The following is a 72,089-nucleotide window of genomic DNA, read 5'->3' as shown; positions in this document are numbered from 1 at the left end:
TAACCGGCACACTAACATGGACTAGTAAGAGTGGCAAAGGGTAACTTAATGTTTATCATAGATCGGTGGAGCGCGTGTGGGTAACCGGCACATCGATTAGGTGATAAAGATTAAGGGTACCAAGTTAATTTGCATGGTTATTCACATCTTGTTTGTGATCCTCGACATCCCAGTCACAAACTTGAGAGGGCACAACCGAGATTTAAACATGCCATTGAAAAGTTCAATGAATCTCAAAAGATCTAGGAGTTTCAAACCAATTAAAACCTAATACTTTTTCGTTTTTCATAGTGGAAATTGGTGAATCGTCATTCGCCTACCTTCAAATAGTTTATAGCTTGGATTACGGCATCCCTCTTCCAAGTTATAAAATATTGTGTTGGGTCCTAGCCTTAATATTTCATATTGGTTGTTATATTAAGGACTTAAATCAACTAACTTGAATTCTCCCATTGTAGATGCCTGGTTCAGAAAACTATGATCTTCCCAAATCTCTTGAAATAAGCTTTCCCGTGGTTGGATCATGGAAATCATACTTCACTTCCTCCACCTCCTCCGATTATTCTCCCTAACCCACAAGTTCTTGAAAAGTTCAAGGTCACTCAAGCCCAATTGGCAAGCAAAGTCTATGAGTGCTCATATCTTGGAGATGAAGTCACATATTGACAAGCCGAGAGAGTTGGGTGTCAAAGTCTTGAGGAAGTTGGTTTTTGACTAGGTTCTTCAATAACTTTCTAAGTCACATAGTGAGTTCCTTTAGGACTACTATATGACAGACCATGACATGACCCTTAATGATCTTACCTATTTGCTTGATGCTGCTGAATCAGCAATGATTTGGAACACTGGTAAAGCAAATTTGATTGGAAGATCGACTTCCCAAACTTCCATGGACATTGACAATGGTAACATTGGAAATCCAGAAAAGCTTTCTCTTCCCAATGGACAGGGATCGGCCATAGTCAACTCGGTTGACCAAATGGTAAAGAGAAAGGCTAAGTATGAGATAGTCCCGTGTACCATTCCCAAAGAGTCCATATGTTTCTATTACTAAAGGAAGGGGCATTGGTTGCGAAGCTGCCCTATTTACCTGAAAGATCATAAGGATGGTAAAGTCAAAAAGTTTTTACTCTACTTCGGGTAAACTCCAATATCTAACTCTATTAAGTTCCTATTTTGAGATTCTTATTACATGATGTGACTAGGTCTCATTTTGATGTTTTAAGAATCATCGAAAAGAGAGGAAGCTTAAAGAAAGAATGTGTTGATTCTGATCACGAAGATGGATTTCGATCGCATGGTTCGGTGATTAAAGTTTTGAGCTGCTACTTAAGAGTTATGATATATTGCTTAGGAATAGATAACAACATGTTTCATACGCATTTTCATTATAAGGATAAGTTTTTCCACAAGTTTTAAAATAAAAGAAAAGGTTTTAATTTTATTTATTTTAAATATCCTTACAGTGGCATTTGTGGAAAATTGTTGTTTACATGATTCCATTGATAGCAATATTGGAAAATGGATTTGATTCTTTCGTTTGTGGTAGTGTCATAATTTACCAAATAAGGAAAGATTCTCATCACCCAAGTTTCAGTTGGATAGAAACTTGGAATCGTGCAACTTGGGTGATGAATGAGAACTTTCATCTTTGGGAAATTAAGACTAATTCCTTGTTCACGTGTATATGTGAGTCAAGTGAAGTACTAGGAGATCGGGTACTCTTGGCTGTACGTTGATCAGGTCCACCACAAAGATCGATAAGGCTATTCGTTATGATTTACTAAAGTTTAGTAAATATGGTTGTGCTTACAAGTTTAAGCATAATTCTGAAACATTGGAAAAGTTTCATTGTATGGCAGGACGAATGAGAAGAATCAAATTAGGCAGAAAGATAAAATTTTCTCCAATCTGAAAAGATGGGAGAGTACTTGAGTATCTTGTCTTATGATTATCTTAGTGATTATGAAACCATATCACAATCGATCCTCTAAGGACATCTTAGTGCATTTGTTTGACTAAGAAGAGGAATCGTGAATTGTTGAAATGGTTGAATCAAAAGATAAATCATACTTCGTTCCAAAAACAAGTCTTAGAGTAATACTCCAATATTGTAACTTGAGTGACATAATCTTAATAAGGTTTAAAACACTTGTCAAATGTAGAATGAGATGTTTCTTATTATTGTACATTTGAAATTGGCAAGCTGTGATGTCTTGGATAAGACAGAGACCAACTGTGACCAATTGTGTGAAGTGTTACCTTGATAAGAATCCGCACTAACTCTTGAATATTTGCTTTGTCAAGGAATGGTTCTTGACAAGAGAATCTTATATGTCAAGAGGTCAGTGGGAGTCTTAAAGATCTTGGAAAAGTTTCAAGAACTAATCACGAATAAAACCTGTTGTTTATCACTAGCACACGACTTGAGGTTTGTAACCTATCGTGTTGACATATTCTTTTTCCTGTGCCCATTCTAATTAAAGTTGACTATGCATGTGAGTTCTATGAGTTCTCAGTTGTTTCCATAACTACTTGGAAGCAAGGTAGGCCTTGTGCTTTCAGGTGGCAAGAAGTTAAGATTAAACAAGTTCAGTCCATATAGTTTGGATTTGTCATTAATCCTGTCTTGTGATTATGGTTATGACAAATTTACATGGATAGGACCACATACACCATAAAATCTAAGTGTCATAAGGTTTCTCTCCGATTCATGAAAATGATGGTGAGGAAACGCTTTCACTAAAAAGATTTTAAGTAGATAGCAATTATGATATTTGCATTCTCAAAGTCGTTAGTGGAGCGTGTGTGGTTAACCGGCACACTAACATGGACTTGTGAGAAATGGCAAAGGTCTAAACAATTGAGACTATGATTACGCATCCCTTTTCATAGTTCTAAAAATTGTTTAGACACACATGTGAGCTATCTAAGGAAAGGTGTATGACTTTGATAAAGTTTTATCAAAGCATCTTGTATCAGAAATCTGAACTTTGGTAAGAAAGTCAATAAATTATTGATTTCTAGAAGTCCAGCTGATTTCTAAATACATGTCAAAGCTAGTGGGAGCTTAAGTGTTATGTTAATAATTATCATGTTAGTAGGAGCATGACTATTATGTTAAGTCTTAATTATAGAAAACAAAAGTCTCAATTCGTGACTTTGCAGGGTTTGAAAATTTGTTTTGCTATAATTAAGGCAGAGGAAATTATACTTTCATTTCAATTCTAAAAGCTTAGATTGAGATTTTAAACACCTTTAGTCAAGGATATATATATATATATATATATATATATATATATATATATATATATGTGTATATATATATATATATATATATATATATATATATGAATTTTATGTTGGAATGGTTCAACATAAGGAAATTCTATATATATTGGGTTCTCAAAAATCGATTATGATTACGGCATCCCTCTTCATAGTCGAATTATGAAAACATGGCAAATAAAAAATATTGTAGCAAAAGACTAGTCTAGGATCATGTCTTTATGTGAGACATTATGAATCGTGTCCCATATGCTTCGGGTATAGGATCGATTACATGTGTTATAATACTTATCCTTTCTAAATTTTCCAAATGCCTAGGGCATTAAGAGGGGAAAAGGTCTAGAATTGGATATGACTAAAATGATTAAGCAATCGTTGAGGACAATATGAGGTTTACCAAATATTGGTTGCTCATGGACAGTTGGAAGTATAGTGTTAATTTTGGAAGGACCATATTGACATATTCTGAAAAGAGGCAACTCTTGTTCAGAAGTGATAGTCAAAATGGGAATCTGAAAATGTTTCCATAGGTGGAAGTTGTTCTTCAAATCAGTGTAAGATCAGAAAACTTAATGCAAGAAGGGTGTTCAAAGGAATGTACTTTGAATGTGAGACTTCGTTTCCATGGAATTGCTCTCAATTGGAATACTTTGAAATGTTTGTTGCCAAGTCTTTGTGACTTTTGTGCATAGTCATTACAAGAGGATCAATGCATATAAGCTTAGAATCTAACAGATTTCAGTAAATGGAAAGAATTTGGTATTCTTACATTTACGGTAAGGATTTGGGATTGTGAAATGAGCATCATTGGAATAATTGGTCTATTTTACAAAGTAAGGATCATAGAAAAACATAGTGTGTATACTTGGAGTATGGCATAACTATTGTTTGGACAAACATAGTGTGCATGTTTGGAGCATGGTCTGACTATTGTTTTGATTCAAGTATAAACTTGATTATTCGAAACATTATACAATGAATAATAAGTAATCAATATGGTGTTTAAATAAAATGTGTTTTATTTACTCTCAAAGGTGCTTGGGGCCATATAAGATTAGTATTATTCTTGTGTTTCACTTTGCATGTTTTGACTTCCTGAATAACTAGGTTATTCAAACTCTCCACATTCAATCATACTTTGGAAGTAGGTATGAATCAAGACTGTCATGAATGGGTCTGTAGTTTGTCTAGGTGGCCTAGACATAGCTGCAGTATTCATGAGTGCTCCTGGAATAAGATTTGAGTATTGGATTAAACCCACGCTCATTTGACTCACTTCATGGATTTTATCATGAGTGATCATGAGACGATAATATCTTATATTCTTCAAATGGAGACGTGTGAGTTGTAGTTGCGCGTCAGTTGCACATTGACATATGTAAACGCAACCGGTAACTTGGTTGTTATAAAACATATCGTTGTGTGTAATTTGATGAGTAAGTACAAGCGAACATTTGGGTCGAAGTTTATCCATTCCTTTTACCCTTGGAGGGATAAAAGCATTATTTGTGGGCCCCTCGATGATTTAGTGATGACAAACCTAAGTGCTCGGTCGGGCATGGACTGATTTGATTTGTTCAATTAGTCAGTCATCGTAAATCAAAATCGGGAAACAACAAATGGATAGAGAGAATGATTATAATCCATGTCTCAGTCCATATGATATCTAGAATGGAGGAATACATGATCCCTTATCTAATGGACACGTCATTGACTAGGTCAAAGTTCGACAGCAGCTTTTAAGAGCTACGATTGCTATTCGGGATCTTGGAGTCATACGCAATAATAGTTTTAGACTTATCCAAGTGGGAGACTGTTGGATTAGATGTCTAAGCCCATAACTGTTATTGGTATGTACTCGACCCGAGAGTAGCATGGTCCATTTGGGTTGCATAACACCAGGACAATGTGTTAGGATGGACTCTTGAGAGAAGGTTATATATTATTTATTAATATATTATAAGTTCTAATATATTAATATGAAATCATATGTTTTAATTAGTATTGATCAAGAATTAATTTGGAATGAATTTAGTGATCAAAAGAGACTAATTAAATCTATGGGGACTAATTATGGTAATTAGTTATATTTATATGTGTTGGACTTATGATCCATGTTGGACCAAGTTTATGTATGGATACATAAAGAGTTGGGCCACATGAACCATGGATCATAAAACCCATGGGTATGGATTTGGGTTATACCCATGACCCTTGAAATACCACACATATAAATACATACATCATGACCTAAAACCGCCACTTGTAATGTACATGAATTTCTTGGAGTTCATGGTGGTTTTTGGTGCATGGAATTCTCTCTCAAGAGTCACCTTTGTCCTAGGTGAGTTGTGATTCCATTTGAGGTGCAACACTTGGGGCACTAAGTTCTTAAAGTCCAAAGTCTTTCAAGCAACACCAAATACATCAAGACTTCAAGCCACATAAAAGGTATGTTACTCTAACTAGTATTTTGTATAGTTTATGACAAATTGCATGCTAGTTATAAGTTTAATGCCTTGGAAACCATTTGCATGTATAATTAGTGAAAACATAGATCCAAGGTATTCAGGGTTGTATGTGCACCATAGGATGTTGTAGTATACTAAAACCCATCAGTTTTGTGTGCAGAATGTTCAGTACGTTCCTCAAGTGTGTTTTGGTTGTGACTGATAGTAAGAAGCGATTTCGAGGACGAAATCAATTTTAAGTGGGGGAGAGTTGCAACATCCCAATCTTCAGGTATGAACTTAAAACTTTATATATGTATTTTACAGGGCAACTCGACGAGTTGGGAGGTGCCAACTCGTCGTGTTGAGAAATAATGGCCACGTAATTTTCAAGATCTACTCGACGAGTTAGAAGGCTCCAACTCGAAAAGTGGAAGGCTGAGTATGAAACCCTAAATTTTAGGGTTTTGCACCCTATTTAATGACCTTAAGTCTCATTGTTAGCCTCCCTTATCACCTCCTTCTTCCAGAGAAACCCTAAATCGTGCCTCATCTTCCATTTTGAGTGTGTGTGAGTTTAAAGAGTGTTTCTTTGGTGTCTTCTTGAAGGAGTTTGAAGTTGGTGGTGCATAGTTGAAGGGAGAAGCTTTAGATCTGGAAATTTCTCTGTTTTGGCAGCCATATTAAGGTATAAAGTCGATACCTTGACCATTTATTTGCAAGATCTCTTCATTCGAAAGTTTATGGCCAATATTAGCTCATTTTGGGACCATTCTTGGATTTGATCATGTTATGAAGCTATGACTTCAGATCTGGACATCTCATGGCCTCCATGGTCTTAAAGTTACCAACTTTATCAAGTCTTGGCCCTCCCTCATGCTCTAAGTCCCTTAAGAAGCTTTGTTTTAATGTTTTAGCCTCTTGATGCCATGCATGGACATAAAATTAGCAACTTTACGTGGTATTTCTGTCCTAAGGGACCAGATCTATTGTCTGGGGCTTTGATTTCGTTTAGAAGTGTCTGAATGCTCTAAGACTAGGAAAACTCGACGACTTGCCTTGTCAACTCGATGAGTTGAATCGAGTTTTCCCGTTTTCTGGATACTGCAGGGAATCGACGAGTTATTCTGACAACTCGACGAGTTGAGTCGAATCTTTCCTGATTTTCTAAACACTGAAGGAACTCGACGAGTTGATAGATGCACTCGACGAGTTGGGTCAACATGGACTGTTGACCTTAACTGTTGACTTTGACTTTGACTTTGACCATGGTTGAACAAGTTTGACTTCTAAGGGTATTTTGAGTATTTCGGGATTTTGATGAAGATAGTCACATGGTGGTTATAGGCAGTTGAGTTCAGAGCTTTGATTCGAGAGTTTGATCTTGTCAGTCAGTACTGCTTGTGAGGTGAGTTTTCCTCACTGTACTAACAGGGTCTAAGGCACCAAGGGTGGCCCTTTAGATTGTTATCCTGGTTTGTCTTATGATTGAGTATTGTTTTATCTGTTAGATCGGTATCCAGGTAGATAGGATGTTGCTATGCTGTTATGATCCGTTAGATCGGTATCCTGGTAGATAGGATGTTGTTATGCTTAGTGATCTGTTAGATATGTTTGACTGGTTGTAGACCGTTATATGATTATCTGTTATATGTGCATATGTTTGATTGGTGGATGAGGCTTCACTGCTTTGTGCGTAAGCTAACAGGCCGAGGTATTCTAAACCGATGGTTGAGGACCCAGAGTATTCCATCCCGAGGATGATTGGACTCATAGTGTGTTGGCATTCCAACCTGATGGTTGAGGGGCCTGGGGTATTCCAACTCGATGGTTGATTGGACCCATAGTATGTTGGCATTCCAACCCGATGGTTGAGGGGCCTGGGGTATTCCAACCCAATGGTTGATTGGACTCATAGTATGTTGGCATTCCAACCCGATGGTTGAAGGGCCTGGGGTATTCCAACCCGATTGTTGATTGGACCCATAGTGTGCTGTTTGTGATATGTGTTATTTGTGAGTGTTGTTACTTTGGGGAAACTCACTAAGCTTCGGGCTTACAGTCGTGTATGTTGTTTCAGGTACTTCGGATGATCGTGGGAAGGCGAAGGCTTGATCGTGCACCTCCTCGTATTTTATTTCATGATTTCTGGGATTACTGTGATAAACTATGTTGAAAACAATTTGTAATAAACGGTGGTTTCTGGATTTTCGAAAAAGTTTAAATTTTTTATGAATTTTACGGACGTTACAATAATAAGAGCTCACTAAAACTTCAAATTAAATTATAATAAAACAAAATATATTAATTATTTTAGAAAATATAATTTTGAGTTTAAAAAAAATATCATTTTAGCCATACAAATTTTTCGTGTTTGTTTTAAAACCTCCTTGATGTTTTTTTGGTAGTATAATGGCTTAAAGTCTGTTTTTCACCTTTGGTGAAGCTACTTCACCTGCTTTAACAGGTTTTAATATTCCACATCACCTCCTCCAACATTCTCCCTCACCTGGTAACGTCGAACCCTCTATACTCTCTTTTGTTGTCAAAAAAAATCGGCGAAGGTTTGTAAGTTTACTTGGGTTGGAACTTGCTTCAATTACAAGCAAAAAAACAAGTATACAACAGGTAGAAGGAAAAATATGACAATGGAAGAATTGAAACAAAACAATTACTTGAACGAGAATAAACTGATAAAAAGTTCTTGATGCAAAAATTATACCACGCGATCGATCCTATTTATACTAGACAAATTAGTATCCTAATTAAATTCTAAAGCTATGCAGGAGATAAAAACTTATATATGGCAACTTTCTTATAATGCCCTTGCACTCATAAATCCGATTAACCCAACAATCACCCCCTTAATCGGATTGTCATACCACTCATTCACAACAACGTTTAATCGCCTTCTTTTCGAACCATCTCGATTCTTGACTTTTCCGGACACCGAAACTTCACCTCGGTCACATCCAAAGTCTTCTCTCAATCCCTTTGATTGTTGACAACACATGTAACATATATCATGGCATCATGTTAGACATGTTCATTACCATCTCGACTTTTCCCGGATCAACGAACTCTTCCTTGGCCATATCCAAAGCCACCCGATTTGAACTCCAACGCCATAATGTTCACACTGTGTAGTTTCTCCAATCTCTTTCCTTGTTCGATCACCTTTGTTCAAATAGGCATCTCCACCAACCAAGAAAACAAATCCACCCGCTTCAACATTTTCTTTCAATCCTGCCAAACGAACTAAATCCAAAGCCACCTGCTTTGACGGATCCTTCCTGCCCGCTTTTCACGCACCCGTTCCGGTATCCCTTTATCACGAATAAACTGATCAAGAACTGAGAAATCCCAACAGCAGCACTCCTACTGAAAATGTATCGAAACAAACCATTCATTGATCATAACTAACAACCACAGACCACCTTTGTTCACTATCAGTCACCCCATCGTCTCAAATGACAACTCCCAACTGGAACATTGTCGTCTCCGTAAACAGTCCCGTTTGTGACCCGTATTATCAACCAAACAATCTGCTAATATCAACCACCATGTCGTCTAAAACCAGTCGACCCACTTGTGCTTCCGATGCGATGGCAGCCCCGCACCCGAAGGCTCCTCCCCATCAAAAGTCGACTCTCAAATCGACCTCCCTAGGCTCTAATACCAAGTGTAAGTTTACTTGGGTTGGAACTTGCTTCAATTATAAGAAAAAAAACAAGTATACAATAGGTAGAAGGGAAAACGTGACAATGGAAGAATTGAAACAAAACAATTACTTGAACAAGAATAAATTGATAAAAGGTTCCGAATGCATAAAAAAATGCCACACAATCATCCCATTTATACTAGACAAATTAGTATCCTAATTGAATTCTAAAGCTATGCAGGAGATAAAAATTTATATATGGCAACTTTCCTATAATGACCTTGCACTCATAAATCTGATTAACCCAACAAGGTTGTTCCCCCATGACCTAGTAACATATCCTCCTCCACCTTCCTTTCATCTAAATCTAAAATAAATCTCACCTAAAAAATCATCAACGGAAAAAGGATAACACCAACGAAATATCAAATTAGAAGACGATATTAGTTCCAGTGATGAAGAAAAGCTTCTTATAACAAAAGAGAAGTGGAATAGCATAAGTTCCGAGGAACAACTCCTTTTCGAAAATGAGATTCATAAGCAAGATATAGCGGATCAACTTTTAAAGCTACTCATGATAACCATAATCAATAAATCCATCTTTCTTTAATCGATCGCTTGAAATGGGATATGGGTTTGCCTAATGATTACACCAAAACCATTGTTCCTCAATTTCGTCAACACTGGAAATTAACTCGAATTGGTTTGTTGGAGTGATAAACTAGCATCGTCTGTCATGGAGAAGAACTCAATCATCTCATTCCATTTTCAATATTCTTGTGGGTTTGAGACAGACACTAAATTTAAGAAATGGGTTGATGATTGGTAGAAGTTGCTTTACATTTCACCTTACAAAAATGAATTTCATTTACAAGCGAAAAGTGATGAATATGATAAATGGATTGTTTCTAAATTTCATGGATTTCTTCATCTTTCAAAGAAAACTGATATGGATAATCTAGTGTTTCTTGGTGAGTATTTGGGTCTTCGATCAAGGTTCAAGAAGGCATTGCTTCAACACTTTTGATGTACACTGTCAAGGAGCAAAGCCAATCAAATAATCAAGAAACCGAAACTAAAAAAGCAAAAAACCAGACAAGTTTCTAATGAAGAATAATAATAAGAAGATAATGATGACGAAGAGGATGATACTGAAAGTGAACATTAAGAAGATGAAACCGAGTCTTTATTATAGAAACTAAGAACTCAAGATTTGGAGGAAGAATCTTCTGTTTTCTATATTTCATCAATCACATGTACATTAAATTATACATGAAAGAAAGTAACAAACTCATCGAATGTACAGTCTATTCTAAAGGAACTTGACATTATCTACAACAATTATTTTTTATAATTTGCTCTCGTCAACACTCCCCCTCAAGGTAAAGAATGTATATCTATCATTCCCAGTTTGATAAGAGAGCACTCAAACACTCTCCCACATACAGCTTTCGTTAACATATCTGCAAGTTTATCTTCAAAGCTTACATGTGGAAGTTCAATAGTCTTCCTTTCGAGATGATCTTTTATGAAATGTCTATCAATCTCTACATGTTTTGTTATATCGTGCTGAACAGGATTGTTTGCTATCTTCACGGTCGACTCATTATCATAACGAAGATGCATAGGAGATAAGATAGATATCCCTATATCACGTAAAATCTGCTTTATCCATAATAATTCACATACTCCATGCACCATTCCTCGATATTTTGCCTCAACATTGGATCTTGATACTACTTTTTTCTTTTTACTTCTCCAAGTTACAAGGTTACCTCCAACATAAGTGAAATAACCTAAATTGATTTTCCCGTCCATTCGGTCACCTGCCCAGTCTTTGTTTGTATATCCCATGACTTTGTGATCTTGATTTTTTTTTAAAAATAATCCTTTACCAGGAGTTGCTTTGAGATACTTCAATATTCGGTACACAGACTTCATATGTTCTTCACTTGGGGCATGCATGAACCGGCTAACTACACTCTCTGTATATGCAATTTCGGGTCTCGTGTGTGACAAGTATATGAGTTTCCCGGAAAACTTTTGATACCTTTCCTTATTTGTGGGTACTTGATTTGGAACTATAGCTAGTCTATGATTCACTTCAATTGGAGTATCTACAGGTTTGCAATCAAGCATTCTTGTTTCAGTTAACAAATCTAGTATATATTTTCGTTGACACATAGTAATTCTGGCTTGTGATCTTGCAACTTGAATACCTAAGAAATACTTTAGATATCCTAGATCCTTTAATTCAAACTCTGGCAAGTAGTGCTTGAAGTATCTTCATTTCTTCTGAATCATTTCCTGTCACTACCATATCATCAACATACACGATGAGGGTTATTACTCTCCCATCAACGTTTTTTACAAACAGCGTGTGGTCACCATCGCTTTATTTATACCCAACTTTCTTCATGAATGTGAAGAATGGCCCAAACCAGGCATGGGGAGATTGTTTCAACCCATACAACGCCTTGTTCAATTTGCATACTTTCACTCTACAATTGATACCTAGTGGTGGTTCCATGTATACTTCTTCCTCTAAGCATCTATTTAAGAATGCATTTTTTACATCAAATTGCTTTAAGGGCCAGTCTTCGTTTGCTGCAATAGAGATTAGTATACGGATGGTATTAATTTTCGCCAGTGGTGCAAATGTGTCTCCATAATCAATTATGTATTTCTGTGTGTATCCCTTAGCTATTAGCCTCGCCTTGTATCGATCAATGTTTTCATTCGAGTGTAACACCTGTCTCAGTTATTACTACTTAGATAGATTAAGATTTTGGTTGTTGTGAGTGGACTCGGCGAGTTGGGTGGTCGACTCGTCGAGTGGAGTCATTTAAGTTGACGTAGGAATTCGACCCTACTTGACGAGTCGGAAGGCCCGACTCGGCGAGTAGGCGCTGAAGAGAGAAAACCCTAATTTGAGGATTTGTGCCCAATATAAAGATCATTATCTGCCCTTGTGGCCTCCCCTGGCATCTTATCTCCCTTCAGAAAACAATTTGCGGCCGTAAACCCCCTTGAGTGAGAGTAAGAGCTTTTGTGAGTGATTTTGGGGCATTTGTGAAGGACCCTAGAGCTTGAAGAGGAGGGAACAACGTGAGGGGCAGTAGATCTGGAAGTTACTATGTACTGGCCATCATCCTAAGGTAAAAATTTGTCATCTTAATCTCTTGTTGCTTAGATCTCTTCTTTTGGTAGTAGATGGCCATTTGTGGTGCAAGATGGAGTCAAACTTGGATCTGGACGTATCACAGGGATGTGGTTCCAGATCTGGACCTCCTTAGGTCTCCAAATCCATAAAGTTGCTCTCTTTAGGCAGTTCAATCACTTTCCATGCACAAGAACCTTGTAAGAAGCCTAGTTCGAAGTTATGGCCTTAAAAGGGCTTGGATGCACGTAAAGTTTGCAACTTTACGTTGTATCTGTACCAAGAGAACCTGGATCTGAAGTTTGGGACCTTAACTCTCACTAAAATGGACTGAACATAAAAAGGACTGAAGGAAACCGTCGAGTCCTTTAACTAACTCGGCGAGTCGAGTGGGTTTTTCCCCGATTCAGGGTGTTTTCGGTTTGAGTTTTCAGTTGGAGTTTTCGGCCGAGAACGTTAAGGAACTCGGCGAGTAGCAGGTTGTACTCGACGAGTCGAGGTCAACACGGACTGTTGACCTTGACTTTGACCAGGGTTGACCATGGTTGACTCTGAGGGTATTTATGGGATTGTGATAAGTTTATTACTTGACTATTATATGCAGTTAAGGAGGAGCAGCGTGTGGGATATACCTGACTTTAGCTTATCAGTTCAGCATTCGAGAGGTGAGTCTTCTCACCATACCAATGGGTCTAAGGCACCAATGTAACATCATGGTTATGAAATAAATAAATAGATAAAATTTGATGAACGAATAGTCGCAATAAATTCATATTATTTAGGGGATTATTGGTTTTGGAGAGCCGAATGTTATAAATTGGATTAATTGGGGGTTAAAGTGTAAGTTCAGGACTTGTCTCGCAAAGGATTTTAGAAGTCAAGGGGCTATTTGGTAAGTATTAGACTTAATTTGTAAAGTATTTCAGGAGGCTGGGTTAAACAGGTAAATTTCAGACTTAAAATGAAAAGAATTGGGGGAGCAGGGGTATAAAGAGTAAATTTTGGGCCTTGGTTGCAAAAGTGTTTATGGGGAGGGACCGGTTCTGCCATTATGGCAATATGTTTGTGTGTCAAGTATATAAGCATATGAAACCCTAAACCTAAGGGTGATTGGTTGTCGTTGTCCCGTTTGCGGCCGCAAGCCTCCCGACCCCCACCACCAGTTGTGTTCCCTCGCCTGTTGAAGCCGGAGTGCAAGTCACCAGCCACCGGGAAGCACCGGATCATCCAGCATTGTTGTTGATTCAACTTACCGACGAAGAAAGACGCCAAGGAAGCGTACAGACTGTCGCGGCGGTCGTTTGCGGTTGTGTACCCTCACTGCCACCCCGCCGTACTCAACCTCTTCTTCCTTTTTTGTCCGTCGTCAGCCACACCACCGGTACCGCCAAACGAGTTGCCGCCTCCGATGTGAGTCGCTGCCTTGTGATGTTGCTGCTGACGGCGCGTCGCCATCGTCCGCTACAGTGGATTTCGACCGTGATTTGTTGTCGTGTCAAGCAACGACCGTTGTGCTCTTCTTCTTCTACTTCTGCTATTGAGGTTGTGATTAGCATTGAGGTCGTGTCAAGCAACATCCCCATCTCTGTTTACGGTCAAACGCATATGTTACCGCTGATGTCGTCGTCGTTTTGCGCCACCAGGAGGGGTGGCTGGACTCGTTCACGGCCAGAAGTGTTTTGTGGTGTTGTGTTCGATTGTGGTGATGGTATGAGGCTGTTGGAATGCTTTTGGCCGGAAATCCAGGAAAGACCCCACTGCCACCACTCGCCACCGCCGGCCGCTACGAGGTGGTTTTGTGTGTGTGTGTGTGCTTAGCTTAGCTGTGTGTGTGTGTTATTTTGGGACTATAGCCTTGTAAAATGTAATAGAAAGTGAAATAATGAAAGAAAGGAACCCTAACCACCATCATGAGGCAGTGGCTGTCACCTCCTGCCGCCACCAACCGCCGTGTTGGGTGGCGGTGTGCTTTGTTGTGTGGACTCATTGGGGTGTTGGACAATATGGGCCCAATGAAGCCCTAATGGGCCTAAGGACTTAACTTTGGGCCTAGTCGGATTGTATTGGGTTTGGAAAGCCCTAAATGCCATGAAACCCTAATTTTGGGATTGATCGGGACACGCTCAGGAATTATTTAATAAACCTAAAATATTAATTAACAAACAGTGGAAAAATAACCTAAAGGCATTATTGAACTTAATAGATTAAGTCCTTAATGGGTTAAGTAGGAACACTTAACCCTAATCGGCATTTTATGTGAAAAACCCTAATTGGATTTGGGTTCTTATTGGGCCACTTATTAGACAAAGTTGTTGTGGGCCTTAATGGGCCAATTGGGAACATGTTATGGACTAAGGAGATCATTAGGCCTTAGGATAGGACCCGTTAGAGAGGCTTGGGCCCAATTTGGAAAATTGGGCCATATGTTAGGCTTTGGCCCATTACTAGGCTTTTGGGCCTTTGGAGTATGATTTGGACCTTGGGCTTGGAACCCAATTATTAATTGGGTATTGTTTGATGTTGACAGTTCGGGAATCTGTCAACCAGCAACTGGCGTTTTATCCGCGGGACTACAGTAGTGCTAGGTGAGTCTTCTCACCATACCAATGGGTCTAAGGCACCAAGGCCGACCCCTTTTATGATAGTTGGTATACTTGCTATGTAGAGGTGTGTGATATATATATATATATATATATATATATATATATATATATATATATATGTAGTGATATGTGGTAGAGATAGCCTTTGGGCTAACGGTAGAGATAGCCTTCGTGGCTAATGATAAAGATAGTTGTTATAGCTAATTAGTATGTAATATGTGGTAAAGAAAGCTTTTATAGCTAATTGATATGTGATATGTGGTAAAGATAGCTTTTACAGCTAATTGATATGTGATATGTAGTAGAGGTAGCTTTTATAGCTAATTGACCTGTATTATGAGGTAGAGGTAGCTTTTATAGCTAATTGATATGTGTTGTGTGGATTGTGTGTGGTATGCTCTGGGGACTCACTAAGCTTCGTGCTTACGATTTACAGTTTTGGTTTCAGGTATCATCGATTTGGCTTTTGGGCCTTTGGAGTGTGATTTGGACCTTGGACTTGGAACCCAATTATTAATTGGGTATTGTTTGATGTTGACAGTTCGGGAATCTGTCAACCAGCAACTGGCGTTTTATCCGCGGGACTTCAGTAGTGTCAGGTGAGTCTTCTCACCATACCAATGGGTCTAAGGCACCAAGGCCGGCCCCTTTTATGATAGTTGGTATACTTGCTATGTAGAGGTGTGATATATATATATATATATATATATATATATATATATATATATATATATATATATATATATATATATATATATATATATATATATACATATATATATATATATATATATGTAGTGATATGCGGTAGAGATAGCCTTTGGGGCTTATGGTAGAGATAACCTTTGGGCTAACGGTAGAGATAGCCTTCGTGGCTAATGGTAAAGATAGTTGTTATAGCTAATTGGTATGTAATATGTGGTAAAGAAAGCTTTTATAGCTAATTGATATGTGATATGTGGTAAAGATAGCTTTTACAGCTAATTGATATGTGATATGTAGTAGAGGTAGCTTTTATAGCTAATTGACCTGTATTATGAGGTAGAGGTAGCTTTTATAGCTAATTGATATGTGTTGTGTGGATTGTGTGTGGTATGCTCTGGGGACTCACTAAGCTTCGTGCTTACGGTTTACAGTTTTGGTTTCAGGTATCATCGATTTAGAAAAAGAAAGGCTCGGATTGATCGCAATGCACACACCTATGATTTCCTCAATGAATGATTTTGGGACGAACTATGATAAATGCTTTTAATTAACAATGTTTTGGAATGTTTGGAATTAATGGTATCTATGTTTGGGTTAGATTAAAATGAAATTTTTAACCCTGATTTTTGGGTCGTTACAACCAAGGTCGGCCCATTTTGTAGAGTCATGTGGTATACTTGTTGTAGAGATATGTTGATAATATGCTATATATATATATATATATATATATATATGTGTGTGTGATACTAGCAGGGAAAGACCATGGGGGAGCCCATGGCACTTGGATGTAAGACCATGTGGGGGAGCCCATGGTTGTCCAGCAGGGAAAGACCATGGGGGGAGCCCATGGCACATAGGTGTAAGACCATGTAGGGGATCCCATGGAATCCTTATGCAGGGATATGTGTAGTGATAGATTTTATAGCTAATGTGACATGTGTTATGAGGATTGTGCGTGGGGTATGCTCTGGGGGACTCACTAAGCATTAGCTTACAGTTTGTGGATTTGTTTCAGGTACATCTGAGTCCAGAGGCAAGGGCAAGGATTGATGGCACGGTGTGCACTCTCTCACTGGTTTTGATGGGACACTCTGATGATTTGGAATTAATAATGTAATTGATATGGATTTGAAAACAATTGTTTTGTGACTACATGGTTTATGGAAGAGTAAATTGACTGTTTTAAAATAAAAAAATTCTTTTGAAAATTGGGTCATTACATCGAGTCGAGTTTTACTATATATATCCATCTGCATCCCACCAATTTCTTCCCATGAGGTTGGGTTACAAGTTCCCATGTTTGAGTTTTACTATATATATCCATCATAGCATCTGTAGCCTTTTTTGTTATCTGCATACCCTATAAACAAACATCGAACAGCCCTTGGTTCGAGTTTTCCTATGTTCAAGTCCAATGTTGAATGGTTTTTCCAGCAGTTCATTTAACTTCTGGAGTGGAGTATTGTATTCAAGCACACGGTATGGGGTCCTGTTCATAAGGTATGCAACCGATCGCACTGCTTCTCCCCAAAATTTTCTAGGGACATTCATATCAAATAAGGAGGCTCGTACAATTTTTAGTATCTTTCGATTTCTTCTTTCTGCTAGCCCATTTTGTTGGGGTATTCTAACACAAGAAGTTTGATGGCGGATCAATTTTTCTTGAGAAAACTTAGTCATCTCATGACCGATATATTCTCCCCCATTGTCCGACTGTAATATTTGGATTTCCTTCCTACATTCGGTTTTGATAACTTGGTATAACTCCTTAAATGCAAACAATACTTCTCCTTTGTTTTTTAATAGAGATACCAAATCATTATAGTACATTCGTCAATAAAGGTTACAAAATACCGTGCACCACCAGACGTAGGGATTGGGGCAGGTCCCCATACGTCTGAATGAATTTTCATAAACGGTATAGTAGTTTTATTATTGCTAGGGACATAAGAAACTCTTGTATTTTTTTGCCAATTCACAAATGCCACACTTGAATTCACTCTCAACAGAATTTAAAAAACAAATTTGGTTTGAGTTTCTTGAGATAACTGAACGGAAAATGTCCTAAACGCCGGTGTCATAACATTGCTACCGATTTATTTGCTTATCTTATTCCTGTATGAAACGCCTTGTTTCGATGATTGTCTTCAAGATAGTACAATCGCCCCCTTCTAGTACCATAACCAAGAATCTGATGTGTTTTCATATCTTGAAACACATAATCATTTGGCCAAAAAATTACATAACAATTAAGTGCTTCTATAATTTGACTAACTAATATTAAGTTAGTCGATAAGGATGGAACTACAAGGACTGAATCAAGGTCCATGGAGTTTGATACCCTTACAAACCATGCACCGGATACTTTTTCTAACTCTCCATTCGCGGTTTGGATGACACTTTGTTTTTGAGAATATGAAGTTGTTAAATTTTTCGGGTTGTTTGTCATATGGTCGGTTGCACCTATATCAATTAACCAACTGTTATTTTGATTTTGGTTTTGATGTAACATACCAGAGCTGACGATGGTGGTATAGGCTGCCATAGGAATGGATGCTTCTTGAGTTTGTCCAGAGGTTGCTATTGTGGCTTGACCAGGTTTCTTTCTTGGCTTCTTTGAGAAGCCCCACCATTCAGGGTAGCCAATGATTTCATAACACCTCAGCTTTGAATGTCCTTCTTCCCCACAATGGGTACAGGTGAATGTGTTTTTCTTAACATTTGAGTTCTTCCCTTTCTGATGAACATTTCGAGAGACCATATGTACCATGTTATCTGGCTCGAGTTTTGGTTCTTCCATAGTTTGTCTCTGGTTTTGTTCCTTATAGATGTAAGCATAGCTCGATTCCAAACTCAGGGGTGGATCCTTTCTCAGAATTTCACTCCTTGCATGGTTAAATTCAGCATCTAGACCAACCAAGAAGATGTGAACACGGAACCGAGACATAGTTTTGTTGAGAGCAACAATGTCCTCTACCGTTTCTTCCTGTGTTGTTAGACGAGTATCAATCTCTTGAAATATACTTACAAGTTCATTGTAGTAGGTGGGTAGCGATCGTCCATTTTGTCTAGGGTGAATGATTTTCGATTTAATTTGAAGAGTTGTGTTTCATCTGTTCCATCATAGAAGGTTTTTCCTACCGTTTCCCATATTTATGCAACCGTTTGAAGACGTACGAAGCGGCGCATTAGGGTTGGACTCATTGAGTCGATAAGCCAACTTTTGACCCGTGTTATCGATCAGCCAGGTTTCGATAAGTTTCTCATCTGTTAAGGGTTTCTGGGATTTACCGGTGATAAATCCGGATTTGTTTCTTGCACCAATTCGCATCTCCATAAGTTGGACCACAAAGGGTAATTTGTATCATCCAGAATGACTCTAGTGGGAAACGTAGCATCTTGTACGTTCTGTATAATGCCATATGAATGGTTTGAAGCTCCGCTTGATCCTCCTTCGGTTCCCATCGATCAATGGGTTCGAGATTTTTTTCTTTTAGCTGTGATTGGTATGCTCTGATACCATATAGAAATAAGAATTCAAGATTTGGAGGAAGAATCTTTCGTTTTCTATATTTCATCAATCACAGGTACATTACATTTATACATGAAAGAAAGTAACAAACTCACCAAATGTACAGCCTATTCTAAAGGAACTTGAAATTATCTACAACAATTATATTCTATAATTTGCTCTCGTCAACATTTATTGTCATAGTGAAAGACAAATGAAAGCTATGAACATTAACTTTTATTCAAGAGTAACCGGGTTATCCCTTCACTTTTCCGATAAGGACATTCTTAACCCACAAAAATTGAGTTTAAGCCCCTAGACTATAAAAAAGACATTAAGGCCATCTTAAAACAAATACAAAAAAATTGTAGAGCTAACATGTCATTTTCAATAAAATAAAAAAAAAAATTGGCTCATAGTAAGTTGCATTTAGAAAAATTGATTTCATTGCAATTCTTCTCTAAGAAATTAACATGATGAAAGGTTTCGAAATGGCCATTCGGATGTTCTACTCCTAAACAAAACAAATAACATTTTTTTCTTCTCCTTTATAATACAATAAATCATTTCTTTCCTCTTATTTCATTATACCAAACAGTCTCGAGTCTTCTAAGTCACCAATATAATGGATTACGAGTGATCATATGTCATTGCTTCAATTAATTTTGATCTTAATTAATGAGTTATCCAAACAATCGCTCTTCTAAAATGCGTTGAGTTATATTCATGTATCTTTATTATTTTATTTTCAGGAATTATGAATTTGAAATTTTCTAACGAGGGTTAGAGGATTTTAAAAGGTTTGCTTGTAGCACTGTCGTCCATGAGTCACTCGTAACATCATCATTGTTGGTTATTAATAACTCTAGATAATACTTATCTAATTAGTCCAAATTAATCCATGTATTTGTCTTGTATATATAATATATGTGTCATGTATCGTACATACGAATGCCAATATCTTGTTACAAATCATTTTTCACTCTACATTTGACCTTAAACATGCAGACGTACGAGCGTACATGCAAAGGGGTTTTGGATTTTACAAACGAACTTTAGGGTTTTGAATTTAATTGATGTTTTGACCTCTTTAATTCTCTCATACGTCTCATAGTGGTTACAAATTAAAGTTATAAAGCCACATAACATCCACATTGACTGAAACCCTAGAAAACCGGTGATGTTGCTAACATTGCAATGAAAAATGAAGTTGTCTCATAAGCTATTGAACACAATTGGAACAATCGATCCTTTATAACCTCTTTGTGTCATTTTTCTTAAATAAAAGAGTCATCTAAAAGTAATGTTCAATTTTATATAATTCTATAAATCTCTTTATTTTTTAAAAAGATATACTGTTTAATAATATAAAATTTTAAAAATATTTAATACATCAACACATCAATCATTTATAAAACCACAGATGTCAAATCCAATGCTCTAAAGATTTAAACCTTATTCGATTTGTACATTGATGTAGAACTAAAAAGATCACCCGCTTGCCAAAAAATGCAATAATAGCGGGAAGGGGAGTATCTGTAAATTTAAATGTGGCCTTCCGTTGCAAGAACACGTGAGGTGCGGTACGTATGCTTCTCACTTTCTCTCTCCAATATTTTCTAACGGAATGCGTATTCTCTCTCTTACTCTTTCTCTCCCTAGAAGCATCTGAGAAAAGATACGCAGAACCTTCATCTTTATGATCATGGCGACTTAAGTAACCCCCAATCCATTTCTCTTCAATTCTTCAACCATGAATATTTTCCCCTGAAGAACAAGTATTAATTTTCGATCGATAAAGTTGCTGCGATTTAAAAGGTAATCTATTAACTGTAGCTAATTGTAATTGTTCTGTTTTCATTTAAATCCACGGAAGTCATGAGCTTCTTAAATAATGCTCTAATTACTGCTTTTTCTAACTTCATCTTTTAGTCAATCATGCATACCATTTAACACTTGATTCCTTTTGTTTTTCCTGCTTATTATTTTCTGTTGAATATCTATTGTGTACTATGTAATGTTAGCATTTAGCAACATCGCCCGTTTATTCTTGAGTAAAATTTTTACAGCTTCACCGTGAAAATGGAAACTTACCATCGGAAACGATAAAAAAAACCACCATTAGCGCGAACAACGTAAGTTCTCTCTCTCCCTCTCTTGTGTGTGTGAGAGAGAGAACCTGTGATGATGCCATTAGGGCATGGCATTGCATGTATTACAATCAGAATTTCGCCTTTTCTGTTTCTGAAATCCGTATTGTTTTTTTTCCTCTCTATCGTCCTTTATCACTGACTAGAGATGTACTAAAAAGCATTAATGGATGCAGGAGATAATGAGCTTGAAAAGGCAAGAAATAACCAGCGTACTAGACGGCGCACAAGCACACAGACATCACCTTTGGCCAGGCAATTCCTGCTTCAAAGGAATGGTATAATTTCAAAATTATCCTTTTAGCATATAATACTTCTAGATCCAAACTATTTCTTTCAATTCTTCCTTTCTCGATTATCTATAATGGCTTCTCGTTATTTCATGTGTAAAGCAGACGAAATCCTAGAAGAAGAGGTCCAACCAGGCTTCATTTACGAGATCTACGTACCACAAAAGCCTTCCTCCTAGAACTCCTCTTCAACTGAGAACCGTTCGCGTTTTCATGGTAATCAATCACTTCGTGAATCAGTGACAAAAAACTGTTTTATTGATTAGATCTGAATATGTTTTCGTCTGACTGATGGATAATGATTATTTTCAGATATCCGAGCATTCTGTCATTACGAACTTATTTCAGTCATGGAATCACGGAGATGTATCCTGCATTAGATGAGAAGTTCGTAATGGGAGTAAAACTGGCCGGCAAAGTGCTTTTTCGGCAAGTTCCATCTCAAGAATTCGACGAGAAGAAGCATCTGCAGAATTTCTGGCTGGTGAACCCAAACTCTCAAGTCGGGTTGGGTCATGCTGCTATGAAGATTGAAGAGATCGGATTGGCAAAGGAACTGAAGAACAATGCTTTGGTAATTAAGGTGGGGTGTAAGAAGACAAGTTATGTTTATTGGTAGACGTACCCAAAGATTTGAGCAACACGACGCAGTTTCTTCAAGCTACGTATGTGTTCATGGAGATGAAGAAATGAAGGATCGACAAGATGTTAACAATGGTGGATATGAGGAAGAGGAGGAGGGGAGGAAGTTGATGACGACGAAGAGAAGGGTGATGAAGATGATGATGATCTTAACAGAAAGGTTGAAAAAAACAAGAAATTTGAGAAAAAGAAAGCGTGTGAAACAAGCGAACAACCAGTTATGGCTAATCAATAAAAAAACCCATGAACAAATGCAAGAAATTAGCGCTCATTAAAGATCCCACATAAAGGTGGTCAAAGGAGAGTTATCTGGCGGCGGAGCTCAGTCTTCTGATAGGGACACTGGTCTCTTAGACCACCTCCTGAAACAACTAGCTAACAAGGTGGCGCCAGGTGGCGATTTGAGGTTTCGAAGGTCACACAACGCTGTCGGAGCAATGGAATATTGGCTTGAAAGTGCTGATCTTCTTAAAATTAGGAAAGACACCGGAGTTAGTGATCCTTTCTGGACTCAAACGCCTGGTTGGAAGCCCATTGATTCTCCTATCCAAGATCCGATCATGTCAAAAGAACTTAATATTCATCTCAAAGAGGAAGTTTCATATATCAAAAGGTACGTATATATGGATTGGATTCATTAAGTTTACGAAAGTGTAAGGTTATTATTTTTTACGTTTCTATAAGAATATATTAGTTATATATGTGGTTAATTTTTCTTAATATACAGGGAATTTTTATCTAATTAAGAAGCACTAATTTGAGGAAGATATATGGCACATGATTGTTAAGATATACTTCTTTATCGCCATGAGTTTTTAAATTACTTAGACCATTGATTGTGCCGTGTCCGTGTGTGACTTGGTAAGACATGTGAAAGATATGGTGGATAACCTATTGACACATGTTCAAATCCTGGCACCACTCAGCCCTTGTGGCCATGGAGGTTCGTCTGCAGTGACTCCAGGGCATGAGGCAAAGCCTCATGTTTGCAGCGGGGGATTAGTCGGTGCGCGAAAGCTGGCCCGGAAACCCTCGTTAGGAAAGTTCCCTTTCCAAAAAAAAATTAACAGGGAGAACGAGAGATTATGGAGTTAATTTGAAAGAATAGGCCAACTTGGGACTAGCCTTTTAGATGGGAGGTTTGAGTTTTAATTTATACCGAACAATTTCGTTATATTTCTAACCACTAACTTTATTGTTAAAAATTTTGAAAAAAATACAAACGAAATTGAAAGTAAAGTTATGGACTTATGGTGGTGTCTCAAGGTCATGTTGAAACTAGTCCAAAGCAAGGTGACCAGTTTTTGTAATTCTTTGCTTCCTTCCGAGTGTCACGTAGATGACTCACGAGTCTCAAGGATAATATCAGACTCCAATAGGACCCAACCTTAATGGTGATGGACCTACACTCTTAAATAAACCCCCAAAGTACTCTTTTCACATAGATATCAAATCAACATATGAGTTATTATGTTCAAGAATTTTATTATTGTTTTTTGAATATTTTTTGTTTATTATTATTATTGTTAATATTTTTCAGAATTAACGTTATTTTTTAATGTCTTTAATCATACATACATTTTTTTTTATGAAATTAATCCATTCTTTTTCAGTTAAAAATGGCAAGTTTAGAGCCGGCCCCTCGGATATATATGTCAATGTTGTGATACATATTACTTGTTTTTTCATGAGTCCAATTAATTAGAATCAGTGAAAACTATATTAATAACCTGTACCCTTTTAAAAATATAAACTTTTTAAATTTTATTTATTATTTCTTGTAATTTATATATTATAGTTATATTTTTAATATATTTGAAAATTATTTAATTAAATGTGAATTATTTTGTTGATAACAAACTACTTGATTTAAATAATCTTGTAAATACCTTTAAAACAATATTAGTATTAAGTATTATTGATATGTATTTTATTTTAATAAACTAATTACAATATTAATATAAAAAAATAACAAAACATCTAATATATCATTGAATAATAAGAGAAACGATACTAATAGAAGTGTAACACTCTTTATAATATCGATCGACTATATCGGTGACGATGTTAATTAAAATAATATGTTAATAATATTATTAGTAAGAAAAATAATCATACATAATTAACAAAATCAGCTTTAAAATTAATTAAGAAAATTTATTTTTAAGTATACAAAACAAATTAATACATACAACCTTAATATGCATTTCGTTAATGGATCTCTAAACGTTATTGTTTGTTGTTCAAAAAAAATAAGTATCGGTTTTTCTTCTTTTACCAAAAATGTATCTTTAAGTAAAGCATTATTAATACTTTACATGAAATAACATTATAATTACATAAAGCTATTGAAGTACAATAGTTAGATAAATTTAATATTGACTGATTAGACTTTTTATTTAAATTTAATCCATTACAAATAAACAATCGAATTTAAACTCCTTATCAAGAGTTTATTTAGCACCAACCTCTAAAAATACATTTTTTGTTACTAATTAACCATATATTTGGTGTTCCTAAACCAATTTAATTGCCGTACGTGTCAATATAATAATGATTCTATGCATGTCACTATATTGAGTATATCCATCGGTTATTAAAAGTAATTAATTGAATTATACATATGATCAATCAAATTTTAATTTTTTTTTTTTTACTATCTTTCCTTCTCCGTGTCTGATGTAGATGACTGATGACTAGAGTCTCAAGTTTTCTTTTCTCTTTGTTTCCATTAATTCCGTAAATATTTTTTTTCTTAATTACTTATGTTTGTTTGTTTGGCAGGAAGAATTAATGCAACAAAAATTTCGGTCATTGGTCATTTTGAAAAAGGTATGCATCCAATTAAATGCTAAATGATGAACTAGTACTTTAAAATAGTTAATTAATATGCTTAACTGAGAGTTATATGCAATTATGCATGCATGTGCGTGAGATTATTAAGTTGTGCGCCTATTTTTTGGGGGTTTAGCTTTCAATAAAAAATAAGAAAAAGAAAATATTTGGCATAAGACCTTTTGATAATTTGTGGACTTGTGGAGTGGTCACTAGTTGATTTTGATATGGACTTGTAGTCCATGATTCCCTTCGTAGTGCGTTTTTTTAGACTTGCTATATAAAAACTGAAATTTGTTAATCAATACTATAATTTTAATAAAAAAATTGAACTAGTTGCTAGTTAAAAACAGATTTGGACTCAACTAATTCAAGTAAGATAACATTGCATCTGTTTTTAACATATTGATATGGAAATTATTGTTTTTTGTACATAAAAAATTAAGTATACAATATGCAAATATATATATTCGAGTAAAAGAGATTCTTAATTCATTTAAAATGAATAAAGAAAAAAACACCTTTTTAATTTTTAAAATTATTTGTGGAATTATATAAGTATATAATGCATGTCCGAGGTGCGTAGAGCATGCATGTACATAACATAACAATTAATTAATTCATGATAAAGTTTTGGACAAATTACACAAATGGTCTACATAGTTTGATTTTATTTCAAATTTGGTTCCTAATTGATATAAACTGTTTGTTCGTACTGATTTCCTGTTATTATTATTAAGTAATTATCAAATATAAATTAAATATATTTAATTAAAAGGACCATTTATTTAAAACCAAAAAGTTTCATATCCCTTTCATGTATGGCAAGGAATTTCTGAGTGAAAAAAATAATATGAGGGACCAAACTTGCATAAGGTAGCAAACTACAGGGAGTGTAGTTTGTCCGAAATTTACAATATTCTTGCTACTAGTCTACTACAAACTTATATTCATACAAGGTAAAAACATATAGTAATAATAATAAAACCTCACGCAAATCGGAGAGTGTATCGGCGGTTAACAACTCATTCTCTCTCTAGATCACTATCTCCTCATACTCTTTTCTTCTTCCATGGCAGCTGCGGTAGGTCGCTATACTGTTATCGCATTGAAAATCCGCGAGCGATTCGAGGAGGAGAAGTTTCCCGCCGTTTGCAGGCTGCTCGGTCATTTGACTGACGAGTACGGAAGACTTCATTGGAGAGTGAAAAACGAACTTGTAGGTGATATTTTCAGCGTTTTTGAGAACGTTCCGAGGTAACTAAGCTTCTAGTGATCTCGGATTCATTCTGTTTATTTTGAGATTTGATTAAATTCTAATCTAAATGTATATATGTTAGTATTCGAACAACGAAGTCATACGAAGCAGCAAACCGATATCTGAATGAGAGTCTCCGGATTTTAAATGTTGAAGGCAGCAATCAACAAATGATGATACATGACTTGGTGACGTAGTGCAGTCGCCAAGTTCGACGGCTACAGATCCAGATGGTTGCACACAGCAGGTGGCTTGAGAGAGAGAACTTGATCGGTAAGTGTGTTTATCGTTATGTGTCTGTGTCGGTGTTGAGTCTCGATGATGAAACGTTTACGGTTTGATTTCAGACCACTCCGCGAGGATGGATGACCTTTGTTTAACCAGGATCTTCGCACTTCTAAACAGAGAAAGTCTATTGAACTGTACAGCTGTTTGCAGGTATCGTTTCATCTTTTTACATTGATCGATGTTAGTTTTTTTAGATCTACATGACATTGATTCTACATGTGTACAATAGTTATGTTGAGAATTAACTGATAACATTGTAGAAGTAATTCAGAGAATTTTAATTATTTTCTTTATGCACGTTCTATTTGATTAAGTCATAGGAAGAATAAATCAAGGCCATCGTGATGAACCTGGTCTTTAGGAAGTAAGTGGTAGGTTCCTGATTTTCAGCAATTTTTTTCTTTAAATACCAAGGCACAATGTACGTTGTAATGTGATCCCCCACTACTGACTATATACGAATACATTTTGCCCCATTACTCTGTTTTTCTTCTTTAATTGTTCATTGCAAGGTTTGTGAAAAACCAACACTGTGGTATCAGAGCATAACTTGGTGCATGCCCAAGTATCAGTCTCGAGCAGAGATGACAGGCAACAACGACAATGGCGATAAAGAAGGTCAGATCACTCTTCACTATCCGATGCTCTCAAGAACCAACTATGCTGCCTGGGCGATCAAGATGAGAGTGTTTATGCAGGCCCAAGGTGTGTGGGATGCAGTAGAGCCCAGAACTTCAACACTCTTGTCGAAGTGAAGAAAGACAAGATGGCTTTGGCAGCCATTTACCAAGGTATACCTGAAGACTTGCTATTGTCCTTGGCTGAAAAGAAAACAGCCAAAGATGCATGGGAAGCCTTAAAGACCATGTTTACGGGGGAAGAAAGAGTCAAAACAGCGAAAATTCAAACCTTGAAAGCTGAGTTTGAATCACTAAACATGAAGGAGTCTGAAGGGCTTGATGAGTTCGCTGTGAAAGTGAGCAATATTGTGAGCACCATGCGGGCTTTGGGGGATAACGTTGATGAGTCCTACGTAGTGAAGAAACTATTAAGGGCAGTTCCAGATAAGTTTCTTCAAATCGCTTCAGCCCTTGAGCAGTTTGGAGACCTGGACAGCATGACAGTAGAAGAAGTAGTTGGAAGACTAAAAGCTCATGAAGAAAGAATGAAGGGAAGAAGTGACACTGATGATCGAAAATTACTCTTAACTCATAAAGAGTGGTCTGAAAGAAATAAGAAAAAGAATGAAGGTGACTCAAAGTCCAAATCCAATCGTGGTGGATTTGGTGGCTCACGTGGAAGGGGCCGAGGTAGAGGCAGAAATGGAGGAGGAAGAGGTGGACGTGGAAGGAGTGGATCTTACCAGAAAAAGGATGGAACCAGTGGTGCAAATAACAGCCGTGACAAAAGCGACGTCCAGTGCTACAACTGCCAAGACTTTGGGCACTATGCTGCAGAATGCAAAAATCCAAGGCGTGAAAGAAACCAAGAGAGCAATCTCGTTCAAGACGATGATGAACCTGCACTTTTCCTGTCAGCATTTGAAAACAAAGAAGAAGAAGGTGAGGTGTTTCTTAATGAAGAAAACGTAAGTCCAAAACTGAAAACAAAAGGTGGAGAAACAAACCAGTCAAAGATGTGGTATTTGGATACCGGGGCCAGCAACCATATGACTGGTGACAGAGAGAAGTTCAGCAACCTAAACAGAGAAATACAAGGGTATGTAAAGTTTGGCAATGAGTCCAGAGTCAGAATTGCAGGAAAGGGGTCAATAATCTTTAAGTGCAAGAATGGAGAGCAAAGAAAACTTCAAGAAGTTTATTACATACCTGACCTCTGCAGCAACATAATCAGCCTTGGTCAATTATCGGAGTGTGGGGATGAAATCAAGATCAGAGAACCGTACTTGTGGGTTCATGATAAGAATGGAAGGTTGCTAATGAAGGTAAGGAAGTCACAGAATCGCCTGTACAAAATAGAACTTGAAGAAACCCAATCAATGTGTCTAATTGCTCAAATTGGAGACCCAGTATGGCTTTGGCACACACGACTGGGACACATAAACTTCTCTGCCCTGAAGATTATGTCCGACAAGAAGATAGTTGAAGGACTGCCAAAGATAATTATCCCTACACAGTCGTGTGAGGAATGCTTACTAGGCAAACAGACAAGGAACCCCTTTCCAGCTCAAGCAGCCTTCAGAGCAAAGAAGAGACTCGAGTTGATACACGGTGATCTCTATGGCCCAATTACACCTCCTACGCCCACCGGTAACAGGTACTTTATGCTTCTTGTTGATGATTTCAGTAGAGTGATGTGGATTTACCTGTTAAAAACCAAAAACGAAGCTCTTGAGATGTTTAAGATCTTCAGAAGAAAAGTAGAAGTAGAAACAGGGGAAAAAGTAAAAGTTTTAAGAACAGATCGTGGTGGGGAGTTTTTGTCAAATCAGTTTACCTCGTACTGCAATGAATCGGGCTTAGAACGTCATTACACATCACCGTACTCACCACAACAGAACGGAGTGGTAGAGAGACGGAATAGAACGGTGGTTGAAATGGTAAGAAGCAGCTTGAAGACGATGAGTGTGCCAGATGTATTGTGGGGAGAGGCGGTGAATCATGTTGTGTATGTTCTTAACAGAATCAGTACAAAGGCTTTGAAAAACCCTACACCATACGAGATGTGGACTGGTCGCAAACCACACCTAGGTCACATTCGCGTGTTTGGTTGTGTATCTCACATGAAAATTGCGAAGGGGCACTTGAAGAAGTTAGAAGACAGAAGCAAGAAGTTGGTTCATCTGGGAATCGAAAAGGGCTCGAAAGCTTACCGATTACTAGATCCCAATACAGGAAAGCTCTATGTAAGTAGAGATGTTGTATTCGAAGAACAAAAGATCTGGAATTGGGATGAAAAAGCACAGATAAAAGCGATTCACGGCATGAGCTTCACGGTAGAAGGATTTGATCTGAATGCTGAACTCAATTTTGATGAAGAGATCGACGAAGGAGAGATTGACCCTGAATTACACACACCCGAACCATATACACCTCAAAACGAATACGGGTCACCTCAAAATGAACCAAGTTGGGCTGAACCAACTGAGCCCACTAACTTGCAACCTAGCCCACACGACAGTTCGACGGACAAAACGAGTTCACCAAGCTCATCGGCTACATTCAATTCACCCAGTACCCCAAATTCCCCCATCCAAGCATCTTCCTCAAGCATCGCATCGAGTTCCACCGGAGGAGGCGCCCCAAAACGGTATCGATTGCTATCGGATCTGTACGAAAATACAGAGGAAATTCATTTGCCTCTTGAAGAACTGATGCTGATCCAGGATGAACCAAGCACGCACAGGGAAGCAAAAGGAAAGAGCGAATGGGAAAAGGCAATGAAAGAAGAACTGGTTGCAATCGAAAAGAACAAGACGTGGGAACTAGTTACACTTCCAAAGGGGCGAAAACCGATCGGATTAAAGTGGGTATACAAGGTGAAAAGAGACCCGAAAGGAAGAATTGTGAAGTTCAAGGCACGTATTGTGGCGAAAGGCTATGTACAAAGACAAGGCATCGATTATGAAGATGTCTTTGCTCCGGTTGCAAGAATTGAAACAGTCCGAGTAATTCTAAGCCTTGCATGTACAAATGGGTGGTGGGTTCACCATCTTGATGTAAAATCAGCCTTTCTAAACGGGAAATTGGAAGAGGAAGTGTACGTAGCTCAACCAGAAGGTTTCGAGAAGAAAGGAAAAGAAGACAAAGTATACAAGCTCTCAAAGGCGTTGTACGGGTTGAAGCAGGCGCCTAGAGCATGGAATGCGTGTCTGGATACATACCTGAAAAGTCTTGGATTCAGAAGATGCTATCAAGAATACTCGGTGTACACAAGAAAAGAAGAAGGAAGAGTCCTGATAGTAGGTGTGTATGTTGATGATCTGCTGGTCACAGGTAGCTGCCAAGATGATGTAAACAGGTTCAAATTAGAGATGAAAGCCAAGTTTGAAATGAGTGACCTCGGGTTACTAACTTACTATCTGGGAATTGAAGTCGATCAAAGTGAAAAAGGCATAACTTTAAAACAAGAAGCCTATGCCAAGAACTTGCTGAACAAATCACGGATGAAAGATTGCAATGCTTCAAGATGCCCACTTGAACCAAAAACGAGACTCTTAAAAGACGAAGAAGGAGAACCAGTCAACCCAACAGAATATAGAAGCATCGTGGGAGCACTCAGGTATTTAACACATACCCGACCTGATCTTGCCTTCTCAGTTGGGGTTGTTAGTCGCTTCATGGACAAACCCACTGAGAAACACTTACAAGCTGTGAAAGGTATTTTGAGGTACATCAAAGGTACACTCGATTATGGGTTGACATACACCAGGGGAGAAAACAGAGTAAATCTCACAGGATACTCTGATAGTGATTTTGGAAATGATATGAGTGATGGCAAAAGCACAGGAGGGACAACCTTCTACTTGAATGGAAACTTAGTGACTTGGGCCTCACAGAAGCAGCGAAGTGTGGCATTATCAACCTATGAAGCTGAGTTTATGGCTGCAACTCAAGCAGCTTGCCAAGCCATATGGCTCAGAAGAATGCTCACTGAAGTAACTGGACAAAAGGTTCCACCTGTGTCATTGTTTGTGGATAACAGCTCAGCTCTCGATTTGATGAAAAATCCAGTATTTCATGGTCGCAGTAAACACATCAATATAAGATACCATTTTATTCGTGAATGTGTTGAGGTTGGAGAAATAGTGGTAAGCCATGTTTGTAGTACGGAACTGAAAGCAGACATCCTGACTAAGTCAATGGAGAGGGTGAAATTTGAAGAAATGCGGGATTTGATTGGTGTGAAATCAGTCACAAAACTCTGAATTAGGAAGAGAATGTAGAAGTAATTCAGAGAATTTTAATTATTTTCTTTATGCACGTTCTATTTGATTAAGTCATAGGAAGAATAAATCAAGGCCATCGTGATGAACCTGGTCTTTAGGAAGTAAGTGGTAGGTTCCTGATTTTCAGCAATTTTTCTGTTTAAATACCAAGGCACAATGTACGTTGTAATGTGATCCCCCACTACTGACTATATACGAATACATTTTGCCCCATTACTCTGTTTTTCTTCTTTAATTGTTCATTGCAAGGTTTGTGAAAAACCAACAAACATCTCGTATTATAGCTTAGAGCATTCATTTTGTACATAGACAGGAAAATATAAATAATAGACATAATATCAGCTGAAGTTCTAACAATTTCGGGTTGGAATGGAATGGAATTTCCAATTCCGGCCAAATCCCATGGAATCAGGTGTGCCTAACGCCATCTTATGTGTAATGGAATGATAAAGCAACATTAATTTTTCCTTTACACATAAGATGACATTAAGTTCACTGCATTCCCTGGGATTTGGCCGTAACTGAATTTGATTCCATTCCAACCCGGAATTTGGTTGCATATGCGTGTTGTTAGTAGTCAAGTTAGGTAAACTTCTGGTAGACATCCCCAGAACTCGATGGATAAACCTTTTCTCTTAAGCATGCTTCTTGCCGTCTCAATTAATGCACGATTCTTTCTTTCTGCCACCCCTGTGAGTAGCTTGTAGTAAGTTAATGTTGGATGCCTTGTTCCTTTAAAAAAACATGGAAATTAATAGCCATAGAAGTATAGAACTGATGACTGATGTGCCACATTCCCTTTAGTGACAACAAGCAAATATTCATGAATAGTTAATTAGTGGAAACATTGTATTGGGAGTAATTGTCTTTACACATAAGATGATGTTAGGTTCACCGGATTCCGTGGGAGTTCATCGGAATTGGAATTCAATTCCATTCCAACCCGCATTGTTAGAAATTAACCCGGCATTGTCAGAAATGAAGCTACCACAATCTTGTTTTTTCACAGCAATGTATGCTCTCCTTTTGTTATTACCATATATCACCTTCTTTTGATGCTATATGCAACCTCATACAATCTTAAGTTTTTATAGCAACGCAATTTTGGTTTGATAGCAATGTACCTTATGTATATAGAGCGTCAAATAAACATGCTTTTAAATGTGTACTATATTATTATACGTAGGAGGTGGAGGCCACTATCAAGGCAATACCGCTTATGGTGGAGTCTGAGGAATAATGATCACCAGCTCCTTAATCACATAAACCCTGAAATGTTTGGTCCTATTCCAGTAGCACCTCTACCAGCAGAACCAGCAGAACCAAATAATATTTGGATGCAGATGTACGCTAATGACTACCAGGGTAAGCTCACCCTTTCTAGTTTTTCTAATATAGCAATGTAATTTCATTTTCATCATCTATGTAATTTAATTTAAGTTCTATTTCTGTAACTTTTAATTATACTAAAAAAAGCTAAGAATATAAAATGAAATTATAATGCTATAATATTAGACATACATGAAAGTACTAACTGAATTCATCCCCGGGGAAAAAAATGCAAGAAATAGCAATGTACTTTATTATATTTGTCTAATATAGCATTTTACTTTCATTTTCGTTCTTTATTTAATTTAATTTTCATTCTATTTCTATAAAACTTAATTATATTGAAAAACGCTAAGAAAGTGAAATTAAATTTAGGACAAAATTACAAAAATGGTCTCTGTGGTTTACCAAAATTCACAAACTTAGTCCATGCTAATTCTTTTTGATGTATATGGTCCTTGTGGTTTGCAAAACTTGAACGGATGACCCTTTTTACTCACGTCGTCCATTTTCAGCCGTTAAGGCATATCACGTGTTGGGCATGTGAGGGTATTTTGGTCTTTTCACCTATAACAGGGACTAAATTCGTGACATTTGATAAACCATAGGGACCATTTTTTAATTTGGGCTTAAATTAAAAGAATTGCAAGAAAATAAGGGAGGAGAATTCGAACTTGGGACCTCCTCCCCTCCCACTATTAACCCTAAGCTTTATACTACTAGGCTACAAACAATCTTGATTTTATTTCCGAAAACTACATTATATTATGTAAAATCGCAAAAAACATAAATAATAAATAAATTACAAAATTTTTTCTTACAAAAATGGTCCTTGTGCTTTACCAAATGTCACGAATTTAGTCCTTGTTATATGTGAAAAGACCAAAATACCATCACATGCCCAGCACGTGATATGCCTTAACGGCTGAAAATGGACGAAGTGAGTAAAAAGGGTCATTCGTACAAGTTTTGCAAACCACGATGACCATTTACATCAAAAGAAATAAGCATGGACTAAATTTGTGACTTTTGGTAAACCACAAATACCATTTTTGTAATTTTGTCCTAAATTAATATGGCTATATTAGATAAGCACAAGAAAGTGCATTGCTATTTTTTGCATTTAGACCCTGTTTCGGAAGAAATGCAAGAAATATCAATATACTTTATCACAAACACACACAAGTTTCTCAAAACTACGAAAATGGTAACATACTTAGTCACAAATATATTGTAATATACACGGTAACATATGAAATGAAATAATTATTATATATTACGCAAACTCCAAAAACATTTATGTTTGACCTCATAATCGATTTAGTCCTTATACGTTTTTTTATTCAATTAAGTCCCAAAAAAACCGTCAATTATATTCATTTTGACCCTTTTAACCGCTCAACAGGTCATCCTACTTTCAAAAATTACAATTTTAGCCCAGATTTTAAATTTTATTACAAATTTGGTCCAAAATTTACACTTTTGGCCCAGATTTCAAAATTTTGTTACAAATTCACCCAAAATTCTGTTTTTTAAATCTTTTTTTTTTCGAAATTTTGTGTCAAATATGTTTTTTTGCTATCTAAAATCGTATTTATATAAAAAAAACATATTTTCACATAAAAACCTTCTTTTTTATATATAAAAACCTTTTTTTAAACATTTTTGTTTTCAAAATACCTATTTAAAAAATATTTTTTAATTTAAATACCTATTTATCAAACGTAGTTATGGGAAATAGGTTTTTGTATATTTTTTTTATAAAAACGTGTTTGTATATATTTTTATACAATACGTGTTTATATACGTTTTTATATAAAGTACATGTTTCAAATATGGTTTTTCATCGTATAAAATCATATTTATACAAAACAAATTCACATAAAAAACCTCTTTTTTATATAAAAAAATTCAAAAAACAATTTATATTCAAAATACCTATTTATAAAAATATATATTTATTTTATATACATATTTATAAAAACTTCGTTATGTGAAGTAGGTGTTTCTATATATCATTTTTTAATGAGTTAGGGGGCTACCATCGATGCATCCCGTTTACACCTCAGCAGATCATCGATTATGTGATCGATGGGGCACAGCCACAGTAGTTTACTCTATAAAAACTTCTTCGCAGATCATCGATTATGTGATCGATGGGGCACAGCCACAGTAGTTTACTCTATAAAAACTTCATTTTTTTCCTTTGTTTAAATAAAAGAAACATGTAATATGTGTGTAAGTAAAACTGGATTTGAATCAATACTATATCAAGTGGGTTGCATCATTTTCCAAACTTTTCCGTTATTAACAAAAAGTATTATAAAAATAATAACATAGTTTTTTAATAAGATAATTTAAAGATTGTAAGCCATTGATTTTTTTTAAGTTACTTTTATTCTAACTATCTCATTGTTATTTTGCATAAGTTTTAAATTTTTTACAAAAATCATGTTACACACATCAATCATTTTATTTTTTGGTAAATGATCTAAAATTAATACAACTTATAGATATGTATTATTTAAATCAAAGAAACGATATTCGGCTCTCTAGCAATTGCAACTTTCATAGTTTCAACCATTTCAATTTCTTAGGCTATTCTGAGTCTTGAGATACATCTAGGGGCGGAAGATAGTGGGAGCTCGGGGTAGTTCGTGCTATCCCTCAAATATTTCCAAGAAATGCAACTAACTAGAAGTTTTTCATATTTACAAGTGTGTTCATGGAAAAAATCACTCAAACATTCTTACACAACGATGAAATTTTAAAATATAACACCATCTACATCAAATATAACCATTTTGAAAAATTAAACGTCGTGAGGCTCTATGATTGAAGCAATTTGACTAGAGGGTTGACAATTGCACTAGAAAATATAGATGGAATAAAAATGATAGAGTATTTATGTGCTTCATTTTAGATCAAACGCTCATAGCCAAGGAATTTGTCGAGGAAAATCCAGGATATGGATATTGAAATACGAACTAATAGCAACGAGATTATGGCAGTGCATGTGTAGACGTCAGTTTTGTTATGTTGTCTTTCTCCAAAAGCTTGCCCACAAAAGGTTTCCAACCCTTTAAGAGGTTCTGATTATTATGTTTAATAAAGGAAAATTGCACAAAGGATAATAATTTTTTAGAAAAGTTGATTTTGAAACTGTCTTTATTTTTCAATTAAATCCCTACATTTTATTTTATTATTTAATTTTGACACCCAAAAATTAATGTCATCAAAAATGTCACATCATCATCATCCTATGTGAGCACCACATTATCATGTCATGTTAGTTGACAACTGGGATGCCCGGTCAAATGGCCAACGTTAAAACAAAATGAAAATATAGTGTTAAAATTACTATTTTTTGAAAACTTGATGTCATTTTTGCATTGTACCCTAGTTATAATGTGTTCAAGTTTTTGTTGAAATATATTGTTATATTTTTTGAAACTTGAAATAAAGTTTTTGTTGAAGTCTTTCATTCCAGGTTGCCTTTGGTATATATTTCAAAAGAAAGTTAGATGTTTGTGATTTGAAACAACCTGCACGAATAGAACAAGTAAGCATTAAACAATTAAACAAGTTTTTACGGTTATTTCATTTATTTCTCATTTTCTTGAAAACTAAAAATTAAAATTTTGGTTTATTTGATTAAGGTTATCACCTGGTTATTATTTGTTTTTTATTGAAACAAGTTTTTTTTTAAAGTAAATTACTGAAATCATCTCTATGGTTTGGTCAAAATTGCATTATTGGTCCTCAACTTTTTTTTTTTGCATTCGGATCGTTCCTATGGTTTGATTTTGTTGCGTTTTTCGTCCCTTACATACATAAAGCTAGAGATCAAATGTGCAATTTTGACCAAACCATAGGGACGAAAAACGCAACAAAATCAAACCATTGGGACGATCCGAGTGCAAAAAAAAAAGTTAGAGACCAAGGATGATTTCAGTAAAAAAAAATTTTAACTTGAAATTAATTATTAGATATTAGTTGTTATTGAAACTTGAAATTAAGATATTTTCATAATTTATATACGTTGAAATCCATTGTAAGGTAACACTGGTAATTTTTTTAAAATAAAATTAGATAAATATGTCCCCTCAAGGCTTATATATGTAATTATAGTCTCACAAAAACGTATATGAATATATGATGGTATGTGTATGGTTTAACTTAGACCATTACTTTTTTGTTGACATTGGAAGAAAAATAAATATGTCCCTTCAAAGCTAATATGTTGGCTCACAATAAATTGCAATACAAAGAACATTTTTGGTTTAAATTCCATAAATAATACAAAAATTCCTTATTTAGGGACCAAACCGAACCCAAAAAAAATCATGTTTGATATTTTTTTTAAATATTGTGTAGGTTTGGAGGGTTAAAAAATATGGATTATTTGTGTTGTTGATTGGGGAAGAAGGAAGTAATAGGTGAGAGAATTATCGTCGACATCTGTTTTATTTCGATTTCATATTATTTCTGTCATGATATAATTTATTGAGATCTCTTCATTTTTCATAATTTTCAGGTACCTCGATTTCTTTTGTTATGTCATTGGGCTCTTTCAGTGCTTCACTAATCTTTTCAAGAGATTTTGTTTTCTTTTTTGGACCATCAATTATTTTTGCTCCCTTTCATTTTCGATGATTTTTATCTTTGGCAATTAGTTGGTCTTCTACGCTTCAGGCGTGCCTTAGATTCATTTGCACTTGTATTTTTTTCCTTCTGCGATATCAATTTTACAGCAGGTACATGAGACTTTGCTACTCTCTTAGGGTCAGTAAATGCATTTGGAAATTGATTTGCTACATTTTTTAAATGAATTATCTTTTTCACTTCAAGTTCACATTAACTTGAACGATGATCTAAAATTGAAAATAATAATTCATTCCAAGAGATTTTATTTTCCGGCTTCTTTATTTCTGCCCCTGATGTTGCAAAAACCGATTCATCAAAATGACAATCATCAAATCTAGCTGTAAATAAATCTTCAGTTGATGGTTCTAAATATTTTACTATAGATGTAGATTCATATCCAACATAAATTCTCATTCTTCTTTGAGGACCCATTTATTTGCGGTTGGGTGGAGAAATGGGTATATAAATTGCACATCCAAATGTCCTTAGATGGGAAATATTTGGCTCATGACCGCAAACCGGTTGAATAGGGGAGAACTTATGATAACTAGTTGGCCTGATGCGTAAAAGTGATGTTGCATGTAAAATTGCATGTCCTCATTTCGATGTAGGAAGTTTAGAATGCATTAGTAATGGTCTTGCAATTAATTGAAGGCGTTTGCTTAACGACTCAGCAAGACCATTTTGCGTATGAACATGTGCAACATGATGTTCAATACTTATCTCAATCGACATGCAATAGTCATTAAAATCTTGCGATGTAAATTCTCCAGCATTGTCAAGTCGAATTTCCTTAATTGGGTAATCGGGAAAATGTGCCCTTGGGCGGATTATTTGTGCAAGTAATCTTGCAAAAGCGAGATTACGACTAGACAACAAGCACACGTGTGACCATCTAGTTGGCGCGTCAATTAAAACCATAAAATATCTAAATGGTCCACACGGCGGATGAATTGGTCCACATATATCCCCTTGAATTCTTTCTAAGAAACTAGGACTTTCAATGATGGACGGGAAATTAATTTTCCTTGAGAGCATGCAGCACAAGACAATTCATTAGCTTGAAAAATCTTCTGGTATTTCAAGGAATGACCACTTGAAGTTTCAATTATTCTACGCATCATAATTGATCCAGGATGGCCCAACTAGTCATGCCAAACTTTGAAGGTGTTATCTTACCTTTTATTTTCAATAGCATGAGATTGAATCATTCTAATATTTGTATAATACAATCCGGAGGACAATACGGGTAATCTTTCCAAAAGACTTTTCTTACTCGATATCATTTTTGTAATATTGAGATACTCTTTATTATCATCATTAATTGTTTCAACATGATATCTGTTAGACCAAATATCCTTAAAACTTGATAAATTTCTTGGTGATTTGGATGAAAATAATGCATCGCTAATTGTAATTATTGTCCCTTGTGGTAATACTATATTCGCTTTTCCGAGCTTTCAATCATTTTTGCACTATCCATTATTGTATTAACATTTGCTTCTCCAATTGACAAGTAAGCAAAATATTTTTCATTATTAAAAATATTATGTGTTGTTGCAATGTCTGCAAAACATATATCTTCCTCGTTTCTTTTGTGAATATTCATATTTCTCTGAAAATGACAAGAGTGATAAGGAGTTAGAGCTCTATGGTAGAGTCGTGTTGATAACGTGTTATAAAATATGATCAAATAACTAGATAAATTATAGAGTAAAGAAAGATATAAGAGTGTAGAGAGCTTTTATTCCAATACTAGTGATGAAATCATCAAACTTTCTAATACATATAGTTCATTATTTATACTACCAAAATAAAATGAAAAGTGAGTTATAATATTAACGCACATTATGATGGTGCATTATTACAGTCATAAAACACATTGAAATAGTTGTTAATAATACTAAATAATGATGGAGAGTTATGGAAGAAATAGAGAATCCAATGGTCATTCGCAAACTAATATTTAATAACATCCTACTATTTATTCCAGTTGTTTAATTCCTTTTCTTTTTAGTTTACTTTTATGGGAGTTAACCCCTTTGAATTAATTTTAATGTCAAATAAACTGTTATAATACATTATTTTATCATAATGGTCAAAGTAAAGAAATTTGAATTAGTATAATTACATGTAACATTTAATGAAACATTTCATTCTCTTTAATAATAGTACATCTAATCTGAATTAAAAAGGATGTTTCGGTTCTTTCTTATTTAGGATGACTCCATCATCATAATCTTTGTGTTTACGGTTAATATTTAAGGGGAAATTACTAATCTAGCCATTTTTCTTAATCACTTATCAAAAAATAGCCAAAATATACCAATTAGCCAAAAATAGCCCACAAAACCGTAGTCAACTTAGGGTTGACTACGGTCAACGCCTTTGACTGCTATTTTATTGAGAAAACTACTGTTTTGTGCTAATGGGCTACTGTATCATGGGCCCGTTTACTTTTTCGTGGCCCATTAGCCCAAAGTATATAAAGAAATTTTTTTCAGATTAGGTCATTTTGTCTATTGTTTTCTTTGTTTTGCCTATTTTTTTCTCTCAATTGAGCACTCGAAGAACAACCAGGTTTGTCTACTTTTCATCAAAATTTTACCGTATTTGTGATTAGGAGTAGGTTTTATATATGTGGTTACATTTTTTTTGAAAAAAAACGAAAAAAAAAATATAAAACCGTAGGTTTCATACGAAACCTACGATGTACAAGTGCCCAATGCACAGATTGTGCATTGTCGACTTGTACACCTACGGTTTCGTATGAACCGTACGGAAATTATTTTTTTTTTTTCGTTTTTTTTTTTAAATCGATTCAATAGGATCGGAATTATGTTAATTTTGTAATCGTGTATTTAAAAAAAAAAAAAAACGAAACCGTAGGTTTTATGGAAACCTACGGTGTACAAGCATTTACTGCACATTTTGTGCAGTAAACACTTGTACACCGTAGGTTTCCCAAAAAAAAAAAAACATTACTTTTTTGGACAAAATAGTAGATTAAAAAAAAAAAAAAAAAAAAAAAAAAAACGTTGCTTTTTTCCCCAAAACCGTAGCCTACGGTTTGGGAAACCGTACTTATTAGAGAGAAAACCGTAGGTTATATAATACCTACGGTTTTGTATGTGAAAAATGAATTTTTTTTTTATACAAAACGCGAAACAGTAGACGAAATTGCGAAACAGTAGGCGAATCTCGAAACCTACGGTTTCGTGGACTATTTTTGGCCATCTACTAATTTTTGGCTAAAAATTGCTAATTACCCCCTTAATTTGGCTAGATTAGTAATTAGCCCAATATTTAATATCACTCTTCTGTATTATTTCTCTACCTCATTTTTATTTGTAAACATAAAGATCTTTTTAAATAATACTTAAGATTACTTTTATTATTATATCTTTTTAGAAATATATTTTAACAAATACATTACACAACACATTTTATCTAGTTTAGTTGGATAGAGATTTTAATTCATTAAAATGTTCGGATTCAAGTTTATCATTAAGATTTGCTTTTAAAATTTTAATTTAAATTTGTGTAATTAGTTTATATATAACCTTTTTTCACGTAACAATAACAAATTTGTAAACCATTCGGTTAAAAGTAATTAGTTACTCGGTTCATATCTTAACAATCAATTATTTATCGAATTTAGCGGTCATGCAAATTTCTAGTAATTGAAGGGCCTCAATTTTGTTTTTGTCCCGGGTCCCAAATATGTTTGGAACGGCCCTGATTATATTATGCACACTACGCGGATATTCTTCTAATCATAAATAATGTATGTTATATCACCATTCCCATGTTGCATTTCATGCCACTTGAATTGATTTTAGAATCTCTATTATTGTAGTTTTGTTGAGCTTTAGAGATTCTTCGAAATTTATAATTGCTTAATATTTAACAAGATTACAATCATGAAACTGACGCCGTGTGGTATCGTGTTTGTGTTCAAGATTCGATACGAAATTGACACGATATGAACATGTTTTATCGTGTTTTCATGTTTATCGTGTTTTTTAAGATTAACTTTAAATTAAATAAACTAAAACACGGGGTCATTTTCAAGTGAGTAAAATAAAACACGATATCGTGTATTGTCGCTTTTGTGTTATATAAAAAATATCGTACCATGCCGTGTCATCTAAAAACACGACATGACTGCCCGATTTGTCACCCCTAATTACAATATAAACTATTAATAAGGGAAGCTTTTGAAATAGATAATCAATGACAGAATTACCCTCTAGTCTCGTAACTGTTTTAGCTAAATTCTATCTGTTAATTACAGCATTTTATAAAGCAACTACAACTATAGATCATGAGCTCAAATGGCTGAGACCGGGGTTTGAAATGCAAAACAACACTTGTATTTCTTTAGTTTCATTTTCTTAAATAAAAACAAATAATCTCAGATTTTTTAGTTCATATTATCATATAACAATCATAATATAATATAACAAACAAAAACAAGAGCCAGCCACATTGTATATATAAAATAGGAAAATCTTCAGTAAAGTCCCAAAATTTTGGTTTAATTTACGTTTTAGTCCCAAATTAACTTAAAACCAGCAAAATGGCTGTTGAATTTATGATTTTCATTTTGTGGATTCCTCACGCCAATAATGGAGCTTTTTTTTTGTGTCAGGAAAAAACAAAAACAAATATTTATTCAAAGAGACTGTTTATGTATTATCCATATAAGGAAAAAAAAAGCCTTGACAGCTCTGAAAAACAAATAAAGTTAAGGTTTTGTGTTTTCAAGAGAGGTGAACAAGAAGTTGCCAGAGAACATAGCTTCTTTATCTGCACATCAACAATCTAATATTACTAACTTTTATATTGTTAGTCCATATGTTGTACTCATTCGTTAAAGGGCATTTTAGACATTTGACCAAACAATCAATCTGCATACCTGTTAATGACAAGCAAGTACATTCTCGCCTAACATATCTTGTGAAAGCCTGCAAATTTTCAAACAGCATTACATTGTATTTGTATGTATGTTTTTTAGATGAGAAATAAGAATAATCAGGTTAATGGATGAAAAATAAATAAATAAAAGAATAATTAATACCATGACAGCTGGTGATGAAGCAGCATCTAGCTTCGATGAACCATCTTCAAGAAAGACATTTCTATACAACATATAACATGTAATCAATTTCCAGAACAATTATATTTGTTTGGATGACATGAAAAAAAAAATCTTACTTCCATATTGCAGTCTGCAAGTCATCCTGTTTAGCTTCTGGAAGCATGGCAGTATCAAAAGCAACAATATTTCCATAGAATACTTTTTCCAACTCCCTCATCCATTTAGACAACAGCAAATTAACCTAAACAAAAAAAAAAAATAATAATAATTACTCCAAAAAGTCCTTCACTTTTGACTAGAAGGAATATCTAAATCAGAGAATTAATAGCCGAAAGAGAAAGAGATGACTACTACACTAATTACTAACCCCTGCTTTTGAAACTCTCATCTCTAAATCATGATTGTAGATTTCATAGACATATTGCCCCAATTCAACACCTTCTTTTCCTTCTGCTTTCAATCGACGCAAACAGAGCCACATGTGTACTACTAGCATGGAGAAATTTGTTCTAAACGCTTTCTCCAAGCTAAAAACTGCATCTCAAGGTAAAAAAAAAAATTATCAATTGAAACTATGATATTTATGTATCTTAAGAAAACAAAGCAAAGTATGACTTTGATCCATAAGATTCCTCTATTTGTTCTTCATTATGGGCATTGTAGATATATAACACTTCTTCACATTATATTGATTCAATCACACATCACTACAAAAGTCAAACAAGGAATCCATACAACCATGAACAGCTTTTTAACTAATCTATGGCCATCTTAGTGATCATTTTGTGACCCCTAATTCTGCTTTAATTGTTAATTTTGTCCCTAAAGGTTAGGTTTCGTCTTAATTTGAACTTGAACATAAATACATGTATATCTGAATGTGTGTGTTTAGTAGTTGGAACTCATAGTTGTCATTTGATGATTAAAATTGAATTAAATGAGTTCATTTCAATGGGCATTTCTCTCATATGATCTATCACACTGAAGTTCAATTGGAGCACATAAGGAGTAGAAGCTTGAAGAAGATATAGTTTTATCATCGAAAAGGGGGGCTTTCTTGATTTTGGTGTTATTGTCATTCTTTGAATTGTCTGTTAGATTTTACTTTCATTATTGTAAAATATTTATGAGAACCATAATCATGAATATTCACATCACGTTATATTTCACAATCTTTTTCCATTGTGTATGATATTCAGTCTTTCCCAAGACTATATTACTTGTGGTAACCCTGTACACTTGTGGAATTCACTAAACAGTCTTATTTCTCATAGCATGGAAATTGAAGTTTATTTTTGTATGCAAAATATTTCTGGGTCAACAGAAACAAAGTCTAATGTCAATACAAACAATAGATTCAGGAATTAAGCATTGTCTAAGCATATACATACAATATATTCAGGCATCAGCCTAACTGAAGCTATGAATCAATCCTACCATAACTAATTTTGTTTAGAAGTTCGATTTCGTGGACCTAATGCAGACATACATGTGGAGGTAGCTATAGCAAAGGGTTGATAAGGACTAGTTTTGACTATATTATAGGCCACTCAGCCTAATGAACTTGTATACAATGAAGAGTATCATATTCTTTATTAGTAAGAAGAATAAAAGACTAACCATCATAAATGGCAGGTTTATCCACTTGAGATATAACACGGCGATAAATGACATTTGCTGCTCGAATAGACTTGCTCTGTTTGCTATAAAACAGCATCAATTTGAGGAGAAATTGGCGGAGACCCTCATAGTTAGGCTCCTCAATCCTCAGAGCAGATCCAGGTGGCAAGGCTAAAGAACAAGGCTTAGCACGGAACAACTTATTCAGATTTACCTGTGGAATGGAATTAATCATCACCAAGCAATCAAGTTGGCAGCATGCAATTGCAGAGATACATAAATCACATGCTTAATGATTTACTTGTAAAAACATAACTCCTCAACAGGTAATCAGTAAAAGTTACTACTGGTGTCACTTTGGTTTGGACCCAAAACAAGAGTCCTATTCAGCTAAAACGATCTTTTGAGTCCTGAATGTTACTACGCATGATAACACATAACCATAATCTTAAGAATTTAAGAGTACTTCGTAATATGAATATCCAGATTTTCAAAATTAAATCATAGTTTTTTAAGCTTGACTAATTTAGCTCAGTTTCATACGGCAGATTGAAGTTTTCAAACTATGATCTGTATCAGGCAAAAAAAAAACACACACACACACACACACACAAAGCTGAAACGATCGAGAATTGAAGTACCTCTGATTTAGCACCACTGTATTTCTCATCTGAAGCTACTGGCACCTCAACGGCTGCAACCCTAGAAATTCGCCGGCACGGAAGAGCATACAGATCTCTAGGAATATCTGATTTACTCTGTTTCCCTACTTTATAAATATTAGCCAGTGTCCTGCTCCATCGAGGCATCATCGTCGTTGCAACAAAACCTAACAAACCAAATAACAAAACTCCTCAAATAAAAAACTCAGAAATTGCAGTGAAATTGGAAGAAAATGGCGGGGGATTTGGGGGCTGAAGAAGAATAAGTGGCGTATAAGTACACACGCAGATCATTAATACACATGGGGATGAAAGGCATTACGTGTAGTTGTCGATGCAAGCAGGTGATGTGCAGTTAGCAAATGGAGATTTTCCGTCAAACTCTCCCGAAGGTCTTAAACCCTAAAACAGAACAAAATTGGTTAATCCACGGTTTGCACCGTTATACTCCGATTTTGTACTAAATTAATTATCAAGACTATTTAGTCAAAAACAAAAGAGTGATATTATTTACATAAAATTACAAATTTAGCCAAATACATTAATTACTTTGTGGAAAATAGCCAAAAAAAATCAAAATTGCATTTTTAGCCACTAAAATCGCAGATGGATATAAGCCATCTGCGATTTCGCCTTCCCATCTGCTAACGTACAAGTGGCTAAAGCACGTTTGTGCTTTAGCCACTTGTACGTTCACAGGTGGTTTTTTTTTTAAATTTTTTTTCGCTGTATATATATCTCATTTTCCAACATAAAATCGCATAGTCCATTTGCGATTTCCTCTCGTTTTCACCAGCGATTTTTTGAATTTTTTGTACTACGAAATTGATAGGGTTTGACTACGAAAAAACCTTATTATATATAATTTTTTTCAAGAAATTATCATTTTTGTTGTTATTTCTTTGGAAATTTTGTTTAAAATGTTGTTTCGGAATTGTTAAAGAAATCGTCCATGATGGCTCTAAGGAAATCGTAGGGATAGAGAGTTTCTCTAAAAAAAGATAGTGAAAAAAAAAAAAAAAAAAAAACGTTTTTATACTAAATCTCTACGAAATCACAGATGGAATACACAAAATCGCAGATAGACTGTTCCATCTGCGAACGTACAAGTGTCTAAAGCACATTTGCGCTTTAGGCACTTGTACGTTCGCAGATGGAAATGCAAAATCGCAGATGGTCTTAATCCATCTGCGATTTTAATGGCTAATTTTGTAATTTGGGTTTTTTTTTGATATTTTCCACAAAATAATTAATGTATTTGGCTAAATTTGCAATTTTCTCTATTATTTACACTACAAATTAAAAAAAGAGAAGATTGCAAATTTAGCCAAATACATTAATTACTTTGTGAAAAATAGCCAAAAAAAACTCAAATTACAAAATTAGCCTTTAAAATCGCAGATAGATTAAGTCCATCTGTGATTTCGCATTTCCATCTGCGAACGTACAAGTGCCTAAAGCGCATCTGTATTTTAGGCACTTGTACGTTCACAGCTGGAACAGTCCATCTGTGAATTTGTACATTCCATCTGTGATTTCGTAGCTATTTAGTATAAAAAGATTTTTTTTCTTCATTTTTCACTATCTTTTTTAGAGAAACTCTCTCTCTCTTTCAACCTCCCCCAGTTACAACGCAAACCAAATATTCATTCATTTTTTATAGATGTTTTAAACAAATTTTTCAAAGAAATAACAACAAAAATGATAATTTTTTGAAAAAATTTATAGATAATAAGGTTGTTTAGTACTCAAAACCTATCAATTTCGTAGTCAAAATAATTTTAAAAAAAAAAACACACACACACACACAAAATCGCTGATGAATAGAGAGGAAATCGCAGATGGACATAGTCCATCTGCGATTTTAGGCTGGAATAGGGGGTATATATACAGCGGAAAAAAAACCACATGCGAACGTACAAGTGGCTAAAGCACGTCTGTTCCACATCAATACTACTCTTTTACCCGGATATTAAACGTTCACGTTTTCCTATATGAGGTTATGTCTTCTTTCAAGTCTAACCTCATGATATATTCTCATTTTCTTCTCAGTCGACCTCTCCTCCTAACACTTTGTACTATAATCGTCCCCACTCTCCTAACAACAACACTTAGTAGTCTCCTATAGATATGAAACCACCGTAACCGTCAGTCCCTCAATTTTTCGATGACCAATGTCACACCTAGCGAATTCCTAATTGTTGTATTCGGTATCAGGTCCAACAATGCTCTACCACATGTCCATCGCAACATTCTCATTTCTACGACCTCCAACTTTCTTTTATGTTCCTTCTTAATCGGTCGACATTCAGATCCATACAACAAAGCCGGTCTTTTCACCATCCTATCAAATTTTCCCTTTAGTTTCAGCAGCACCTTTTTTTCATACAAAACTCATGTCCATGCCTCCATTTTAACAACCACACCTTTATGTGATGTGTAATGTCATCTTCAACACTCCCTTCTTTAGGTAGCACAGACCCCATGTACTTGAAACTCTCATTTGTTGTAACACTGTCATTGACGCATACTTTTATTTCTTTATCTCTTTGTTACCCACTAAAATTGCACCATATATATAGTGTCTTAATTGTGTTATTACGAAGCACTTTTTTTCCAATGATGATTTCCAGGAATCCAACCTAGCATTCAGCTCAATTCTAGATCCAACCAATACAATTATGTCGTCAGCAAAAAGTCCCTTCCTGAGACTCGCAGTAGATTTCATCCATAATCAAGGCAAAGATGTATGGACTATGAGCATAGCCTTGATGGAGCCCGACTTCTACGGGAAAATGCTTAGTATCACCGATTATTGTCTGTGAAAACCTGCGGTACATATCACGTATAACCGTCACATAATCAATAAGACCCCTATTGCTTCCAAGGTCTTCCAAATCATCTCACGTTATCATGTCTTCTCTAGGCCAAGAACCACATATCCCTTATTTCTTTCTTGATATTTCTCCATAAGACGTAGACCTCCTAAGCATGAAGCCAAATTGATTTTCCAATATCACAATTTATTGCCTTACCCTGCCGCTAACAACCTTTCTTGGTACCAAATAGTTTGATAGAGCCTACAGTTAACACAAGTTTGTGCACCTCCATTCTACAAGTTCCTCAAACAGGAAGAGGCAACAACTATGGTGTTCTTATCGATATCATTCAATGGTTTTCACCATTCATTTTCAATTCAATGGAACGTCATTATATTATGAATCTTGCATAACAAGAACTTTGTTTTTAATCTACTAATTCGTTTATTTACACAATTGTTATTGGTTTTCACTAATTCATTTTCCCTACAGGGTGCATTTCTAAACGAGTAAAGAAATTTTATTCTAAGATGGAGGACATGAAAGACTCAAAAAACAGTAATTTCTATTAACTAAGGTTACCTGAAATTACGAAAAACGTGGAGCTTAGCCAACCACAACCACTGTTAAGAGTTAAGAGAATTCAAAACTACATGTAAACTAATGTTGCATTCCCAAAATTTCTTGATATCAAACAATACAAACAAACAAAACTTGAGATGATGCCCAACCCATCTCCTACATGAACACTATAATCGTAATTTAAAATTTTACAAATATTCGCGAAGGCTTTCACCACTTAATGTCTCCATTTCCTTCAAAATTTCTTGAGCCAGTGACTTAACATTCGGTTCCACATCTTCCAACAATTCACCAAGGAAAGGTATTGTTTCAGGCAACAACACCAAATACTCTTCTCTTAAATTCTCAACTAAATACTTCACTATCTTCAACCCCAACATTCGAGTCCTCACCTTCTCACTTCTTGTTTGCATCAAAACCTACACCCACCCATAAAAACAACATTTCAGTTTCACAAAAATATCCGAAATGTTTTTTTTTTTTTTTTTATTTTTAGACTTAATGGACTTAATTAAACAAAAAAAAATAATAACCTCGTGATTAAGTGGTTTCCATAAAAGATCACTAGCAGAAGTAACCGCCATTTGCCCAACACAAGAAACTAACAATTCGTCCACCTCATTCACAGATGGTACATCTGGATGCTGTTCTAGAGAGCTTGGTGGGTCCACACCAATCTGTGAGACAATCGGCTTCAACAACACCTGCACAAAAAAATAAAAAATAAATAAATAACCCATTTCAATTTTAATCAAAGAAGATTAAATATATAAAAAAAAATGTGATTGATTGATTCTGCTTACTTGGAAATTTGAGGAGTCAAGAAACTCAAGGTTCCCAGTGTCATAAAGAAAACATTTATGTAGAGATGACAACACCAGTGCCCTTATATGCCACCTGGAATGATCCGGGCTCTTGTTTACATTTGGCTCCATAAGCTTCGCCTTCTTCTTTCGAGTGGGACCCGGTGTTGCCACGTCATCATCGCTCAGATGCCGCACCAATCCATTAAGAAAGTATTTAAAGTATGGAACAAACAAGGATCTATAACATCATAGAAAATAAAATGACATCAATATCACATTAGGAAAAATTGAAGTACAATGATGTAATAGAACGTTGCCATTTCTTGCATTTAGCCCAAACAAAATATATATGAGTGAACTCACCGATGGCTATCAACAAGCTTCTGTATTAATCCAAAGAACGATATTGCCCTATCAATACTTCCAGGGACTGAATCGTCATTTTGCTCATCGACATTATCTGACCACTCAACACACCGAATGAAAAGAGGCTTAAACATGTTTTCAGTAAGCTTCATTGTCAGAACCACCATTGCATTAATAACATCCTTTTCAACAGCAGTAACATTCTTGATAGAAGCAGGATGTTGACGACGAATGTCAAGAGCAACAAGACACATGTCAAAAATATTTAAATAATACGCAGAAACAGATGATCTGTCCATTGTAGATATAAAATTTCCCAACATCTGAAATAAAACTGATAATCCAGAATCCCCAATCTTGATTGCCTCGGAGTATATCTTCAATAGAGGTGGAAGCGACAATCGTACCTGGTCAAATAAAACAAAAATCAATAATGTATATTTCATAAGACAAACATTTACCTAACAAAAGTAAAACTTTGACTTACAGGAATTTTTTCTGCTATGAGCTTTCGAACGTTGTCTGCTTTTGACTTTAACTTTGAACTTGAGTTGTTTGCATATTGAGGGCGTAAGATTACAAGTTCCAAGATTTGAGGAAGATAGGGATTTAGGAAACCTCCAAGTTTATCAATGACAGCTTCTATGGTAACAAGAATAGACATCAACAGAGACTTGTTTGAATTTGATGACATGTCATCACACCTCTGAAAGACATGGTTCATGATACTAGGAACCTCAGGGAGTGCCCTAGGTCCAAGAACATTGATTAAAGCACCAACAGTCCGGAAGCATCCGGAAGATATAGCCAAGTCTTCTGAATGTATGTGTTTGATTACAGTTGCTAGACATGTGTTGAAAACGGAATCACTAGAAGGAAAAACTGTCACTAAAGTTTCAATGGTAGAAATGGAAGAAAGTCTCAAGGAAGCATGTTTTGAAATGCTGACACTATCATCAACTATCTTCAAGATCTCATGTAACATTTTTTCAAAGTGTCGCGATGCAACTTCATCAAAACGAAGCCATGAGCTTCTGACACTTGGATTCATTACCCTCTTGTTATGCTTTTGAGTCAACATGGTCAACTCTTTTCCCATGTCACATACAAGCCCTAGAGCCTGTCAAACCAAAATAAACTAGTCAATATAACTATATATATAGATGATTGATGATATGTGAATCATGTGATTAATATAGAATTTTCTCACCTTCTTTCTAACATTTCGATCTGAATGACCCAACAAAGTGATGATGACTTGAAAATAAGTCGAGGGTAGAAGCCCTTTACTGACAGCTGTCAGTACATTATTCATCACCTCCTTTAGTTCCTTTCCTAATGAATCTGAAACACCATGTTGCTTTCTTCTTGACCCAACAAGTTGCATGTGTGTGACTACAAGCTCCATGAGATCCCCACTTGTAGACTGAATGCTATCAACATCTTCACCAGATTTAATCTTGAAGGCTATTTCAGGGTCTTGTAATTTGTCACCAATAAACTTCATAGCAACTAGCAACTGTACAAACAGCTGTGGGACCCACGTACCCATCTCTATCTTCTGAAGCAATGCCACAAGTGAAGGAAGCCATACCATGCATGAATACTGCTGACATACCTGTAAGGCAAAAGTGTACTCCCACTTTGTGGATAAATTCTCCAAATTGTTGCTTTTTGAAGCCCACGAGTGAAAAAGAAGGGAAAGTAATGAAGGTAAGCTTCCACTCTCCCCTAAAGTACTCAAAAGATGCACAATGATTGAAAGTCTCCTATGTTCAGTAACATCAGGTAATATATTCAAAAAAACTTGTAACACTTCTTCTGGACTTTCAGTCCTTAATAGCCAACATGGGACAATAGTGGAAATCAGGTCTTCAAATACTTTCTTGGAGTGACTATCCCACTGCAGAAAACAACTTATATTAAAAAAAAACGACACATTTGATACACGGATTATGAATATCAATTTATCAAAGAGATTAATATTACATTATAATATTATTACCTGAGTTACAGCTGATTCGCAAATGACAGTAAGAATATCAAGAATGTGATCCAAGATTCTGTCTGGTAAAACTTTTGAAACTGCTGACAACAATGAGAAGACATGATTACGTGTGGTTGGATCATTTGTAGACCGTGTACAACTAAGCAATAGCTTTATGTCAAAGCTCTGAGCAGCTTCATCATTTGGAATAAGGGAATTTGAGATGTCTTCAAGGATTGATAAAAGATTCTGTTGAATATAACACATTGTGACATCTGTACTTTGTGAAACATCAGCAGAAGCTTCTAGAAGTTCCTGATCCTGCTTCACAGCTTCTTGTATCCACTCTTTGTCCATGAAAACTATGGTCAAGTGCTTGAACAGCGGCTGAATAAGATCAGACCTGTTGTCTATGTCTTTCTTTAGTAACAGAATGTCAAGTAAAGAGCTTAAAAATGTGAGCTTGCTGCATCGGGTATGGCCCTCATCATTAGGTTTCAACTGGGTTGTTACTTTCTTTTTCTTTTTTCCATGTGGGGTACCAGTTAATGGACTTGACTTTTCCAAAACATAATCAAGCATGTGTTGTACCATTGATGTGGAAATCTTTATCTGTAACAAAGCAATTCTAGCAGCATTTTGAATGTCACCATTGTAGCTTCGAAACAGACACACGAGTTCTTGAAAGAGAAGTTCTTGAGTTTCAGGCTTGAAACTACCATATAGAGAGCTATTAAGACATCTTAAAACAGTTACACATGGCTGTATGATGGATTGATCTTCAGAATATGAACGATCAACCTGAAGAGCCTTCAAAATATATGATTCAACAGCAGGCCCACCAGTTGCTGAGGTGAGCTTTGTACAGCACTAAGATGAGGGAGAAAATTTTATTTCAATGAAAGAAAGAGATTTTAAAGGCATATAAATATGTAATTTTTTTAGAGAAATTACCTCTAGTAGAAGACATAGGATTTGAACTTCTGTCTTTGACAATATTTGATGGGATTTATCATGACTGCGTCTTTCTAACAGTTCACTTAGCAAAGAGTTGACTTCTTTAACTAGCATAACTTGGCTTCCCAAACCTTTGACTAAAGATAGTACTTTCAGCTGCCAATGTGTCAAACATATAAAAAGTCAATACAGAATGGATGAAAGTCAAAGGCAACTGAATTAGCATTCTGCAAGAAACTTACCATTCCATATGGACACAATGATAGTGCAGATCCCAAAATAAACTTCAGTATGTTGTCCTTTGTTGGCCGATCAAATCTGGATAAGTTTTAAAAAGATGCAGATTAAAAAACATACAAGGCTTTCATTATAAATATGAATAGCACTTATAAAATCATTAGTGAAAATACCTCTCTCCAACACTCTGTGGGACCAACATGCTATGATGTGTAGAGCTTAGCAATGTTGTAAAGAAGTCAGGAAGAAAATTTTTATCAGACAACATAAGCTTTTTGTGCTGAACCATCAAAGCCAAAAGATCTCCAAGAAAATTACTCCATATTGCACTTCTCCCTGTGGAAAGATTAATATAAAATGTTATAAGGCGACTCAAATATTAGTTAGCTATGTCTATAAAAAGAAAATTACCATTTTTCCCTCCAGATAAACTAACATGTGGCCATAAGGTAAGTAGTCCTTCAATACAGATCATTGCAGCTACCCGTATTTCCTGGTGATCACTAGACAATGGAACAAGAACTGAAGGAAACTCAACAGGTAGTTGAAGAAGTAAGCCCTCATCTACTTCATTTTTTAAACGGATTTCCTCTTCTAAATGAGAGCAATAAAAGGCAAACGAGTGTAAACTCTCTTTTTGGACAGCATCAGTAACACCTGCAATCAGAAAGGTCTTGTAAGAATACCCTTATTTTCTATAAAAATGTTAGTGGAACTGTGAAAGTGAAAGAAAGGATGGAATTTTTAGAACAAGAAAAGTCAAGGTCTTGACTCACCTTCATCCGTGAAAAGTGAAGACAAAAATCGGGCTGGTGAGCTCTTCTGATTTGCAACAAGATGATGAAGATGTTTCTTGAAAACAACCTTTGAATGAGAAGCAAAGAAAGAAAAAAAATCTTGAAGAATAACATTCTGCTTCTTGTTTTCATCATCAACAGCTGTTGCAAAAAAAGCTTCCAGCAACCTCCAGAATATGGATATTAATATCTCAGCATTCAACTCCTCAAGTTTCACATCATACATTTGACCAAGGAATGCTTTGCAATCATTATCCACCATTCTTCTATTTGACTGTAAATTAGTTAATCCAGTTAATACAAAAGCTGGAAATCATGAAATGCTCATAAAAATTCTAAATCTCTTCAAAGATACCTCATCTGTAGCAACTCCAACCCCAGCTGTCTCTAACTTTTCCCATTCTTTTGTAACAACTGGAAAACAGGATTCGTATATTGCAGAAAATTGACCAAGATCTGAAGCAATATCAGAGAAAATGAAGCAATCAGAATGTGCACCTGTACACATGGCAGTTTAGCAGGGATAAACTGGAATAGACAAGCTTACCTTTCTGTGTCTTCATTAGTGAATGCAACAAAATCAAGAAAAATAATGTCTTTGACAACTCCAAATCATGGCAGTATCCAACAAACCACTGCACATATTCATTAGGATTGGACAAGAAGCATTCTGCCATGACATCCATATTTTCCATATTGAGAGCAGAAGTACTTGTATGCGATAATTTCTGTAACAATTTGAAGATAAGAGAAAAAGTTATTATTATTTATTACACCTCACTTTTGGCATGCGATTGATAAGCATAAAAGAATAATACTTGCCTTTCCAGAAACAGAGGTGCTAGCAAGTTTCTGGTAAAGAGGCCATTTTAACTGTTTGGCTGCATCTAAAGCTTTTATATTTATCCTCTGGGTCTGATTATAAACCAAAGAAATGTCAGTATTTGCAGAAAAAAAAAGTCAACTACCAAGGTGAATCTAATGTAAGACCTTTGGCATGACTAAAACTAGAGGAAATATCATTGCTGCAAGCTCTTTTGCATATTGTTCTGAGCCTTGAAATCTTGAAATTACATGCTCCAGACATGACATGCTGACATCAGCAGCTAAAGTTGTATCATTTGATGCCTCTACAAGAAAAAATAAAGTTAACTATAATGATTGCTTAAACTTAGACCAAAATATCAAATACAAGTATAGAGAAAACTTACTTGATACTAATATACTGATGCATCTTTTGAACACCTTTTGAAGACCATCAAGAAGATCTGTATTTTTTATAAATTCAGACAGTTTCCCCATACTTAATGCTGCCTGAACCACACTTAGGTCATCATCGTACAGCCGTCGCAAGAGAGCATCATTTACAGTTTGAAGCTTCTGGAAGATCCATAGAAGAAATATTAGAACAAAAGCAGAAAGAATTATTGAGCTAAATGTTGAATGCTTCAAATTATTGATCTAAAATCACATCACATTAACATATCACCTGTGAATTAGCAACCTTATCTCCAAGCATGGGGTCCACATCCAAACTCATAACAGTAGCACGTCGAACCCTAGCCTGTGACATTATAGAAATATGATAAACTTCAATGAAAATGAGCAAATTATAACAAGTTACACAAGGGCATATACCTGTGGATGTTCCAGTCCAAACCAGATCTTTGAGTCGGATAGTGGAAATGACGAGTCTAACCCTCCATCTAATGTCTTACAGAGAATCTCATATGTGAAACTATCTTTCTTGGAGTTCATTTCAACATCCTAGAAGAAAGAGGAAGAATAGGGAAGTTGAAAAAGAAAGCAATCATGATTAAAAATATACAGCAAAATAACAAACCTTCAAAAAACTTTGAACAGCTTCACGTAACTCCACTGGATAATGTTCATTGATGGAGAGCAAGATTTGTTTCACCTTGCTTCCTTCCACTAAAACAAGAATTAGCAAATATACAAAACTCAGTTGTTAATAATGGAGCTTAAATAATGATTTAACAATTAGAAATGCTAAATTTAACCTGGTGCAGATAAAGATTCTTTGTTCCCTTTCTTGGATAACTTCATGCATGTAGAAAGAAGTTTTGTGACTAAACGGCCAACTAAAACATTAACAGGAACAGCTTTTATCATGGAAAGCAACACTTTAAGGCACGAATCATCATCATGACTGTACTCCATGAGGGATTCCAAAAATACCCGTAGAAACTTGTCGATGTTGAACTCCTTGGTCAATCCAGAAAGAACCCCCGAAAGATCCCTTTATCACAAAATCAAAGCCAAAAATAAAAGCTTTGAATTGTCAAAAGAAAGAAAAACTTTATCCTTTGAGGCCTACCTAATTTCCTTCAAGATATCCACAGCCTTTTTAGGGATCACTTCCACAGATTGCAACTGTCATGTAAATAAGAAGGGTATAAATTAACTGCATACAGTTACAGATAAACAACATATGGCAAGCAAGAATACCTGTACTACATTAACCAAGGCCATAAATGACACACGAAACAAGTGCAAATCAGTAGATTTTTCTACATCTTCACGTGCCACATCAGCAATAGAGCGAATCAAGGTTTTGACAAGATTAGGAGACAATGTTGATCTATTAGCTAGTAAACCAACAATCATCAATGCTCCTGCCTGAAAGAATCATATGCATCATTCCTATGAATAAAAAGATTCTTATACTACATAAGGTCATATAAGTCAATTGCATCAATCTCACCTTGTGATCTATGTTTCCTTTGGAATGAGTCTGAAGACCAGAAACCACAAATGGAAGAACTCTCTTCACAACATCGGTGTCAATAACAGTAAGAGAGCCCAAAACCTCTATAATGACAGCTGTACAGAAACTTATCACAGGCCTTGTAGGTTGAAGCTTCTTTGTAGGTGAGGCCTAAAAAAGAATACTTGCAATAAAAACTTTGTTCCATCTATGACAATGTTCCTCATTAAAAATAAAACATATGGCAAAAAAGACTTACATAGGTGCATAAAGTCTCTAAAACGCCCATATCACGCATACATTGCTGCACAATAACCTTCCTGGGTGGTGGTGCACCAGATATTTTGACACCCTCAAGAAACCTCCATTTACCATTGCTATAACATAACAAGTTGGTAATAAGGTTATGGACACTCGAATTGTAGTGGATTTCCAAAAAGAAAATAGAAAAAGAAGAATGGGATATACCCTTTTCTTACCCTGTGTCAATAAGTTGCACAATCCGGACAAAAACATGTGTATCATGGTAAGGTAGAGCACATAAAATCAATTCATCAATGTTGTATACATGAATCCTGTTGAATAAAATGCAGAATAGCACATTAACTGATATGTTGACATACGAAAATGTGAAAGGATATGAAAAAGTGAAGCTTGAATGGTAATACATACTTGTATCTACGGATTAGATATTCGAGTGTCCTTAGTGCTGAAGGTAACTTAAAATGTCCGGACAGCAGCCTCAAATAAGAACTAATTGAAGCATTGACATGGTTATTGTCTTCAACGCCCATAAGTTCTCTATCCAGTTCTCTACTCTTATGAGTGAACAAATCATTCTTGTAGTTCACAAATCTTTCATCCAGGCTCACAAGACCCTCCAACCCTGAAAAGAAAACAAATCTCAGATCAATCGCAATGGTGACCTATCTGGGTTTTTGTAGCTCATTAAGTCCATGCTTTTAAGTACTAGTGATAATACGCCAGCATCCATTATAGTTCAACAGTGTTGCTTCTTAAGTTCAAGTGTGAAATGGAATCTAAATTTCGAAATAAACAATTGCTAACTACTTTAAGCTTTAATGTTAATTTAGCAGCAAAATCCATGTCGATTTTTCACATGAAAAATCATGTTTAGGATAGAATATACAACGGCAAGCACTGAATACCCATTTATTCATATCAATACCTGAAAGGGCAAGGTTAAAGATAGTATCGAGGTCGATATCAGCTGCTTCTTTGGCGTCAAACAGGATGGAGGGACGGGTAAACGGTCTTTTGAGAGGGTCTGTGTCGGCTTTGACAATTGACCTGATTGCCTGCAGTTGTGAGGCGATTGACGTCGCCATTGTTGTTCTTTTGAAGACGATTAAACAGAGATGGTTGGATTCCTAAACTGGTTGTTGTATTGTACCAATGTCCCGACTGGATATGATAAACCCTAAACCCCAGAGTAGAGTGGTTGCTTGTGGCAAGTGCCTAGGAGGGGCTACCGACTTCAAATGAGATGGCGCGGGTGTTTAAGCCCTTTAGGGTTTATGTTTTCCTGTGTGTACCAAGACGGTTCTTTTTTATATGACAAATATGGCCCTTTTACTATTGCTCAATCTACATTTAGGTCCTCTTTTATGCTCTATGCACCTCCAACTCCACTTAATATCTCATTTTCACTCTACTTTTTATTTATTAATATATTTTCTATTTGTACATTATTTTGATATAAATAAACTAAGTTATAATTTGTGTATTACAAAGTAAAACAACATAGAGATTATAAAATCATATTCATCAATTATAAATTTACAAACAATTAAAATAATATTAAAAATCAAAAAAACACAAAGATAATATATTACATGAATACTCCATAATATATATGGGATTAGGAAATATGTGGTTGTTATGTACCTAAACTTATATATAGAATTTTCCAAACTATGTAGTTTTGATCCACATATATCCAAACTAATCATGATATATGTTTACTATTCTTCCTTAATTATGTGACTTACTAAACTGATCAAATTTATGTTTTATGTTTTTTTTCTTCATTGTGCCTAAAGAACTTAAAGCATTAAAAGTCATGATCATTTAATCAGCTCTACTAAATTTTAAATGAAAACTAATAAAATAAAATATAAAAGAAGAACATGTAATAACTCAGTCAAGATTTTAACAAATCATTCGATATAATTTTTCAATTAAATGACAAAACTTTTGAGTTATATTCGTTAAAAATAGTATTGATTTTTTTACTTTCCCTATAAACTTCGATAATGTTTTGCAATAAAACAATATATAATTTATCTTTTTTCATTCCATAATTTAACTCGGTTCAATGATATTCATTAAAACAAAATTAAGTGAAAATGAAATTGCATTTGTTTTGTTTAAAACTACATCATTTAAAATGTTTTATACCTAAGCTTAGGTACGTAACAGCCACGTATTCACTTTTCCACACACACACGCACACACACACACACACATATATATATATATATATATATATATATATATATATATATATATATATATATATATATACACACACACTAATCGTTTACCCGCGCCAAGCGTCGGGTGCAAATTGGTCTTTCAGAAATTAGTTTTTAGAGGCGATTAGTTTTTTTGCGCAAATAATTTACTACATCTAAACAACTGTTAATAAGTGTAATGCTAGCAGAAATAAAACCAATAAGAATTAAAAATGAAAAGTTGAGATTCTTTACAAATATATGTGAACACATGATTGATTGTGTATTATTAATCGTGTAACACTTCTTTATACACCACATTTGATGTATAGACTTCGGCGAGTAATGATTAGTTTCAATTCAAGGATTAGTTTGATTTAGGAAGCATGACATATTAAAAATAAGACAATGTATTGGAAATTATCACTGAGCATTAGTTTCAATAAAGTGATTAAATTTTTTTCTACGAACAATGTATTATTTAATGTATCTGTCGCTATTATGGTTCATAATATCTTTTAAAAATGTACTTTCAAAATTATTTGTCAATGTATTATTGAAACAACACCAAATTGTTCATTATATCTTTCAAAGTATAATGTCATTGTTTGTAATGACCCATGCTTCAAAAGTGCAATGCTAAAACGTTTTTCCATTTATATCTCGATTTTTCCTTACTAAAACCATTGCACTTCAAACGTACAATGCTAAAACATTTTTCCATACACACAATTATAGCATTATACTTTGGAAGTAAAACTAATAAGGAAAATTTAAAATACATTAAAAAAATTTATCAATGGAAATGAAATTAAGATGCTTAACTGGACAAATAAATCATAGGATGTGGTTATTTCTTGCATTTATCCTCTAGGGCCAAACGTAAGAAGTAGAGATGGTAATGGGTCGACCTGGGTTCACCCTAACATTTAGCTTCGCCCTACCATTTAGCTTTTCATTTGATGTGACCTAGGTTCAATTATCAATATGTCTTGGTTTATTGTTCCTCGTGACTGATGATAGTTTAGATCCATCATTAATCTCAAATTCTATAGATCTGTAGTTGATAAGGGATAACCAGGTGATATCATATTAGAGGTAGAGTCTGTTTGGTATAAGAGTATACTGTTTGGAAATCTCATTTTAAACGTCTCACTAAATTTAGCCTAGACATCATTCCCGTAAGTAGATCAATCAGTAATATGACTTGGAATCACTGACAGATCTTATTTATGAATTCAAAACAACGACTATGAATCTAAATATAAACTAAAGTAAAAATAGTATTGAGTGTAATTTAACTTACAAATATTTCCTAGACAAAAGTCTGGAAATTATGCTCGTAGAACTTCAGCCTAATAGCTACTAGATGACGGGCTCTTAGAGACCTCAGGGCTTCGACATAAACTTAAAAACTAAGGGAAATTTGGATCAAAACCGAGAGGAACTCGAGAGAGAAAGCTTATGGGTGTGGCGGAATGAATGAGCCATTAGAAGTTATTTATAGGAGATTTTGGGGGTGCACGTTGTGCCTATCGAAGTGTGCATCGCACACATAAGGCGACGTCTCCCCAATCGTTTTTGTGTCACGTGTCAGTTTCTTTGTGGTCCGTGTTTCCACCTTCTAGAAGCACATGTCGCGCACTCGACGAGCATCGCGCTCTGCACAAAACACAATTTTTGTAAATTTCATAACTTGTTTATACGAGCTTCATTTTTGACATTCTTTATATTCATATGTAGCTATCGAAGAGATATACAACTTTCATTTAGACTCCGTCGACTAATTCTCAATTTATATTTAAAGTTATATGTTTTATAGGCTTAGACTGTTAAAGTCCGTATAAAAATCATAACTCTTTCGTCCAATTTTCGTTCTCGACTGTCTTTATATTTACGAATTCTTATTAACGAGATCTTCAATTTTCATTTAGATTGTTTTGGCTAAGAATCGATATCTAAAATTTGATTTTTGTGTGAACACAATTACGCAGAAATTTAGAAAAATCATAACTTCCTCTTGCGAAGTTAGATTTAGACGTTCTCTATATGTACATATTCATTTTTCCCAAACACTACGAATTCTTATAATATGTAGTTTGCGGCGTGCACGACTAACGATTATCTTACTCGCGGGTACGAGTTATAATAGTTACTACATATCATATCTTACATGACTAGCTCGAAGTTACGGGTGTTACTGTATCATAAGTGGTGGTACTCTTTTATGGTGGTGTATGGTAACTCTATGTATTATGAATTATGTTTGTTAGCTGAAGACGATGTTCCTTTTAGATCTGGTTGTGGTATTCTTTCATTCATTCAAAGTGGAGATTATTGAGGTTTTGCTTATTATGAAAGAATGGAGTTTTTTCATCCCACATTGGTACAAAGATGGAAGTTTGAGTGGTCTGTAAGCTTATAATAGAAGACCAAATATTTGGTTTCAAAGCACCACAATCAATACATTTTTAGTTATTTGGTTCTTTTTTTATATTGTTTTCGAGTTTAATATTTTAATTTAACTATCTACTTTGCACCTTTAATATTTATATTTTGCATAAATACATTTCTATAATCTAAGTTGTTTTATAAAACAAAACATAGGCATCAGGTTGCTTTAAAATATTTTTTTATCAAGCACAAAGCATAATTCACACCTTTTAAGTACTTGTTAACCTACATACACTCATATTATATGTGTTTATACTTGTATATCAATATGTTTTTGTTGCTACGTGATAGACAAATGTTTTATTCACTGAGAAGAGGGGAAATAAGTATTTGTAAAGTGAAGCTACTGCGATTCTGCCCCATAGACCAGATCACATAATTGACCATCTGTTGAGGTGTGAACGGCATGCATTAATGGTAGGCGACCCCTCCCACTTTGATCTAACAATGCCTCAGTGCTAACTCTTGCAGCAAGACAGGGTGGTTGCACCTACTGCACCAAACATGGTAATTGGAAAAAATGTTTCTCCATCCTTGACCCATATATCATATTTAAACAGATAATTAGTTATGTACTTTCATGTGTTTGTGTGATATATAAGCATTATTTCATTTCATATGTTACCGTTTGTATTTTATTATATATATGTAACTAAGTATGTTACCGTTTTCGTAATTTTGAGAAACTTGTGTGTGTGTGTGTGTGAAAGTACATTGATATTTCTTGCATTTTTTCCAAACAAGGTCTAAATGCAAGAAATAACAATACACTTTTATGTGTTTGTCTAACAAAGCATTATAATTTGTTTCATCTTCTTAGCATTTCTCAATATAATTAAATTTTATAGAAACATAATTAAAATTAAATTAAATAAATAATGAAATGAAAGTAAGATGTTATATTAGACAAATATAATAAAGCACATCGTTATTTATTGCATTGTTTTCCGAGGGGACCATGTTTGGTGCACTAAGTGTAACCAACCAGTCTTGGTGAAAAAGTTAGCACCAAGGCATTGTTGGATCAATACGGGAGGGGTTACCTACCATCGATGCATCTCGTTTACACCTCAACAAATGATCAATTATGTATCCCGGTCTATGGGGCACAATCGCAGTAGCTTCACTCTATAAGTATTTCTTTTTCCCCTTTCATTGAATAAAATACGTGTATATCACATAACTACAAACATATATTTATATACAAGTATAAACACATATAATATGAGCGTATGTAGGTTAACAAGTACTTAAAAAGTGTGAATTATGATTTGTGACTGATAAACAAACATTTTAAAGCAACCTGATGACTATGTTTTGTTTTCAAAAACAACTTAGATTATAGAAATGTATTTATGTAATATATATATAAATATTAAAGGTGCAAAATAGACAGCTTAAGTAAAATATTAAACTCCAAAAGAATATTAAAAATGAGAACCAAATAATTCAAATGTATTGATTGTGCTGCTTTTAAAACCAAAGATTTGGTCTCATTTTATAAGCTTAGAGACCACTCGAATTTCCAGCGTTGTGCAAACGTGGGATGAGAAAACTTCATTCTTTCATAATAACCAAAACCTTAATAATCTCCAACTTGAATGAATGAAAGAATACCATGATCCTCAAAATCATAACATAATGCAACTCCATAATTGTTTGATTAATAATCCATGATCCTCAAAATCATAACTATTTCTCTTGTGTGTACAATCAATCCGGCGCCTTCCCACAATCCCGAGGAGTAGGGGTGAGCATTTGGACCGGACCGGCTTTTGGACCAAACCTGTTATTGAGAATATTGTGGACCGTGGACCGTACCGGATGAGTCGTGTCCGTGTCTGTGTCCGGGTCCGGGACCAGGTATGGGTTTTCCGGTTCTTGGACCCGTTTGGACCGGTACAACTTTAATTGCATAGAGTACAAGTCTTTAAAATAAGTTTTTGGGTTTGATAGATCGTTAAAACGAATATGTTGTTGGGTTTGATACGATACAACTTGTAAAAATGATTACGTTTTCGTTTCATGGATAACTAATCTACCTTGATGTTATAATATTATAACTTGCAAAATTAATTTTCCAAATAAAAGCAATTAACATATAAATCAAGTTCACCAAGATCTCTTTCATATGATTTATCTGTCAAAGATACATAAGATTCATAATTATAGTGTACAATAATAGTTAAAAAGCTGAAATATTAAAGTTTTGATAACTCAACTTTGAAAGATTGTAACTCACTGAATATAATACCAAAATCAACAAAATTATAGTCTAAATTTATCTACAAATAATAAACTAAATGTTGGAAAATACCTCAGGTCAATCCGACTTAAAACGAATGAGTTATGGTTGTTTAAAAAATTTCACAGATTACAAAATTTTAAAAATTTTGCTGAAAATTTTCAGCTTTGATAGCTCAACTTTGAAAGACTGAAACTTATTGAATATAATACCAAAATCGACAAAATTATAGTCTAAATTCATCTACAAACTTTAAATTGAACATTGAAAAAAACCGCGTGTCAATCCGACTTAAAATGAATGATTTATGGTTGTTTAAAATTTTTCACAAATTACAAAATTTTAAAAATGTTGCTGAAAAGCTGAAATTTTTCAGCTTTGATAGCTCAACTTTGAAAGGTTGTAACTCATTGAATATAATACCAAAATCAACAAAATTATAGTCTAAATTCATCTACAAACTGTGAATTAAACGTTGGAAAAAATTGCGTGTCAATCCGACGTAAAACGAATGAGTTATGGTTTTTTAAAAATTTTCACTAATTACAATTTTTTTTAAATCGGGTCCAACCGGTTCTAAACCCGGTAAAAACCGGACCGGACCGGGAAAAAACCGGACCGGTTTTGATGGATTCCTAGAACCGAGAACCGGCCCGGGGTCCAAAAAAACGGTCCGGTCCGGTCCATCCGTCCAAATGCTCACCCCTACCGAGGAGAACCTGAAACACATATCACATAACACGGTAACCACAAAGCTTAGTGAGTTCCCCAAAATACCACAAATATCTCATTAGCCTCTCATGGCTATAACTCAATAAGACCCTTCGGTCAATGTGTCTCAGTGGGACCCTCCAGTCCCACAACTCGGGTGGACCCTCCAGTCCGGTATCTCAGTGAAGACCCTCCGGTCTCACAGCTCAGTTTGGGCCCTCCGGTTTTGTCTCAATGGAAACCCTCCGGTCCCACAACTCGGGTTGGACCCTCCGGTCCTGTCTCAGTAAAACACAAAATATAGCATATATATCACACAGAAAAAATGCATAATATCACATGACTCAAATAAGCACATAAGACCCTCCGTTCACACAAAGATTACCACTCTAGGTAAGTATAGTGGGAAGATTCACCTCCTAAGAAATCGGATAACCTCGAACTCGAATCACCGGTCTAGCCTCCGCCTAACATACAATAATTATTCCTAATTAATAGCGGCTCTGAAAAAGCTAGACTAACCCTTCCGCAAGCTCCCAGAAGGGTAAAAGATAATTTTACCCCTCATTGGCCTTAATAGTCCACAAATTTACCAAACCCTAAAAGTCAACCAAAAGTCAATGACATAGCGTACGTTGCGCGTACCAGCTCTCTACGTTGGGCGTACCGTGCTACCATGTAGGCATCGGGATACTCGACCCCTACGCGGCGTGTACTGGGATTACGCTCAGCGTACGTCCCGGTTTCACTCTTCCTACTCATTTGGTCTTAATCAGTTATTACCTTGGCTTATATCACAAATCTGGACTCCCTAATAGCTCTTACTCCATGAAGTCAATGATTTTAAGCCTTTGCATGGCTGATAAGGTCACAGACACATAAAACTCTCAATCTTTTATCTCAAAATGCTCATATCTCATGCATGGCTTGATTCCAACGTCCAAGTCTTGATTTTTATGACACTACACCACTAAATACACTCAAAGGGGTTGATCATAGTTTCTGGAGCTCAATTATCTCATAAAGTCTCCAACTTTTGGGACAAAACCCTAAAAATGGTCTCAAAACAAGAACTAGCACAACAATGAGCAAGTTTCAAACTTGATACCTCTGGAAGATGCACCAATAAGTGTATAACTCAGATCCAAAAGCTAGATGCTCAAGCTATTCCCTTTCAAGGCTCCTTCTTCTTTAATGGACAAACATAACAAAGTCATCACCCCATTATATCCACATGAGAAAGCCACCAAGATTCAAACTTTATGCTTTCTGGAGCTAGATCAATATGATTAGGGCTTGGATCCACAAGCTCCAAGTCAATCAATGCTTCCTCAAGGAACTCCTTCTTCCACAATAAGCACCAAAACTTCACTAAATCACCAAAAAACTCAAGAATCACTCAAATGGAGGCTTAGGGTAGATTTCTATGGCTTAGAGGGATGGAGGCTGAAGATATTAGGGTCAGGTTATGAGATAAGGAGCTTAAATAGGGTCCAAGACCATAAAATAGGGTTCAGGTCTGATTGGCGTACGCCCAACGTACATATGGTACGCCCAGCGTAATCCGAAGAACATTCGCGACCATCCCGGTCAGTACGCCCAACGTACTCCAAAGTACACCAAGCGTACTGTCTTCTTCACTTGTACGCCCCGCGTACGCTTTGTGTACGCCGAACGTACTCGGCTAAGCCTAAAAACCACGAAACTTCCGAATGCCATAACTTCTTCGTTAGAAATCCGTTTCCGATGATCCTTATATCCACGAAAAGGTAACGAGAAGCCCTACACTTCTATCAAATTTATTCCTCCTGAAGCCCACTGATAGCTTGATTATTTGTATATATTTTAGCAATCGTTTTCTTTTACTTTTTGCATTTTTAATATTCTTTTTGCATTAAATCGTTAGATTTATTATTTTGAATATTTTTACTTGTTTAAGCTATTTTTGTGCAGATTTGTAGGAGCAAGATGGTATTTTGGAGCATCGTTAAAGCCATATCGAATTCCTTGCAACCACGATTGAAGTCTCGTAGCAAAATCCGGGAGCGAAAAGAAAAACAAAACGATATAAATTAATTTTTCGGATTTTGACAGCTTTGCGCGGATTTCTTCAAGTGATCAGACGGAGGGGCAAACGATGTTCGATTGAGCTGAAAATTTACAGGAGTCTTCACAACTCATCAATCTTCGACCTCACAAAAGATTAGCAGATTTGAACAAGTTTTGATATGATTTTTGGTGTCGTGAACATCAGAACTGGAAGCTGCCAGCTTTAGCTTTGGCAGCCCAATACATAAAGCTTGTGGCAACCCATTTTCAGATTTTAAATATCCCAACTAATTTATATGGCATCCCATTGTCTTTATTTACCCAGCATCCCATCTTTCATTTTAATTGAGCCAACTTTGGCTTATTGTGTAGCTGGAAGCAAATGAAGGGCACAAATAAAAGAAGAAGCATCACAATTCACATTTTTCGCCGGCAGAAGGAGAGAACAGGAAGCGGCGCCTCTTTGGTGTCTTTCTTTTCTTATTTTTGGAACAATCAAACAATATTATCATGTCATCATTTTATTGTGTTGTAATTAATTATTTTCTTTAGATTAGATTAGGTTAATTTTTGTATTAATACTTTGATTATGGATGAAGTTTTTTGGAGCAACAAGAAGTGACGATTTCAATGAACTTTTGTCATCTTCATTTCGTAATCGGTATTGGTATAATTTTTATCATTTTATTTTTATTTTTATTTTGTGTAGTTAGTTTTTTATTTCCAATATTGGGTGAATCTATGGAATAATTAATTGATTAAGAATAGTTTTGTGTGGTTTTGATGGTATGCTATGAAATTATTTTCTAGTAAAACATCTATTTATGTCCATATGTCTTTAATCATGAGTTTAGATATGTGAATGTTTAATTAGTTGGTTAATTTATTGATTACGTAATAGATCATCAAATTAACAAGTGACAAATGGTTCTTGTGATTGCTTATCTTTCACACAATCATGAAAATATTTCCTCGAACATGGTAGTGAAACCATTTTGACTCCTCTTGGATTTGGTGGCTTTTAAATCTTAATACTAGTTAATTTTCATTAATTACATGCTTCATGGAAATTGTGACTTTAACTAAGAAAATATGTTATGAGATTCTCTAACCATTGTATTAACTAAGAAAAGTCTAGGTGATCTCAAACTTCTTAGATTACTATAGCCAAATTAGTATCCATTAAACCTATTGCACCACAAAATTATGATGATTAGTCAAATAGTTGAACTTGCGATTTATGTCGATATTGGAACGTTTTATTTTATAGATTTTGTATTTTTTCCATTTTTTGTTATATTTGTAAAATAGTTTTTATCGCATTTAACATTTTGAAAACCCCCATATCATTTTATATTTTTTTTTATTTCGTAGAAACTGAATGCATAGATTTGATTCGAACCAATCTCTGTGGATTCGATCCCTATTACCGCTGTTACAATTTATTTTTGTATGTCGTCGTATTAAAGTTTTTTTTTTATTTGGTGGTCTCGACACACACCAAATTTTTGGCGTCGTTGCCGGCGATTGATTATCTTGATCGATTTTTTTCTATACTAAAGTTTCTATGTGTATATTTTTTCTATGTCATTCTTTTATTTTTGTTTTTGTTTTCATGTATTTTTAGGTTGTATATATAGTCACGTTTTTAGTTGGCGTTGTATATCATATTCTATCGAAAATTCAAAAAAAAAGTTTATTATTTTTTAGACTCTTCATTTTAGCATTGCATTTAGCTTAAGTTTTGCATGCATTTTTTTTTCTCATTTATATCTAAAACCCAAAAATATTTTAGTTTCTTCTTTTCAATTTTTTTATAGCATAGCATTTAGTTTATGTTCATTCTCATGCATTTCTGTTGTCTCTTTATTCTCACCCACGAACATCTTTAATTGCAAGTCTTAAACACGATAAATGTGCAAATCTTTTTGAAACGATAGAATTTCTCATAGGGGCCTTCATTTGTCTCATCTTCATATAACACAACATAAGGTAGAGTACAAGCTATTTATGCAAATGAATCGACTTATTGCAAACATGACATGACGCGTGGGACAAGTTAACCCTAAAGTCTTAGAAACCGTCCCCCACGAGCGTATTACTTATTAAGCATACCGATCTTCCAAATATGGGAACAAGAACTGGAACTGCTATTTTGAGATCTTTTATGTATTGTTATTACATTTCATGTCATCTTACTTTATAGTATAGACATATTTCCCCTTTTGATCTCAAATTAGTTTTTACTTAGTTTTCGTTCTTAGCTTTGTTAGTTAGTTTTGCTAGTTGTAGCTTGTATATAGTTGTGTTTTGTTTTTTTATTTGATATAATATTTGTAAAACTCCTTGGTAAACCAAAAAAAAAAAAAACAAAACAAAACAAAACAAAAAAAATACAAAGAAAAAAAAAAGACAACTACCCCTTTTTAGTATTGTTCATTTTCTTTATGTAAGTGTCTATGTAATTATTTTTGTGATTTGTAAATCAAATGCAAGTTGTTTAAAAATGTCGTTCGGAAAATTTTGTACTAATTTTCGACAATTTTTGGTAGAAGCCTAGTATTTAGTATGTGTTATGTGAAGTTTCATATGTGTTTATTTTTGTTTGGAGAAGTCAAAATTTGATATTATGTGAAGTTTGAACTCACTTTTGTTGATTTTAGTTTTTAAAAGTCTTTAAGGAAAAGAAATTGTTTTGAAAAGTCGGATATTATCACAATCATAAAATGCGAATATAGTTAGATGTTTTTAGTATTTCCTTCATTGTGTTTTTATAGATTTTTTGTTAGTAGGTCAAGCATTTGTATTTGTAATTGTATCTTTGGGGTTTTGTTGTTTAAAAAAAATAGTAAAAAAAAGTAGAAAAAAAAAACGAAAAAAATAGAAAAAATAATAATGAAAAGGGCCGGGCCAAGTGAGTTGCATTTTTTTTTATTAGATGTTTAGATTAGATTTCTTCTTATATATTTCATTTCCGTTTTGATGTATTTTTTAGACTAGAATTCATATTTTGTTGGTAACTATAATAGTACTACTTAGATCATATTTTGCTCGGGCATTCACTTTACATGGATCACATTTTGATAGGAGCACTAGTACATTTAGATGATTGTAGATTTGTCAACCATTGTTTATAGCTCGTTTCTCTTTTGTCCTTTAGATTCGAGTTATTTTTCTTGGTCTTGTTCCTCGATTTGGAAGATAATTGTGACTAGTGAGTGGTATGCAAAGGGGGGACAACCTCTTGTGATGTGAATGTTAGATCAGACCACAAATTGTATCATATGCGTCATATTAGTGAAGTATGCATAAATAGCTTTGTATCTCTTTCGTATGTGTCCCTTTGCTAGAAGTGCAACATATGTTCGTCCCTTAAAGTGATTATTAAATCTAAAATGAAAGTTTTTATTTCTAAACGATGTTGTTTGGATTTGCTACCGAAGATGTTCATTCTTTTTATTTTGCTTGTTTTGTCATTCCCGTTTTCTCCCGTTCTTGTTTTCCTTGAGGACAAGGAAATGTTCAAAGCTTGGGGGAGGATGCTTTATTTATTTTATTTTTCATCATTTCATTTTCATTTTTTTTTTCATTTAGAATAATTTTTTTATGTATTGTATTTAGTTAATTTCATGTTTTTATATGTAAAAAAAAAAAGCTTTTTTTAGCATTCTCATATTGCAATAGTATAATAAATTTTGTGTTTAGAAGGTACTTTAAGTTTATTTAGCTAGTTTATGTTTGTTGAAATTGACATGTTAGCCTTAGTGGTTATGTTGTTTGTCCCCATTTTGTTGAAATTTCTAATTTCCGTTTTTGTTTCAAAATTTGGGTATAAGTTGGATTTTTTTTTGCATGATCATTAAGTCCATGTTTTAATTGCAACTTACATAATCTTGGTCTAGTTTTTTTTTTTTTATGATGTATTCGAAAAAAATATATTTGTTAGTCTTGATAAATTTGCATTTGTCGTATTTTATTTTTGTTGTTTTACTTTGGTTTGACTTTTCCGTATTGTTTTCCTTGAGGACAAGGAAATGTTACCCACTCGAACTCATATCCAAAATTCATGAAAAGCCCGAACCAACGCCTTTAACAATACATTTGGGCTCTAAAGCACAATTGAACTATTTTATCACACAACTTACCTTACCCACATCCCAATAGGGCCTAAACCTTTCTCCTTCAAAGCCTCAAAACCTTCTCATACTCGGATTAATTCCCACGGACCTTAAATCACAAAAGAATCTGGAACAGGATGTTACAATTCCCCCCCCCCTCCCCCCCACTTAAATTAGATTTCGCCCTCGAAATCGTTCTTTATCTCCACATAGATCGAAACAAATAACCCGAGAAACACAACCGGAAAAAACTCATAACATTCAACGATCCATCTCCCAATACATCTGAAACCAAATAGAAATTCCCAATTCGAAGAAGGACGGACCCCCTTGTCGTTGAAGTACCTGCTCTAACTCCCAAGAACTGGAAACTATAGTGGTCTGTCTCCCCGACCGATCGCCCATGCAGAATATCACCCTGATAATCGCTCATCAAATAACAAACTCGGATAAAACAATTCCAACTCTGAGTACCAGTTCAGCTCCCTACCCAACGGTTGAACCTCCAAGGGCTACCCTTTGCACACCCAATAAAATGACTTTACAATCCTCCTTCTCACAATAGCTATCCCAGCCCATCCTATGACACACAAGGTCACGAAGTTTGCTTTACCTCAAGCGAATACTCAACCCATCTGATGTCGCCTCACCTCAGACCTCTGTCGTCTATCACTTACTAGTTGTATGCGTCTCGTGGTCCCTCCCAACCAACAAACCTACCCACTCAGGTCTAAAAACATCATATGGAAACCATTACCACTCAAAATGAAATTCATCTGAAAATCTGGAATCTCATCCTGCCTACCCAATGCCCTAAGAGCGCAAAACTCGAACTCGAGAGTCTGGTTCAACAACAAATTTGGAACCACTCATATCCAATCTGATACTCAACTCAAAACCTGAGCCCCGTGAATTTTCGTATACATTACTTCTCCAATCCCTTCCGATTAATGACAACCCTCCCTAAAGTCACGATATAACGGTCCCCGACCATCACGGAGACCCCAATCTCGCCCCTGGTCCGTCCACCAGGTTCCTAAAGACTCAATTGGCAAGGCTACCCAAGCCTAAGAACCGCTCTGCGTCACACCCTAACTAGTAAGGATGCGGCTCCCCGCAGTTATACATCACTCCCTCTCACTAACTAACAAGTGCTACGGCTCCCCGTAGTCCTATGGCACTCTCTCATTGCCTTGCAAATGTTACGGCTCCCCGCAGTCTTACAATACTCTTTCTCTCTCTAACTCATGTATGTTACGGCTCCCCGTAATCATACGATACTCTTTCTCTAACTCACGTATGTTACGGCTCCCCGTAATCATACGATACTCTCTCTCTGACTCAAGTATGTTACGGATCCCCGTAATCATACGATACTCTCTCTTACTCAAGTATGTTACGGCTCCCCGTAATCATACGATACTCTCTTATCACCCCATATTCTCATCCTCAAGTCATCACCATATTGAGCCCACCAGCTCATGCTCCGTCTGATGACAATTAGTTGAAGGGTTCCCACTGGAATAATAGCCACTCGGTGCTCCACTTGCCATCTCACAAACTCAAGTCTCAATAATCCCAAAAGTATTGGGCGTCATACACAGATACCCCGGTACACCATCACAAAACCTCACGATGTCTTGT

At 35.2% G+C, this 72,089-nt stretch overlaps 2 protein-coding genes and 1 pseudogene across 2 annotated transcripts; 1 reads left to right on the top strand and 2 right to left on the bottom strand.

Moving 5' to 3' along the window:
* The first annotated feature begins 21,460 nt into the window (after positions 1–21,460).
* On the top strand, positions 21,461–23,206 carry LOC145130224 (protein DYAD-like; annotated as a pseudogene).
* Positions 23,207–42,384: 19,178 nt separating this feature from the next.
* LOC145128246 (ubiquinol-cytochrome C chaperone family protein) lies at positions 42,385–45,562 on the bottom strand. Its single transcript, XM_079063046.1, has 8 exons — positions 45,435–45,562; positions 45,092–45,279; positions 44,451–44,664; positions 43,198–43,364; positions 42,947–43,071; positions 42,810–42,870; positions 42,648–42,696; positions 42,385–42,538 (listed from the first exon to the last, which is right to left on the bottom strand). Exons 2-8 carry the CDS (start codon positions 45,260–45,262, stop codon positions 42,477–42,479), a joined length of 849 nt encoding a protein of 282 aa, XP_078919172.1. The 5' UTR covers positions 45,263–45,279; positions 45,435–45,562; the 3' UTR covers positions 42,385–42,476.
* A 2,917-nt stretch (positions 45,563–48,479) lies between these two features.
* LOC145133891 (ARM repeat superfamily protein) lies at positions 48,480–57,912 on the bottom strand. The gene is made up of 28 exons (XM_079068843.1): positions 57,581–57,912; positions 57,064–57,277; positions 56,871–56,966; positions 56,651–56,768; positions 56,389–56,562; positions 56,133–56,303; positions 56,002–56,057; positions 55,685–55,923; positions 55,507–55,595; positions 55,302–55,430; positions 55,153–55,227; positions 54,875–55,043; positions 54,654–54,793; positions 54,486–54,578; positions 54,211–54,391; positions 54,019–54,119; positions 53,643–53,937; positions 53,278–53,523; positions 53,040–53,202; positions 52,872–52,947; positions 52,627–52,785; positions 51,691–52,542; positions 50,896–51,588; positions 50,173–50,805; positions 49,683–50,092; positions 49,317–49,557; positions 49,047–49,217; positions 48,480–48,932 (listed from the first exon to the last, which is right to left on the bottom strand). The coding sequence occupies exons 1-28, from the start codon at positions 57,738–57,740 to the stop codon at positions 48,702–48,704; spliced, it is 6,375 nt and encodes a 2,124-aa protein (XP_078924969.1). The 5' UTR covers positions 57,741–57,912; the 3' UTR covers positions 48,480–48,701.
* Positions 57,913–72,089: the final 14,177 nt, after the last annotated feature.

Source organism: Lactuca virosa, chromosome 8, assembly GCF_052849685.1.
Source record: "Lactuca virosa cultivar CGN04683 chromosome 8, Lactuca_virosa_CGN04683_v6, whole genome shotgun sequence".
NCBI lineage: Eukaryota > Viridiplantae > Streptophyta > Magnoliopsida > Asterales > Asteraceae > Lactuca > Lactuca virosa.
Note: the sequence above shows the minus strand (reverse complement) of the source record. Positions and strands in the feature narration are given on the sequence as shown.

Coding starts and splice junctions, on each gene's coding strand:
- LOC145128246 (XM_079063046.1), bottom strand. CDS start 45,262: ATGATGCCTCGATGGAGCAGGACACTGGCTAATATTTATAAAGTAGGG. Junction 44,665..45,091: donor ACAGTGGTGCTAAATCAGAG/GTACTTCAATTC, acceptor TCCATTCCACAG/GTAAATCTGAATAAGTTGTT. Junction 42,871..42,946: donor TTGCAGACTGCAATATGGAA/GTAAGATTTTTT, acceptor TATGTTGTATAG/AAATGTCTTTCTTGAAGATG.
- LOC145133891 (XM_079068843.1), bottom strand. CDS start 57,740: ATGGCGACGTCAATCGCCTCACAACTGCAGGCAATCAGGTCAATTGTC. Junction 55,924..56,001: donor GATATCTTGAAGGAAATTAG/GTAGGCCTCAAA, acceptor TTTGTGATAAAG/GGATCTTTCGGGGGTTCTTT. Junction 50,093..50,172: donor TCATAGCAGAAAAAATTCCT/GTAAGTCAAAGT, acceptor TTATTTGACCAG/GTACGATTGTCGCTTCCACC.